Genomic DNA, 60948 nt, shown 5'->3' with positions numbered 1-60948 from the left:
CATGTCGTTAACGAAGATAGTGAATAGTACTGGTCCCAACACACTGCTTTGTGGCACTGTGCTGCTTACCTCAGCCCATCCTGATTTGATCCCATTGACACAGACTCTTTGCTTACGCTCAGTAAGAAAGGAAATGATCCAATGTAGCAAATTGCCCTTGATGCCGTAGGTTTCGATTTTTGCTTGGAGACGTTGCATTGGTACCAAGTCAAAGGCTTTGAGAAAGTCCAAATTATTAACATCGACTGGCAAACCCTGGTCTAACCACTCTGTCCAGTCCTCCACACATTCAAGCATGTGTGTCACAGTAGACCTCCCTGGAAGAAACCCATGCTGACACCTTAACGATCTTTTGGCCATTACAAAAATAGAAAAGACTTTCAATACGTAAATTGTGCATGAATAATTACTCAAACTTCCACTGGGGGGAAAAAAAATGAGTTGGTTCCCAAATACTTAGCGTATCAGATCATGTGACACCGTTCCACAATTTTCAACATCCAGATGATTATTTAAAAAAAAAGTGGTATTGAGTTAACAAAACTTAGTTTTATTTAACATTTGTTTTACATAGACTTACATTTAGTACAAAATATCTTTTCTCATCTCATCTCATCTCATTATCTGTAGCCGCTTTATCCTGTTCTGCAGGGTCGCGGGCAAGCTGGAGCCTATCCCAGCTGACTACGGGCGAAAGGCAGGGTACACCCTGGACAAGTCACCAGGTCATCACAGGGCTGACACATAGACACAGACAACCATTCACACTCACATTCACACCTACGGTCAATTTAGAGTCACCAGTTAACCTAACCTGCATGTCTTTGGACTGTGGGGGAAACTGGAGCACCCGGAGGAAACCCATGCGGACACGGGGAGAACATGCAAACTCCGCACAGAAAGGCCCTCGCCGGCCACGGGGCTCGAACCCGGACCTTCTTGCTGTGAGTCGACAGTGCTAACCACTACACCACCGTGCCGCCCTCAAAATATCTTTTATATACAGTAAATATATTGATATTGGTGGTTACGTCAATGAGGAAGTCATTCTAATGTTTGTAAACGAGAATGGGGATGAGAGTGTAGTGAAGATGCAAGGAGTAGACGTAACGAAAAGTACCTGGGGTCAACTGTGCAGAAAAATGGGTGCTGCGATAGTGAGGTGAGAAAGAGAGTGCAGGCAGAGCGGAGCAGTTGGAGAAGGATTTCGGGAGTCATTTGTGATAGGAAAGTCCCAGCAAAAGTGAAAGGTAAGATGTATAAGACAGTAGTGAGACCAGCCGTGATGTATGGATTGGAGACCGTACCCTTAACAAAGAGACAGGAGGCAAAGTTGGAGGTGGTGGAGTTGAGGATGTTAAGGTTTGCGATGGGAGTGACTAGGTTGGACAGGATAAGGAACGAGCACATCAGAGGGACAGCACATGTGGAGAGCTTGGGAACTAAGCTAAGAGAGATGAGACTGAGATGTTATGGGCACATCCTGAGAAGAGATGCAGAGCATGTTGGAAGGAGAATGTTGAGGACGAAGCTGCCAGGCACACGAAAACGAGGAAGGCCAAAGATGTGGTGAGAGAGGACACGAAAGTGGCAGGTGTGGTAGAGAAGGATGCGGAAGACAGGGAGAAATGGAGACGAAAGATCCGCTGTGGCAACCCGTAATCGGGAGCAGCCAAAAGAAGAAGATTCTAATGTTAGTAAACAAAGGAACTGAATATTCACTCAGCAAAGCCCTTTTGGTTTTGAACAACTGCAATGTAACAATTAACTCCTACCTAAAGTAACTTTGAACTTGAACTGTCAACCTGTATATTGCTTGTATACAAGTTGGGTTGTTGTTCAGGCTTTTTGGACTTGTACCATTTTTATTGTTAGAACTTTGACTTTGTACATTGGATTGACAGAACTCTGAATTACATTCGATCAGAATCAGCATTCAATATTGGTAAGTTATCCCTGTTCTTAACTTTTTGTAAAATCTATAATTGCTCCATCGAATGTGTATTAATAATAATAATAATAATAATGGCTTTTTTCATGGTATATCAGACATATTCCATTCAGCAAGCATGATCTTGAACTCGTCTTTGACTCATTCAATATCATGCTAGCCGAATGGAATATATCGGATATACCACTCAAAGCCAGCCAATGTTATATAATTTTAAACAAACAAAAATAAAATTGCAGTATAGTTTGACCCATAGTAAAAACAACATATGAGCTATGTAAAGTTGCACTCAGAATTCTTCAGCATAACCTCAAACTATTGGAAACTTGGAGATGATCGGGTGTTCTAAGAGGAGAAGAACCCCAAAATACACATCAAAGCTGGTTGTGGAATGGATAAAACATGCTAACATTGTCCAGACCTCAACACTATCACAATATGTGGCCTCATCTCATCTCATCATCTCTAGCCACTTTATCCTGTTCTATAGGGTCGCAGGCAAGCTGGAGCCTATCCCAGCTGACTATGGGCGAAAGGCAGGGTACACCCTGGACAAGTCGCCAGGTCATCACAGGGCTGACACATAGACACAGACAACCATTCACACTCACATTCACACCTACGGTCAATTTAGAGCCACCAGTTAACCTAACCTGCATGTTTTTGGACTGTGGGGGAAACCGGAGCACCCGGAGGAAACCCACGCGGACACGGGGAGAACATGCAAACTCCACACAGAAAGGCCCTCGCCGGCCATGGGGCTCGAACCCGGACCTTCTTGCTGTAAGGTGACAGCGCTAACCACTACACCACCGTGCCGCCCCCAATATGTGGCCTGTACCAGTGAAATTTTTGTATTTTATGAACTCTACTAATTCTGACAAAAAGAGTGGTCAAAATGTCTAACCAGAATTCTGCCAGAAGCTTACTGATGGCTATCAAAAGTTTCTGGTCAAGGTGAAACTTGCTAAGGGACATTTAACCAAATATTGACGGTTTTAAAAAAAGGACTTAAAACATTCCTTTTTAGCAGAACATACAACTCTTATCATTTTCATGTTATTTGCATCTGTCTTTTTAATAGCACTTTGAGATTTGCTCTCAATGTAAAGTGCATTACAAATAAAATGTATTATCATATTAGGGGAATAATTTTTTCCATGTTGATTGCAGAAAACCTGAAATAAAACTTGTGCACAAAATTCTTCACCAATTTTTTCCTATTAAAAAATGTATATTGTAATCATCAATCTGTCACAGGAAAAGAACAGTTCAAAGAAAATCACTGAAAACCCAATATTGTCATGCCATTCATGTTCTTGTGCAACCCCGATTCCAAAAAAGTTGGGACAAAGTACAAATTGTAAATAAAAACGGAATGCAATGATGAAGTTTCAAAATTCCATATTTTATTCAGAATAGAACATAGATGACATATCAAATGTTTAAACTGAGAAAATGTATCATTTAAAGAGAAAAATTAGGTGATTTTAAATTTCATGACAACACATCTCAAAAAAGTTGGGACAAGGCCATGTTTACCACTGTGAGACATCCCCTTTTCTCTTTACAACAGTCTGTAAACGTCTGGGGACTGAGGAGACAAGTTGCTCAAATTTAGGGATAGGAATGTTAACCCATTCTTGTCTAATGTAGGATTCTAGTTGCTCAACTGTCTTAGGTCTTTTTTGTCGTATCTTCCGTTTTATGATGCGCCAAATGTTTTCTGTGGGTGAAAGATCTGGACTGCAGGCTGGCCAGTTCAGTACCCGGACCCTTCTTCTACGCAGCCATGATGCTGTAATTGATGCAGTATGTGGTTTGGCATTGTCATGTTGGAAAATGCAAGGTCTTCCCTGAAAGAGACGTCTGGATGGGAGCATATGTTGCTCTAGAACCTGGATATACCTTTCAGCATTGATGGTGTCTTTCCAGATGTGTAAGCTGCCCATGCCACATGCACTAATGGAACCCCACACCATCAGAGATGCAGGCTTCTGAACTGAGCGCTGATAACAACTTGGGTCATCCTTCTCCTCTTTAGTCTGAATGACACGGCGTCCCTGATTTCCATAAAGAACTTCAAATTTTGATTCGTCTGAGCACAGAACAGTTTTCCACTTTGCCACAGTCCATTTTAAATGAGCCTTGGCCCAGAGAAGACGTTTGTGCTTCTGGATCGTGTTTAGATACGGCTTCTTCTTTGAACTATAGAGTTTTAGCTGGCAACGGCGGATGGCACGGTGAATTGTGTTCACAGATAATGTTCTCTGTAAATATTCCTGAGCCCATTTTGTGATTTCCAATACAGAAGCATGCCTGTATGTGATGCAGTGCCGTCTAAGGGCCCGAAGATCACGGGCACCCAGTATGGTTTTCCGGCCTTGACCCTTACGCACAGAGATTCTTCCAGATTCTCTGAATCTTTTGATGATATTATGCACTGTAGATGATATGTTCAAACTCTTTGCAATTTTACACTGTCGAACTCCTTTCTGATATTGCTCCACTATTTGTCGGCGCAGAATTAGGGGGATTGGTGATCCTCTTCCCCTCTTTACTTCTGAGAGCCGCTGCCACTCCAAGATGCTCTTTATATACCCAGTCATGTTAATGACCTATTGCCAATTGACCTAATGAGTTGCAATTTGGTCTTCCAGCTGTTCCTTTTTTGTACCTTTTAACTTTCCAGCCTCTTATTGCCCCTGTCCCAACTTTTTTGAGATGTGTTGCTGTCATGAAATTTCAAATGAGCCAATATTTGGCATGAAATTTCAAAATGTCTCACTTTCGACATTTGATATGTTGTCTATGTTCTATTGTGAATACAATATCAGTTTTTGAGATTTGTAAATTATTGCATTCTGTTTTTATTTACAATTTGTACTTTGTCCCAACTTTTTTGGAATCGGGGTTGTAGATAAACTTATGACCACAAGTGTCTATTTCAACTTGTAGCCTAACTGCATCAGGGAGTGCCCAGCAGTTGCAAACTTTATGAAAATTCTACCCACCACTGAGCAAAGTTGTTACAATCGAGGAATTAATAAACTTTATTTTGTGTTCAAGTACTTTAGGAAGCATGGAAGGACCTGTATTTTAAATAATTTATTTTTCACTAAATGATTATCCAATTTTAAATGCAGTTTCCTTCAAATATTTTTGTGTAGCCCGCACAATTTGATCAAGTTTAGTTAAAGCCCAGGAATAAAACTGATGCCTTACTCACCGGAGCTCAGGATTGAAACCAGAATAGTGGAGTTGTGAGGTGGCAAGGCTATCCACTGCACCATCATGCCATGCATAAATGGATCATGTTAACTTAATAGCAAACATTTCTACCTGTCAGTGCCAACATCCTAATGTTGTGACTGGATCACATTAATAGCAAGTCTTTGAAATCACACTCATTTTACATAATTCAAGCTCGGAGATCAGTTTATTTCAGTAAAACATAGCAATGAAATCACATTTAGGTTAATAACCAAATATTTTTATGTAAAACACACAGATTCCATTTTTTTTTCTTCAGGGTACTTACAGAGCCTAAATAAAGCAGGCATGATGATTCTCTGAAAAACAAATGACAGGTGTCCATAGGTCTTCTCTATACTTTGTTCATCTTGTTGAAAGGTGGCACGTGTCTGCAGAGGAACATTTTCCTGTGCCGTAGACCAATTAACAAAAATATTGTCCAAAAACAGGAACATTCATGGAGGACATCAGAAGCGTGAGAACTTGGCAAGGTCTTTCTTCATCTCGCTGTACAGGGTACTGAGTCTGCTCACAGCTTTCACGTGCTCTTCATCCACTTCCTCTTTTAGCCGAGCCTGCTCCTTCAGGAAGTCCTCACAGTCTGCTTTGCACTTCTCCATTCCCTCCTGAAGAAATATGCTCTACACAAAAAAAAAAAAAAAAAATCACCCCAGTCACAGAATGTCCCTTTTTTTTAAATTACTTTTCTTACAGAAGTAGTATTTGGATTTACCTGCTGGGTTTCTAGCTCCCTCTGCTGGATTCTCTGCATCATATGATTTACAGTTTCCACTGAAGAAAGAAAGAAAGAAGAAACCTTTATTTGTCACATGCACACTTTGGGCACAATGAAATTCATCCTCTGCATTTAACCCATCTGAAGCAGTGAACACACGTGCACGCACACACTCAGAGCAGTGGGCAGCCACACCAGAGCGCCCGGGGAGCAGTCAGGGGTTCGGTACCTTGCTCAAGGGCACCTCAGCCCAAGGCCACCCCACGTCAACCTAACTGCATGTCTTTGGATTGTGAGGGAAACCGGAGCACCCCCACGCAGACACGGAGAGAACATGCAAACTCCACACAAAGGCCCTCACCGGCTGCTGGAACCTTCTTGCTGTGAGGCGACCGTGCTAACCACTACACCACCGTGTGAAAGAAAGCATACATTTTTCAAAAATTAAAAGTAGACGGCCTTTCGATTTCATAAAATCGGTGAAATTTAGTTCCCTCTGAAATTTGGTCATTGTGATAAGTTTCTTCCTGTAATATCTCACACAATATCAGGCCATTCTCTGGCTGGGAAGTCATTTCATTTGAGGGGATTCCCGAGCAAATAATGTGCATCAAATCGCACGCTTCACGCAGTCAAGCAGACAGACGAAGTCTGTGTGCGCAGGTTAGGGTGACCACCTGTCCTGCATAGCGCGTGCGCATACAGCATTTGAAGCCGAATTTACGCGTCCCGCAAATTCAGAACGTGTCCCGCATAATCGATGCTTGCTGAGGGGGATGTCGCTCTATCCGAGGCAGCCAAACGAATATTACTTGACATTTCAGCACACCACCGTCGCCACTATAGACTGTAGAACAAAACCACACACACACCCCTCACAACTGACTGGTTGTTGTCAACTTTTTGTTGTTGCCATGACACCGCACTCACGTGCACAGACAGTGACGAGGGACGCAGGTGCAACGCATGCATTGCTTTCATATTAAAAAAATGGAGAAAGGTACTGGGGAGATGGCAGGTGAGGCACCGCCACCTCCAGTTAAAAAGAGAAGGTGTATGTACAGGAAAAAGTGGGAAAATGAATATTTGTGGCTGAAAGGGGTTGAGGGGGATACCGAGAGGGCTTTTTGTGACCTTTGCAAAACATTTTTCTCAATCGGACATGGCGGGGAATACGATGTGAAACGACACAGGCTCGCGGAGACTCACAAGAAACGTGTGCAAGAGAAAGAAACGTCTAAATCTATGGATGCTTTCCTCCGACCTAAAAACGACTCTCTAGCTGACAAAGTGACTGCGGCAGAGGTGACGAGTGTGCATCACACTGTCCAACACGCAATATCATATCGGAATATCGCAATATCATATTTGCTGTGGTTGTGAGTTAAGAGACTTTTTTTCTACTGTTTCTGTGGTGCTGAGCCACTACAATTCCTGTTAATCCACTGAAAACTAAATGGAGACTTGTCACTATTCCTGCTGTACTGACGCACTGCAAAGCCTCAGACTCAATATTATATTATGATTGATTTAAAGTGAATAAATTGTAATGGAAAATAAATAAAATTGAGTAGCTTCAGTAAATCATAAGTGGAAGTGTGTCTGTCAAGTCACTGAATGGTCAAAATATTATGTTTATTTAAAAAACAAAAAACAAAACACATTTGGTGGCCTGTTCATGACCATACATCGCCAATAACAGCAGAATAGGGTATTACTGATATACCATGTAAGGTAGTATGTGCTAGAAATGGGTGAACCACTATCTGTGAGTCTTCCAGCGGCCGGCGCGGTGCAGTGGGAGCGGCGTCCCACATCGTCCCTCAAAAACATACCCCTTGTCCCCCCTTGGGCTTATGAGCAGGTGGTCACCCTAGCGCAGGTTTACCTTTGACCGTTTACTGACCGTTACATCATCCTGTCGCTAAACGAACAGCTGACCACACTGAGGTGCTCGCTGACCGCCGATATTTATTAGTTTGGTCCTGCGTTTCCTTTCCTTTGCAACATAATGTCTTTTCTTCTCGCTTTCCGTTACTGTAGTCGATCTTTCAGGTTTCATTTGCACACTCGCGTCCTCCATTTTCTCTCCCGTTTCAAATTTGCATCCCACAATGCCTTGCACGAACATGGAAAGCCTACCATGTGATGCATGACGTAGCATCTTGAATTGGGTCATGGTGAAGCAGGAAAAAAATAGCGGAGAATTTAGGGCCATGTGGCCCTAAATTCATTAATTGTTCTATTAGAAAACTAGATAGAACTTGACGCCAACGGTGTTGATGGGGATGCCTCCGCCCGGTAGACTACACGCCTTATTAAGTTATGATTTGGGGATGGACATTTGACCTCACAGTAATCTTGACCTGGTGAAATTACTTGTATTAGCCTTGGAGATACTGTGTTCGCAAGGTTTTCAGACAGACATTCGACTTCACAGTGACCTTGACCTTAGACCTTTTGACCTCAAAATCTAATCAGTTCATGTTTGTCCCAAAGCGCACAAATGGTGAAAGTTTGGTGAAATTCCTTTCATTAGCCTTTGAGATATCGCGTTCACAAGCTTTTGGGACGGACGCACGCATGGACAGACGGACAACCCGAAAACATAATGCCTCCTGCACCTTACGGTGGCGGAGGCATAAAAAAAACCAAATAAAATTGGAAGTCAGTGATTCGAATTTAGTAGCTTTCGGTCCACTAATGAAAAAATAATTGGGTGTCGGGGAAAATTCTTTTCACGACCTACACTTGAAGAATCTGAAAGGCAGTACAGCTTTAATTCAACACCTTATGTCTTGTGGTTTTAATGACTGCTAATACTTTTGTTTTTAACAGCAGAAATATCATTTGTTCTTCTAACTGGCTCATCAATGCAAGTGTGTAAAATCATTAAATAAACAAACAGTACATTATATAAAAATTACATAAAAATGTAAAACATTTTCACAAGTTCCACTGAAATTAAGGTTATGACCAAACTAATGTCCCTTGCATTAACCCAACACGACATCTGAATTATGTCAGTTCCAGATGCTTTCAGTTTTTCATTCATTTATCTTTACTAATCACTGGTGGTGGTAACCCTAGGGTTGTGGTGGATCCAGAGCGTATCCTGAAAACACTGGGTGCGTGGCAGGAATCACACACTACCATACACACACAGACTCAAACTGAAATACACTGTCACAATAAAAATCCAGCCACACTGGTTCACATTCAATCTAGAGCCCTGCATTCCCGCGGGAGTCCCGCGGGACCCGACGCAAAGCAGTGCAGCGCAGGACAAATTTTGAAAACTCATTGCGGGCGCGGGCGGGAAGGGGAGTGCACAATGCGGGCGGGAGAGGTGATAAGCTGCAATCCCGCTAACTAAAAACGTGTTTAAAATAAAATTTATAAATTATTAATTTATGTCTATCGTATTGTAAGAACGCTAGGGACACTTCTTAACACACACTGCGTCCTTTATTTTTATTAGCAAGTATTTAACAAGGAGTTGCTGTTTTAGCCACAACTCACGCTTCCTAACAGCCCATAAAACAGCGCCAACTCAACTTCCTGTCTCAACCCCCGCGCACCCACACCTAAACTCCACCCCCCAGTTCCCCTAAAAGGCATATAACAACATAAACTCAACAGGTAACAGAACACAACACAGGTTATCACAAGTATATAATTTGTGCTGGATATTTTATTTGGCATTAATAAGAACATTTTAAGATGCCTAAATTTGCGGATGTGGTCTAATCTCGCGTACGTTTCCGATTCCTTTCCGCTCTTCCGTGTTTGAGATCTCCGATCATGGCAGAAGAGCAGAGCTCCTCTAGTGAAGCTTACAGTGCTTCAGAAGTAAGTGCTGCTTTAAAAAGAAGTACATTTACCGTTAAAAAGTCAAGAGTATTAGTCCTAAGTATTAAAAAGTATTTAAAAAAGTATTAAAAAGTATTAACTAGTATTAAAAAGGACCGTGTATCGCACAGATTGTTCAATTTAAAGCTAGAAATAGACAGTGTATAATCTGAGGAGCTGGTTGTGGTTGCGCAGCACTTCATATGAGAGGAGAATGAAATCGCGGTTGGAATCATAATGCCACAGACTCGGAAGTGGGAGTGCACAAAGCGAGAGCTGTCAATCAAAGCGAGAGCTGTCAATCATGAGCGCATGCAGCGCTCAACTTGGAATGTGTCAGCAGAATGTCAGAGTCTAAACAATAAACTTACAATAAATGAAGGATCGGTCAGTGGAGAGCTCAGCTAAGCTCAGCATGTTTAATTCCCCAAGCCAATGACAAGAACTTTCGTGAGAAATAACGCAAACGTCTGCATCATGCGGGATTTGCGGGCGGGAGCGGGACAAAATATGGCAGGCGCGGGCGGGAGCGGGACTGCACAATGCGGGAGCGGGAGTGAAAATTCTGTCCCACGCAGACCTCTAAAATTCAATCCACAACATATCTGTGAAGATACTCAGTCGTCCAGGTACATAGTAATCTGTGGTTGGTAGAAGAGAGCAACTGGACTTGGAGCAACTCTCTTCTACCAACCACAGTTTACTATGTACCTGGACGACTGAGTATCTTCACAGATATGTTTCTACGCACTTTGGGATGAGTTCCCTTCGACTAGTGCGGGAGTATGAGAGGACTTCCAGAAAACTGGCGGACATCTTAGCCAGAGAGGATCGTTCATTTTTGTCAACCTGGAGCGACCATCACTGAACAGAGGTGGGTGTCTGTGACATCTGTCAGCCGCCTTCAATGCAGCCATCAGCATTCTGATTCGGATTCTATTATGATCCATGAGAGGATGGATACTTGGTGCTCCCTATTGGACAGACAGAGCTGAGGATGCCTTTCGGACGAGAGGCGAAACGTCTTCAAGACTTTTCAAGCAAGTCCAGTTGCTCTCTCCTACCAACCACAGATCAATCCACAACAGAACAGTTCTTCAATCTTGTGAAACTGAAAAAAAAAAAAAAAAAAAGTATAATAATAGACTTTTCTACGTACAGCAACCGAGAGCATCAAGTAAATTCGCTTGCATGATCTTGGTGCATCTGGGCAGCACTTGGTCATCGGTCTCAGTCACCAACTTATTCAGGTTTTCTAGGAGACGGCACTCCCTAAAGCCCCGCTTCTCCTGTTGAGCAAAAACAATCCCTAGGGTTGAATGGAAGGAGTAGGTACATGTACATGTGCTGCCACGGCCACACACAAACACAGTAGCTCTTCATAAAGATGGTAAAAAGTTACAAAAAACATGAAAAGCTCTCCAAGATCAGTCCTGGGGCAAAGGAGCACACAACGTATTCTCACCTCAAATTCTCTTACAAAGTACCTGATCTCTCCTTGTAGAACTGGCCTATGGTCCAGTAACCTTGACTGAATGTCACCAACATCTGCTGATATTAAACAAAACATATCAAACATTGAAGACATACTGTTATGAATGTGTGCTCTACAATCAGTACTAATTTTTCTCTTTAAATGATACATTTTCTCAGTTTAAACATTTGATATGTCATCTATGTTCTATTCTGAATAAAATATGGAATTTTGAAACTTCCACATCATTGCATTCTGTTTTTATTTACAATTTGGACTTTGTCCCAACTTTTTTGGAATTGGGGTTGTATGCGGAAGGCGGCGTCTTTAACGGTCCGGAATAAATTGAATGCTACACGTTGATGGATTAATTTGTTCTTCTACGCCCTTTTTGAGGAATGTATTGTAGGACTTAAACCAACATCTGAAGAGGTGAGATCGCTCCTTTTTTTCCCCCTATTTTTGCTGGCGGGATTGACTCTGCCCTAAGGGCTATTCTCTCTCTCTCTCTCTCTCTCTCTCTCTCTCACTTTGCACCATTACACAATAAATATTCACAGTGAAAATATTTTGTAAGCGCGTTTCATGAACCAAGTTATAGGATTTGTTGACAACTCGCATCGAGTTCGTTACACTTCTACCCGGCGTGAAGCACATGTGGTTGTGACGTCATCGTAAACAAATCCGTTCTACTCATCCAGACGACTTCGCAACGGCACCGTTGCCAGATTTTTCCACTCTGGAACCCGTTCTCAAAAGATTTCGTTTTGGGGCACCCAAAACGCCGGTGCCGTGTGGACACCAGGGCGAAACGATAAACAATTTTATCAGATTCACCTGAATCCGTTGCCGTGTGGACAGGGCCTTAGTGTATTTGTCTGTATGGTGATTGGTGAACCATTTTGCATCACAGAATATGCCGCAGTGGTGCAGTCGCATGGACTCTGAGGCCTGTGACTGTATTGCCCAGACCAGTTGGTCTCCTAGTGGAAAATCCTTAAAAAATGCTCTGCCTCTGGCAATCGCCTTTCTAGTATTTTGATTGGTGGAGCTGAGGAACAACTTTTTGGTGGAGCACCAGAATCTTTGCCTCAACTAAAGTCACTCATTCAGCTTTGACAGATCACTTCATTTGTTTCCTGAACAGGTGAACCATCGTCTTTTCTTGTAGGCCTAAGTGACATTGTTTGTCATCGATGTTATTTCGCCTTTAAACGTGCAAGCAACATTTTGTGATGTTGTATGACATAACATTACTTGTCACACTGTACTGAGACATAGCTGTTGATGTAACAAACCAGAGCCTACTGTGGCCAACGCTAGCAGGAGGAAGCTCAATGCTGTTGTTGCTAGATGTAGCGTTACTGTAAAATTGTAACAGTTCAATGGCATAAGCTAACTTGCACACAAATTGGTGTGTTATCACACAGCATAGCTGGCTATGTAAAGCTGTAGGTTTATGGTAATCAGTGTTCTCCACAGGCGCTTTTAAAGTGGCACACTGCCACATTATAATTCTGGCCCTCAGCCCTTCCCTTTGCCAAAAAAAAGGTAACTAAATAACCAAATAAATCGTATTCATTTTATTATAATTTTGTAACTATTTAACACGCAGAAGACCATTAAACAAATGCATACGGGGCAGCCTGAAGTGGCCACGCGATTGCAATAGAAAACCATCCGGCCGGCTGCATACAGATTGTGACCCAGAGCTCTGCAGATTGAGGTCTATCCCTGCGTTACACTACACCGCACCACATTACACTATACTGACACATAGTAACGCTGGAAGCTACAAGCTGCAGCTAGCCAGCAGATAAATAACTTTGCAGGTGTTTGTAGCGTTATTGTGCAACGGTTACGCTTGTCTATCATCTTTTCTGACCATACACAGTTACAGTAATCATATAACAGCGCACACACACGAGTTAAGTTCAAGTCTTATATTTTACATATTTGTGATTGTGTTTGCAAGAGCTGCATTTTCCCGTTGCTTCCCTGTAGTTGTTTACTGCAGGACTTCCGGGTTCCTGGGTCAAAGGACCTGAACTACGAAGGCCGAGGTGGCTTTGTAGTGCCAGTCTCGGGCACGCGCACCAGCTCGTGCATTGATTGCAGTGGTTTCACCCAATTAACATTATGTGTATTGTAAAAAATGTATACATTTATTGTAATTGGGTATTTTGTTTATGCATGGAAGTTCATTTATTTTTCACACACAGAAAAAAAAATAATTCAGGAGATGCGCAACAGGCGCGTCAGTCTCAACTGAAATGTCAAACGACTCTCAGATTGACAATAAAGATGATATGTACAGTAAGAATGTGTTCATTTTTTGTAAAATGATTTTGACAATGGGGCGGCACTGTGGTGTAGTGGTTAGCGCTGTCGCCTCACAGCAAGAAGGTCCGGGTTTGAGCCCTGTGGCCGGCGAGGGCCTTTCTGTACAGAGTTTGCATGTTCTCCCCGTGTCCGCGTGGGTTTCCTCCGGGTGCTCCGGTTTCCCCCACAGTCCAAAGACATGCAGGTTAGGTTAACTGGTGACTCTAAATTTACCGTAGGTGTGAATGTGAGTGTGAATGGTTGTCTGTGTCTATGTGTCAGCCCTGTGATGACCTGGCGACTTGTCCAGGGTGTACCCCGCCTCTCGCCCGTAGTCAGCTGGGATAGGCTCCAGCTTGCCTGCGACCCTGTAGAACAGGATAAAGCGGCTAGAGATAATAACAACCAGACCTTGAAATTGCTTGGATTGAAGTAAACTATTTAAACTGTGTTGTGTGTGTTTTGTATGTTTTTAAATGCATTGTCCATTATTAGTGGCATATATGGTAATTCATTGAATATATTTACTTTCTAAAACATGCATTTGAGCTAGCTTACAATTTAAGAGTCTATAAATCTAAACTCTGTACCCATACTAGACATTTTCACGTTGTCTTTATTTAATGTGAACCTAAAGCAGTGCACTCAGTGAGGAAAAGCCCACTTTTTAATGCAATGCATGACCAAAATCCTTGGAAAAACAGAAATATCCACACTTTTTATTACAAGGATGAAAGCATTCGATGTTTTCATGATATTTTAACCACCGAACCGAACCTGTCCCCAGTTTCCTTCTCAGAAATCTGCTCACCTTACTTTATACATTTCCTTAAAGTCTGGTGTGGTTCGCTAAAAGGGAAGAGTGGAATTCCTTTTGTACAATCACCATTAACGACATAGTTCTGGGTCGCTATAACGTTTCAATAAACCGATAAAACTGCTGCAGTTGCCTGTAGTGCTCATGTGTTGACATGTTTACTCACCGTGACCGATTTTATCCATGTTAACCGGAGAAAATAATGACTCCGAATGCTTGGGTTGTTTCCCGCTTATACAAATCACGATAAAGGTAACTTCACACAGTACATGACACTAAAACATTACAGTTTGAAATAATACAACTGGATTTAAATTAGTAACCGAGTCTAACGACAGATTTCCAACAGCAACAACCACTTTTATGGTGTTTGACAGACTGCCTTTTGTCGCATTACCGCCACCTAGTGGCCTGGAGTGCATTATTATCTCATCTCATCTCATTATCTGTAGCCGCTTTATCCTGTTCTACAGGGTCGCAGGCAAGCTGGAGCCTATCCCAGCTGACTACGGGCGAAAGGCGGGGTACACCCTGGACAAGTCGCCAGGTCATCACAGGGCTGACACATAGACACAGACAACCATTCACACTCACATTCACACCTACGGTCAATTTAGAGTCACCAGTTAACCTAACCTGCATGTCTTTGGACTGTGGGGGAAACCGGAGCACCCGGAGGAAACCCACGCGGACACGGGGAGAACATGCAAACTCTACACAGAAAGGCCCTCGCCGGCCACGGGGCTCGAACCCGGACCTTCTTGCTGTGAGGCGACAGCGCTAACCAGTACACCATCGTGCCGCCTATTTTTTTATTATTAATAAATTAAACATTAATTTTTAAGTAACAAAACAATAAATAAGGATGACATACAAACAGGTTATCGCAAGGCTGACCCATAGGGACAAACATCCATTCACACCTACGGTCAATTTAGAGCCACCAATTAACCTAACCCACATGTCTTTGGGGGAAACCGGAGCACCCGGAGGAAACCCACGCCGACACTGGGAGAGCATGCAAACTCTACACAGAAAGGCCCCCATCGGCCACTGGGCTTGAACCCAGAACCTTCTTGCTGTGAGGCAACAGTACTAACCGTTAGACCACCATGCTGCCTATTATTATCTCATTTCATCTCTAGCCGCTTTATCCTTCTACAGGGTCGCAGGCAAGCTGGAGCCTATCCCAGCTGACTATGGGCGAAAGGCGGGGTACACCCTGGACAAGTCGCCAGGTCATCACAGGGCTGACACATAGACACAGACAACCATTCACACTCACACCTACGGTCAATTTAGAGCCACCAATTAACCTAACCCACATGCCTTTGGGGGAAACCGGAGCACCCGGAGGAAACCCACGCCGACACTGGGAGAGCATGCAAACTCTACACAGAAAGGCCCCCATTGGCCACTGGGCTTGAACCCAGAACCTTCTTGCTGTGAGGCAACAGTACTAACCGTTAGACCACCATGCTGCCTATTATTATTATTATTATTATTATTATTATTAATAATAATAATAATAATAATAATAATAATAATAATAATAATAAATTAAACATTAAGTTTTAAGTAACAAAACAATAAATAAGGATGACATACAAACAATAAAAACAGAATGCAATCATCTGCAAATCATGGAAACCCTATATTTCATTGAAAATAGTACAAAGACAACATATCAAATGTTGAAACTGAGAAATTTTATTGTTTTTGAAAATTTTTAATTTGATGTCAGCAACATGTTTCCAAAAAGTTGGGACAGGGGCAACAAAAGACAGAAAAATTTGTGCAGTGCTAAAAAAACAAACAAAAAAAACCTAATTTGGTTCATTGGCAACAATTCAGTAACATGATTGGGTATAAAATAATAATAATAAAAAAAAGCATCCCAGAGAGGCGGAGTCTCTCAGAAGCAAAGATGGGGAGGGGTTCACTGCTCTGTGAAAGACTGCATGGGCAAACAGTGCAACAATTTAAGAATACCGTTCCTCAAACCACCTCAGGCCCTCGAACCGCCGGCCATTATAACTGGTGCCACTATGCTGATATTTTGGTCTAGTTAGAACCCTGATACTGTATTATTAAATGTTATACAAAGGCTAATATATCCAGATTACCAAACTAAATGTTCACGAAATGTTATATGTTCAAAAAGGATAATAATAAACCATTTATTTATGTCTAATAAAACTTTTAAAATGTTAAAATTGTACAATAATTACATTATTACTACTGTACTAACCTGCCTCAACAGGGATTTTAGACTGGTAGAACTCTTAGTCTTTGACATAGAGAACCAGTATGAGGATACAGTTCCTGATACAGACTTCAAAGCATTTCTGTAAGTCGCACTGGATAAGGGCATGTGCCAAATCCCATAAATGAAAGAACCAACAGGAAAATCATGTGCATATACTCAATTCAGTGTCTAGAAAGAAACACGATGGTTTTAGAATATTATGCTTTATAATATTATGCTTTCTTGGTTAATCACTTTGCGCTAGTAGTGCTGGCACAAATTGTTACTCTCACTCAGGATCTTTCTACTTTATTCTTCTTATTCATCTCATCTCATTATCTCTAGCCGCTTTATACTTCTACAGGGTCGCAGGCAAGCTGGAGCCTATCCCAGCTGACTACGGGCGAAAGGCCGGGTACACCCTGGACAAGTCGCCAGGTCATCACAGGGCTGACACATAGACACAGACAACCATTCACACTCACATTCACACCTACGGTCAATTTAGAGTCACCAGTTAACCTAACCTGCATGTCTTTGGACTGTGGGGGAAACCGGAGCACCCGGAGGAAACCCACGCGGACACGGGGAGAACATGCAAACTCCACACAGAAAGGCCCTTGCCGGCCCCGGGGCTTGAACCCAGGACCTTCTTGCTGTGAGGCGACAGCGCTAACCACTATACCACCATGCTGCCCTATTCTTCTTATTATCATTATTATTATATTTTTCTCCTAACGTTTTTTAGGACGCTGTTTCTCCCTCAGTTTTCAACCAGTCATCACCAAATTTCACATGAAGACTCCCTCTGGGCTGACTTAGGTTGCTATGACTTTTGGTGCTGATCTGGATCACCGAACCGGAACAATCCATGAAAAACGGGATTTTTTCCTCACTAAGCATCATTCTCTATCTCTTACCATTCTGGATCTATAGGGTACGGTGACCAGATGTCCCAGTTTGTAAGAGCTAACACAAATCACTGTGACTTTAGACACAATATCTATCTAGTTCTTCTTCTTCTTCTTCTTCTTTCTTCTTCTTCTTCTTCTTATTATTACCCTAACATTTTTAGGAAGCTATTTCTCCCTCAGTTTTCAACCAACCATCACCAAATTTCACATGAAGAATATCTCTGGGCTGAATTAAGTTGTTTTGACTTTTGCTGCTGATCCAGATCACCAAACCGGAAAGGTCCATGAAAAACTGGCTTTTTTCAATCACTTATAACTCTGTCAATTTTCATAATTTTTTCCATAATTTTTTAAATTTTGTTAAGGGCAGCAGGGCACAACTTTTCCTCACTAAGCATCATTCTTTATCTCTTACCATTCCAGATCTATAGGGCAGTGTTTCTGAATCACTGGACCACGGCCCATTAATGGGCTGCAAAGCGCCATCAAGTGGGCCGCAAATTTTTTTCAAGTTGAAGCTAATTTTTACTTGTAGTAGGGTACAATATCCAACATCACATCCGCCTCATTAAGCTACAGTCACACTACAGCTCGCGATGCTTTGTGATGTGTTATCGATGAAAATGAGGCATTTTGGTGGTGATGCACGGTGATACACACATGATCTAAAAGTTGTGGTCACACAGCAGGTGAGCACATGACTGTCACACCTTTGTGCACTTGAATCTAGTGCAGCTTGAGTGGCCGCACATGCTCACGGAGCGCATTGTGCGCACTCTTGGGAACCAGACGTTATGGGAAACACCTGATAATGACTTGAGTGCAATCAGCACACACAGATACGGAAGCTGTTTTCACAGAGGCTTTGCAAAGTATTATCATTATCATGGTCACATTTGTTCTTAGCCATGTTTATAACACTGATTAAATACTTTTTGGTTTTGCTTTTGTTTTTGTAAATATCACGCCTGCTAATAAACACTCTTCCTGCACTTAGATCCGTCTACCACCATCTGTCTTGTAGTGTCCTGATCCCCAGATCTTTAACTCAGCTACATATAAAAAGTTGTAGGCCTCCATGCTTTTCATTTGTTTGTCCATGTAAAATGATGTCTGCAGCACCAGGTAGTCTGAGATGTCGGGGAACTCAACGGATGGATAATTTTCCAAACTCATAGGAAAAATCCTTCTTTGCTAACATGTAAAGATCTATCCCACTGAGTGGTTTCTATATTCACTTCTTTTGAATGTACTTCTTAGTTTTAATAACTTGCTTGTTTGCTGAACACAAACATGGCAATAAGTTCTTGTGTTAATGGACCAGACTCCACTTTTGGATTATTAATCCCTTTTGACTGAGAATGCCCTGCATGCATGGTTTTATGTTGGCTTCTGGCACATCCATACAGTTTTAAATACAATACCTACAGTTAAAAACATTTTGTTTTTATTGCATTTATTTAATTCCTGGGCTCACATCTGTAACAGGGAGTGATGTTGCATCCCATTAATACACCTTACAATAGATTATTAGATTCTAATAGAATAGATGAGCCAAAATAATTGGGGATATTTTTTAATGGGCCCTGACTTGCTACAAATTTGAATAGGTGGGCCTCAAAGTAGAAAAGGTTGAAATCCCCTGCTATATGATACCGTCACACCCGCGTGTGCTCACTGACTCTCGCGTGCATGCTGGACGGTGCAAGTTGTGAACTGATTCGCGTGTGTGCACCCACTAATGACTCACACTAGCACTGGATTAAGGCGCAATCAGCGTGCATGTATAAGGACGCCAAAGATTAACTCAGGTTGCAAAGTATTGAGTTGTTTAGACATATTTCTGAGCTGTGCATTGTTTTCATTTTCTGGTTTCTGAATTCCTACTTACTGTTCTTCATTCTTTGAATCTGCCTTTGTCTGTGCCTATAATATTCTGTTTGTGCCTCACTCGACCTACTGCTTGTTTATCATTTCTAATTTATGCCTGCCAATTTGGACTGTTTGCCTGATTGCACTTTTCTCATCTCATCTCATTATCTCTAGCCGCTTTATCCTGTTCTACAGGGTCGCAGGCAAGCTGGAGCCTATCCCAGCTGACTACGGGTGAAAGGCGGGGTACACCCTGGACAAGTCGCCAGGTCATCACAGGGCTGACACATAGACACAGACAACCATTCACACTCACATTCACACCTACGGTCAATTTAGAGTCACCAGTTAACCTAACCTGCATGTCTTTGGACTGTGGGGGAAACCGGAGCACCCGGAGGAAACCCACACGGACACGGGGATAACATGCAAACTCCGCACAGAAAGGCCCTCGTCAGCCACAGGGCTCGAACCCGGACCTTCTTGCTGTGAGGTGACAGCGCTAACCACTACACCACCGTGCCGCCTGTGATTGCACTTTTCTTAATAAATATCTTCTGCACATACATTTGTCTCCACCCATCCCTGACAGGTACAGTGACCAGACATTCCGGTTGGTGAAAGCTAGAGCAAATAACTGTGACTTTAGTCACAGTCTATTAATAGCAGCGGGTAGTGCAAATTGTTACTCTCTCTCAGGATCTTTCGACTTTATTTTTCTTCTTCTACTTCTTCTTATTATTATTATTATTTTCCTAACGTTTTAGAATACTATTTCTCCCTTAGTTTTCAACCGATCATCACCATGTTTCACTTGCAGAATACCTCTGGGCTGATTTAATTTGCTATGACTTTTGGTGTTGATCTGGATCACTGAACTGGAATGATCCATGAAAAACTGGCATTTTTTCAGTCACTTATTTCTCCCTCAGTTTTCAACCAATCATCACCAAATTTCACATGAAAAATACTTCTGGGCTGAATTAAGTTGCTATGACTTTTGCTGCTGATCCAGATCACAGATTTCATATGTGGACAGACAATTTATTACTTTGAAGGGTGACGTGCAGTTTTTGTTGATATTGTTGCTATTTTCTTTATGAAACTATTTTCCCACAGTATTCAGACTACCGTATATTCACCAGCGTCTATACCACTAGGGGGGCCTGAGCAGACAGCCTATGACTTCTTTCATTGGAACTAAGGGGCCTAGTCATGTGTAGCAGCCTCAGCACCTAAATTTTGTGTCTGTGTGGACTTGTGCACGTTGACTCTGCATGTGCAGAACTGAGCATGCAGTAATACCCTGATTCAGTAGTAGTGCATAGTGATATGTGTTCAGCTTATGTGCTGAGATGCATTTGCAACAGTAGAAAACTGAGTATACTTTGGAGACACTCATGCACACATCCATGTTCACATTGCACAAAGCCATGTCTATGGAAGTATACGAGTACTTTGGCCCCTACACTACTCCAACTGATGCTTGGCAGTGATCCGAGAAATCTTATTCTTGTGTGCAGCTGCTTGGCCATGGAAACCAATTTTATGAAGCTCCTGATGAAGAGCTCTATGAGCTATTCATGGCCTACCATTTCATGGCTGAGTCACTGTTACTATTTGAAACTTGTTGAATCTCATCTTGAACCCTATAACAGAGGGTTTCTCTTTTATAGAAGGTTCCATGTAAGTTCCTTTTTGGAAGCCTTGCTCATTCATTTGGAATAATGTTTTTGATAAATTTCTCTAAGCACACTATATGGTCAGAAGTATGTGGACACCTAACCATAACACAGACTGTATGTCGACCTTCCCCAAACTGTTGTCATAAAGTTGGATATCTATTGTCTAGAATGTCTTTGTATGCTGTAGCATTAAGACTCCCTTTCAGTGGACCTAAGAGGCTAGCTGAGACCTGTTCCAGCAAGACATTTACATTCACTCAGGATTGTAAAGAGTAGCATAGCTGGCCGCTTTATGTCCTATGGTGCCCTCATGTCTGTGTTACCTTCTGGCTTTCCCTTTTTGTGATGCTATAATGGCTAGTTTTTGCTTGCACTCTGCACACAATGTACTATAATATACAAAAGTATGCATAATAATCTGTGTTATACAGTCCCCTCCATGATTATTGACACCCCTTGTAAAGAACAGTAAAAAGGATTAGAAAAAAAATCCACCTTTTGGTGAAGTAGCTTTATCTCACACTGAAAAAAAAGAGAAAAATCTAATCTTTAATTGAAATTAGTTTATTCAGAGAAAAACAAATCCCTCATCAAGCAATAATTATTTTCAACAAAAAATGTGCCACTATTATTGGCACCCCTGGAAATAAAAGTGAATACTTTGTGACTGACGCATGTTTCCCATTTAAATTGTACATTTTTTAGTTGACTGGAGTATGTCCAAATTTTCAAGCTGTAATCCATGACTTCCTGATTAACTGGGGTACAAATATGAGGTGACACAGAGGCCAAATTCCCTTAATCATCCATCAACATGGGAAAGATAAGAGAACACACAAGCCAAAAGAGGTAGAAATGTGTTGACCTTCATAAGTGAGGGAGTGGTTATAAAAAAAAAAAGCTACTTGCTAGAAAATGCCCATTTCTACTGTTAGGGCAATAATAATAATAATAATAATAATAATAATAATAATAATAATAATAATAATAATAAGTAGACACCAACTGGACCAGTTACAAACTTGCCTGGAAGGGGACCCAAGTTTGGTAAGAGAGACAAAAAAAAATCGCCCAAGGATCACTGTTGGTGAATTACAAGAAAAAGTAAAATCTTGGCATTTCCAAGTCTCCAAAACTATCATCAGATGCCACCTCCATGCCAACAGATTATTTGGAAAGTAAGCCATAAAAAAGCCTTTTCTTTCAGTTCACCACAAACAAAAGCACCTGAAGTTTGCGAAACACGACTACAACTTTGACTGGAACTGTGATTTATGGTCTGATGTAACAAAAATGGAGCTTTTTGGCAATAAACACTCAAGGTGGATTTGGCCTAAAAGATGGATGGCTATAATCAAAAGAACCCTATCCCAACTGTAAAATGGAGTGGAAGTTCTGTGATATTTTGGGGCTGATTTTTCCTCCAAAGGCCCTGGAAACCTTGTTAGGGTACATGGCATCATGGACTTCATGAAATACCAGGGCATTTTAAATCTAAATCTGGCTGCCTCTGACAGAAAACTAAAACTGGGTCATCACTGGGTCTTCCAGGAGGACAATGATCCGAAGCATATGTCCAAATCAAAACAAAAATGGTTTGCTGACCACAGAATCAAGCTTCTGCCCTGGCCATCTCAGTCCCCTGACCTGAACCCCATTGAAAACCCATGGGGTGAGCTGAAGAGGAGCATGAACAGGAGAGAGCATGGATGATCTGGAGATATTCTGAAAAGAGGAATGGTCTCAGATGCCCTGCTCTGTATTTTCCAAACTTATACAATATTATGAGAGAAGACTCAGTGCTGTTTTACTGGCAAAGGGAGGTTGTACAAATTATTAAATCCAGGAGTGTCAATAATAGTAGAACATGTGTTTTTGCTGAAAATTATTATTTCTTGATGAAGGGTTTGTTTTTCTCCGAATACACTTATTTCAAATAAAGGTTGGCTTTTTCTCTTTTTTTTCAGTGTGAGATGAAGCTACTTCACCAAAAAGTGGATTTTTAAAAACCCTTTTTACCAATCTTTCCAAGGGGTGCCAATAATCGTGGAAGGCACTGTACCCGCCTGCCCTCTGGACCTGCCTGATTCATCCTGATGGACCCAGTGTGGCTTGGAGCCTCGCTCTTCTGAAAAATCACTCACTGCTGCTTTTTCTCTTTTTTTTTCAGTGTGAGATGAAGCTACTTCACCAAAAAGTGGATTTTTAAAAACCCTTTTTACCAATCTTTCCAAGGGGTGCCAATAATCATGGAAGGCACTGTACCCGCCTGCCCTCTGGACCTGCCTGATTCATCCTGATGGACCCAGTTTGGCTTGGAGCCTCGCTCTTCTGAAAAATCACTCACTGCTGCTGAAGAAGCCTTGCTGGATAGCCTACAGCTCACCATGAGTTTGCTGTGGACAAACACCCCTGAGATAGCTCTGGACGTTCTTTCAGCAATTGCTAAGAACCTTTTACACTCATGTCCCTATCATTGAACAATTGATAACTTCAGTTTGATACAAGAAACTGAAACTTAAAACTTGTCCTCTGTCACCATGAGCATGGGTTCCCTTTTGAGTCTGGTTGCTCTCCAAGTTTCTTCCTCTTGTTGCCTCAGGGAGATTTTCCTTGCCACTGACACTTTTGGCTTGTTCATTAGGGATAAGCTTAAATTAAAGCACTATACAAATAAAATTGAGTTGAATTTAATTGAACAATGCCTCTGTGCACAAAGTGAGATCTGTACAAACATGGTTTGCAATGATTGAAGAACTTGAGTGGCCTGCACAGAACCCTGATCTCATCTGTACTGAACACCCTTGGCAGTGGAACAGTTTTTCAGAAGAGAGGAGGCTCGTAGGAAGGGCAAACAATTCAATATTAATGCCCTTGGTTTTGGAATAGGATGGTCAGCACTCCGGTATCTTCATACTTTTGGCCATATATCTCTCCAAAAAGAATTCAGAGTGGTCCATAGGACAGCACAGTCACACATGCTGTTTATATTGATGCAGGCCCACCTAATGGTATCATGAAACATTCTAAAAAGACCCTGCAAGGTGAGAGAAGAGGATCAGTCACACTATTTTTCAATATTACATTCTTAGACAATTTAGAATTCTTCAGTGGTTTTGATAGGGGAACCATTAAAGAGAGACGGCCTTTTGATTTCATAAAATCAGTGAAATTTAGTTCCCTCTGAAATTTGGTCACTGTGATATATGTTTATTTCTGTATTATCTAACAAAATATCAGGCCATTCTGTGGCTGGGAAGTTATTTAATGTGAGGGGATTCCCAAGCAAATAATGTGCACAAAATTGCTTGCTTTGCACACTCACACAGACAGAGGAAGTCCAGTGTGCACATGCACAGGTTTACCTTGACCGTGCACTGACAGTTACCGTATATCATCTTGTCACTAAATGAACAGCTGATCACACCGAGGTGCTCGCTGACCGCCGATATTTATTAGTTTTGTCCTGCGTTTCCTTTCCTTTGCAACATAACGTCTTTTCTTCTCGCTTTCCATTACTGTAATCGGTCTTCCACGTTTCATTCGCACACTCATGTCCTCCATTTTCTCTCCTGTTTCAAATTTGTATCCCACAAATGCCTTGCGCGAACGGGGAAAACCTACCACGTGATGCATGACATAATATCTTGAATTGGGTCATGGTGAAGCAGGAAAAAATAGTGGAGAATTTATGGTCACGTGGCCCTAAATTAATTAATTGTTCTATTAAAAAAAAATCATAACATTTGGGATCTGTGATTCGAATTCAGTAGTTTTCAGGCCACTAAACAAAAATAACTGGGTGTCAGGGAAAATTCTTTTTATGACCTATACTTGAAAAATCTGAAAAATATTAAAGGCTTTATGTGAAACCCTATCACGTTTTCCTATCAGAAAGGGTTCCAGATGCTTTCTGGAATCTATGAACCATTAATAGTTCAATTTATCCTTAAAAAAAAAAATCCTTGACGAACCGTACTACTTCAATACCAATCATTATAGCCTACTGTATGGTTAGTGCAACAAACCATTGAGTTGATGATACCCCATTTCTCCTTTTACTGCCATATAAGACATACATCTGAAGTTTGATTCAGTGTGTTACATTTCACTCAGGACAATGACATTATAAATCAACATTACTGAAAAGCAGCCATGGCCAAATTATCATCATTAGCAGCGAAGTCAACTTGGATTTTACACTATTATTGAAAGTAATATTGAGGCATAGGCTGTGAATATGAAGAGTATTTCGCAGCAGATGGATTAAAACAGGAGTGAACTGCCAAAGTGTATATCCATCCAAAAGATGGCGACAGAGAACGGCTGAAGAAGGGTAGACTGGCAATAGGTTGTGCGGCAGGGCATGCGCTTCAATAATCATTCAAAATTCATTGTAATTGGTATTTTACAACCAGACATATGTTGTGGAAGCTGGGAAAATAAATAAATGGAGAGCATAGATTACATTTATAGATACATAATTATTACATTACATAGATACATAGCATAGACCCTGCAAGCTACTGCTAGACAGAAAGAAGGTGGTTGGTTGGCTGGTTGGTTGGTTTATAAAAAATAAGTAAGTAAGTACAAATATTATACTGCAATATATGATTACGCTTGCAAACTAAACATGCACTGCACCACACACACACACACACACACACACACACACACACACACACACACACGGGACGCGCAAGTGGTACTCTTATTTGGCATGCTTGTACATGTAGATCATTCAATACAATTGTGTACCAATGTATATTGTTGGAGAACGTTTTAAGAAAAAGACCTTTTCCCCCCAAATCATCTACCACAGAGAGAGAGAGAGAGAGAGAGAGAGAGAGACCCACCATTTGCTTTACCTTGATGACAGCTTTGCACACTTGCTCGTCCCTTCCTCTTCAGGCATTATCTTAACTAGGTTGTCACCTGGAATGCTTTTCATTCCTCAGGTATGCTTGGTCAAAAGCTAATTTGTGGAATTTCTTGCCTTCTTAATATGTTTGAGATGATCAAACAGGAAAAAGTAAATAATAAAAATCGACAACTAATCCATATTATGTCAAGAACCGCTCAACTAAGTCAAGAGAAACGACATCCATCATTACTTTAAGACATGAAGTGTCTTAGAAAAATAAATAAATAAATAAATAAATAAATAAATATATATATATATATATATATATATATATATATATATATATATATATATATATATATATATATATATATATATATGTGTGTGTACACAATTTTACATAAATCCACACATTTACAACCAATTGAAATTACACATAAATCATTGAAAACTTTTTTTTTTTAAATATTTTTACTGTAGTGTTTCACTTCATAATGCTCTCAACCATAATGTCGTCGCTGTAAAACAAAATGCACTTTAGTTGATGTTTCAAGAACCATCAAAATGGCGTTTCAGGTCAAATTTTCTGCATATGATAATTAAGCCTAATGAAGGTTGATAGGAGGCATTTCTCAAATAGTTTTTCCTTCTCATGTGGAGTTTAACCTCAGACATACGTAATACAGTGCGCATGCGCCACAAGGTAAGAGGGTTTTTTTTTTATGACCAGGTGAGTAGATTTTGTTCAGGTAAAGGTGGAATTTAGCTTAAGGACTCGGAGACTGAATGCAATAGCACGACGTGTGACCTGTTCAGTAAGAAGATTCACCGATGTCAGTAGTTGGCATAATGGGAGATTGGCAGGTACGTGTTCTCCATTGGGTCACTGAAGGTGTGTGCTTTTACTTTTTACTTTGAACAGCCAGTGCGACCTGTTAACGTCGCTGCATTCTCAGAGCAAATTACATCATCTTATATCATGCACTGTAATTAAGGTCGCAGCACTTTAACAGTCATGAAGCTGAATGCTTTGAAAAGTAAAAATATCCTGCATGTATCTGTAAACAGCTGGGTAAAGCTGAATATGTTCTGAGAGCAGAAAATGTCTAGTCGACTAACCTCGAGAAAACATGTCAATAAATAAAGCCAGATTTGTTTGCACGCCAGTAAAGAGAACAGTTTTCTAGGAAAACTTTTTTTGTTGCATTGCTTGGAATGATGCTGGTTCATCTCAGACATCTTGCAGCTTTGGGATGTTGGTTGAGTTTATTATTATTATTATTATTATTATTATTATTATTATTATTATTATTATTATTCAAGGCATGATCTATATCTACGAGAGTTGAAATTTGAACATGATCAGTATGGGGTTCTGGTGTTTCACTATTCAATAATGCAAGAATTCAAAATTAAGGAATAATTATCCTGTTACTTAGATTCAGGTGCGGTAACAATTAAGTTACCTAAATACATAAAATCACTTTAAAAACAAAAACAAAAACACACACCTATATATTTGAGATTCGAACTAGTTTTAGACAAGGGGGCTACTTTCACTATTGCGGCATTACCCCCCAAAAAAGTAGCACAGAGAGCCGTTTTTAGTTTACTTTTCTCTGTCATTATTGCCATTAGGAAGAAAGTTTCTTTTGGTCCTCTCATTAATGACAACTGTTGGGGAGGACAGGGGGGGCCCCCCATGCAAAATGATAATGGGGGCCAGAGAGGTCCAACGCCTTAAACCGGTCGACCTGTCCCTGACTGGCAACCCGGGGTGCTCGTGTCGCCGCTTTCAAGATCCTAAAGCCCTCTCCTCCAGTCGCTCATTCATATTTAACAGCCCATGTTGTTGTGTTAATTATTAACATTTCTAAAATCGTACACTTTACTTGTCCCGTACACGCACAACGATTGACCTCTTAGCATAACAGTGGCAGTACTGCCTCACGGTCAAAGATCTCAATGGGTCTAAAACAACAGTTTACGAAAATCGGTGTGGTAACACAGTATTTGTGGCGACGGAGAGACGTGGAGTATTTGCATTGCATGACAGGCTTGAAGATCTTAGCTCAAGACCTGTCATTGTGACACTTGCTCAGATTGCATCTGCATAGATCTGAGGTCTGATCACAGGAGCAATTCCAGAATCACTTCCTAACTTTAGGCTTAATATTGGTCATTATGGGTAAATTATAATGAATTTAGTGTTTATTTGAAATTTCGCCTCTACTGTGCATTCATAATCAAGACCAAAAAAAAAAAAAGGGGGGGGGGAGGAGGGGGAGGGGAATTATTACAATATTGAAATTCTTCAGTTCTTTTGCATGTGTTTTTTTTTTTTTTACCTGAGTGTAGTTATGGATGTTGAGTAATGAAAATGGAGCGGCGGTTAATATGCTAATGAGGAACGCCAGTGTTCTTACAGTAGTGAACAAAGCTCTTAACTTTCACCATTAGAGGGAGATCTGAGCGCGCGCACAGCTCAAGCTGCCAAAAAGCCGGTCCTGCTTTGCTCTCGCGCACTGCTGCAAACTCTGCGCAAAAGACGCTGTGCAATCTACAACTCATGAAAATGCTTTGGAAATTAACTGATAATATTAAATATGAAGACTGCGAGGTAAGACAGTTTAAAAGATATATTTTCACAGACAAATTGTTGTTCAATTGTGTTATATGTAATGCATCTGGCTTTTTTTTTAAATTGCTGAATGTGCGATGCTGAATGATATACTACTACTACTACTACTACTGATAATAATAATAATAATAATAATAATAATAATAATAATAATAATAGCCAATATAAATATTAATACATAAGTAATACATTGAGTCATAGTGCACGAAAATATAGGCCGACTTTAAAAGCCTATCTTTAAATATTATACAACAGCAATAATAATAATAATAATAATGATAATAATAATAATAATTTTATATTTTAAAATTATATATATTATATAATTATATAAATTATATGTATTATATATATACACAGGGGGTAGGGCTTCTTTCATGTTGCACTTTAAATTTGCACTTGTGCTTTGTTTGTATGATGAAAAGGGACAGCGCCATTTGAAAGCTTTCATCAGTAATCTTAATATTTGGAAGTGGAGCCAGTTGAACATGTTTTTGACCGCCTCTGGAGGACAGGCATACCACGAACAAGACAGAAACTTTGGTAGGCTAGTTCTTCCTAATTCTGATAGTCTGTCTTAATTATTAAGGTATGAAGGCGAGTAGTGTATATATTATTTTTTTTTCTTTTCACGAACAGTCGTGTATTTAAAAAAAAAAAAGTTCGGTTTGAAAATGAAAAGTAAGAAATCGCAGCACTGAACCCCAAACAAAATTTCGTGCGGTAAAGCTGAGAGAAGGGAGTGGGAAGAGAAGGGAAGGGAAAGGAAGGGAGTGGATGTTTTTTTTCCCTCCTCCCCATCAAGTATGTTTGCACGGTAAATGTGGACTCTTAAACTTCGGAGTCTATTCGGTCAGAGGGCGATTTAATTTGTTCGCTGTATCCATGTGGCCTTTGAATCCACTGGGACGGGTTGGAGAAGGGAATGGATCGCAGAAGGACGGAAAATGAAGCAATGAGAGACCCAGCGCAGACGACTGCCCTATACCAAAACTAAAAATATGCAAAATGAAATGGCCTCAGTGCTTGCTGGATTTTCACACGAATCAGAGGTGCACTGTTTTCTTCCTTCATTCTGTCGTTTCTCAGTTCATTCTGTCGGTTTTTTCACTTTTGCTTGCCCTCGAACCTTTTAAAATGTTTACCCCTCTCTCGCTCTCTCTGATTCGTCAGACGCAAGAGAATGTCCCTCTTTTTTTGTCTCCCTCCCTCCCACCCTCCCTTTCTCTCACTCCCCTCTCTTTCTCACCCCATCTCTGATTAGATATACCGATTCCTCGTTCAATGGACGTCATTTAGTGCAGACTCTGCCTTGAGTTGCTTCCTCGCTTCACGCTCGATTTCCGACCATTCTTCTCTTAAGCGTTCGTGTAATATTAATAGTCATGAATATCTTTTATTAGGAATCCCGAAGAAGACGCAGCTCATTGCTACTATGCGCCTAAGCAAGGGATCAGCTCATTGACAGAGCGAAGCGATGGAAAAGGGATTCAAGACACTTTAATCAGTTATCAAAAAAAAAAAATCTTACCACTGCATTTTAACAGCAAATGAAGAACACTGGGAATCTACCCAAACTCTGATGGATTATCGTGGTTCTTCTTGACTTATTTGAACGCTGGTCTCCGTGATTTCGACGCAGAACACAGTGCTGAGTTCGAGTCATTTGTTTATTTTCGCTGTTTTCCCGACACCCGCCTTTCCCAAATTCTCGCGTTTAAAAAAACGCTCGGAAATCTTCTCAGATGTTAGTGCACAGTTTTTCCGCGATGGTGAGTGACAAGCAGTTTAGAGAACCTTTCACATTTACACTCTTCTCATTTTATCCCAGCATCATGCAGGCTGTACTTTTTTATTTTTATTTTCAAACATCAAAGGACATTTTATTCCATTCATGTTCTGAACATTTTTTTTAAGCTTGAAATTAGAAACAAATTATCCCCAAGTCGGCAAATTGCGCCAAATGCGCCAAATTATTTGCCTCTGTTATCTATAGCCAGGAATGCATATTATTATTATTATTATTATTATTATTATTATTATTATTATTATTATTATTATCAAATGTAACCCACTATCAGAAACAGGCATGCGTGTGAAAATAAATTTGGCTTGGAATACCAAGCATGATGCTTCCAGATGTGGAACAAATGCTCCAAAAATCGGCAACAATGAATCCTGAATTTTTTCCTTCTTCTTCTTCTTCTTCTGTCTGTACAGGATCGTCACGACGGCACCAGCAACGGCACAGCCAGGCTACCTCAGCTGGGCAGCGTGGGTCAGTACAGCAGCGCACCGCCGCTCTCCCACACACCGAATTCGGACTTCCAGCCGCCGTACTTCCCGCCGCCCTACCAGCCCATCTACCCGCAGTCTCAGGACCCCTACTCACACGTGAACGATCCATACTCCATAAACTCGCTGCACGCACAGCCTCAGCCGCAGCATCCGGCCTGGCCGAGCCAGAGACAGAGCCAGGAAAGTGGCCTGCTGCACCAGCACCGTGGCCTGCCGCACCAGCTCTGCAGGGAGTACCGCCGGGAAGTGCTGCTGCCTTCGGCTCACGGCATTGACACTGGACTCACAGACTCGATCCCCATCCATGGAATACCTCATTCTTTAGACGATGTACAGGTAAGGTGAAGAGTCAACTTTAACCTTACACCCCCCCTCCCTCCCTCTCTCCCTCCCCAGGTGTGTAAGAAGCTACATTCTACCAGGGTTCTGCAGAGCCCTTTCCATCAACAAGGAAAAAAAAATTGTTCAGAGTTTGTGCCACATTTATGCCTTAGAGATTTTCATTGGCTTTAGTTCAGTACTCTATAAATGCTGGCAATAGCAGAATTAAGAGTAAAATAATTGGGAGCAATATTGGTACCATAAACAACAATACACTTTGGGTGCTGATTCTAATTCACTTCGGTGTTAAAAAAATCTATAATGTTCAAAAAAAAATGTTTTCACAAGTTCTAGAATATATTCTAAAATAAAGCACTCATAAAATGGAGAAATATAACGCTGGACATTAATAATAAAACTATGGGTTTTTTCCCCTTTCATCTCAAGAAAAGAACATGCTTTATTGCACATTTTCCTTCATACTGACTGGCATTTTTTTTTTTTTTTAGACATGGCTCTTGATATCAGCAGTGATTTAATTGTCTGCACATTGAAAAGATTCAAGCGAACAGAAAAGACAAGACTAAATGTATGGTCCATTCCATACACAACATTACATGCAAAAGCAGAAGGCATATAGAGACTTTTTATTTATTGACTGATTTATTTATAAGTGTAATAGGAAAATCAGATTATTAACGGAACATCATTTCCATCTCTTATGTATTTTTTTTAGCCTTTTTCCCCCCTATTAGCCTACTATGTAGGCATTTTTGGAGTTTGTCAGAAATGCTGATACGAAAATAGGGCGAAATATTTCCTCGTTTGCGTAAAAATAAAGCCTTATCTATGAAGACATTTTTATTTTTTTTCCCGATGCATTCTAGTATGATTCTTAATATCTTGCTTTCATCGTTTGTAGCACGTTGAAGATCAAGGAATTCACATCCCTGACCAAACCGTAATCAAGAAAGGTAAGCAATTTCCTTTTAAATACCGTATACGTGCCTGGACTGGCTGCTCAGCGATTGTAAAGCCTAGCCGAACTTGCTCTGAAGTGTACACTGGGTTAATTTGTAGGCTTTCAGTTAGCTTGCCGGTGGGATACTATCCATTTTAAACAAGCCCTCTACAGCAGGCTCTTGCTAATATTCGCCTGAAATGTGTAACTTGGCGTGTTAATGCGACACTATTTCTTTCATCGTGACTTACTCACTACGTTGCACGAGGAAATTCAAGTACGACAATGAGGATTTATGCAATGTGCATACACTATCAATATGCATCCATAAAAATGCATCCATAAACGAACCTAAAACAAGAATCCTGATGTTCAGTCAGAAATTTCCATTTGCTGGTTTGCATGTTTTGGTTGTGTTTCGGCTGCACATCATTGGAGAAGCAGAAATTTAGAAAAGATTTCTAACGATTGCTAGATGTCACGGCTGTATTGGTGGCTATAATTCACTTTTCCGACGTGAAATCTTTGTTACATTTGATACGTTGCGGATGCATTTTTTTTCTCTTCATATCTGCACGATAATTGGTTGTTATATTAGCAATCTCCGGAGTTCGCTTAACTGCCATTGTCTCTATTAGCCTCCGCTGAGCCATTAATGTCACAAGTGATCTATCCAAAAGTGCTTAGCCCTTTGTCTCCGTTTATCGTGCAAAGAACGACAAAGAAACAACACGCGTTGCAGTCGGATAGCGCACAGTGTGTGTGTGTGTGTGTGTGTGTGTGAGAAAGGGAGAGAGAGAGAGAGAGAGAGAGAGAGAGAGAATGTAGAAAATGTGCAATAAGCAGATTAGGCCATTTTAGTCCCTCAGAAATTAGTTCTACAAGAATAGGGAATACTGGATTAGAAACAATAATGTCTTATAAAAAGGCTATGCAACTGTATTATTATTATTATTATAATAAATTATTATTATTATTATTATTATTATTATTATTATTATTATTATAATAAATTATTATTATTATTATTATTATTATTATTATTATTATTATTATTTATTAACCCGCCTGGCAGGACATCCAGTCTGTCCATATCGAACCAATACCCTGCTGTTCTATTCCCACGTCACGACTGCGATAATATTAAATATTTTGATGGCCAGACCACTTTATTACCCGAGGCATATTCAAGCAGTTACCTTCATGAGCTGAATGAAAAGTCATTGCTATCGCATCCATTTTTCCTCCAACTATGCGCCTTTATTTTCGATAAGATCCTATAGGCTACTGCCTCCAACTCGACACTCTTCATAAGCTAGTCTTATTCAGCTTGTCTGACGGATAGCAATCCATCTTCTTGCATGTATTTCACAAACTATAGATGAGCCCGAAGGTATTGATCTGTGTACTATTTTCTTTTAGGTCCAGTTTCGTTATCCAAGAACAGCAGCAACGTTTCGGCTATACCTATAAATAAGGATGGTCTTTTTGGCGGCGTGGTGAATCCAAACGAAGTTTTTTGTTCTGTTCCGGGTCGTCTGTCTCTTCTCAGCTCTACATCAAAGTACAAGGTCACAGTAGCGGAAGTGCAGAGACGCCTCTCGCCGCCTGAGTGCCTCAACGCCTCTTTGCTCGGTGGGGTGTTGAGAAGGTGAGACGGTCTTCTATGTCCCCCCCCCCCCCCCCCCCCCTTTTTTTTTTCAAATGCCACCAATAATTACATCGACCAATATACTGAGAGTTTGTTCCTAAAGCCTTGGAAGATAATCAGAGCCACACTGATACAAGGTTATAGCCTATATCCAAATAGCTACACAGTGACAAATTGCCCTCACTGCCTTAACGTAATAAAAGATAAACGATACAAATAAAACAGCCAAACAATTATAGGCCTAAATAACGTATAACTTGTGCGCTTTTAGTAACAGTGTGGTAACATTTTACGTAGCGTATAGTAATAATTTGTGGATGCTCTTAGGCACGATGAAGCTGCTTAGGCCTATAAACTCGAACCTGGTTCATGTCACTTACAGACTTAAAGACTGAAAAACACGGTATCTCATTGTATCCATTCTACCTTCGGTCAACAGGGCAAAATCTAAAAATGGTGGAAGATCCCTACGAGAGAAACTGGACAAAATCGGATTAAATCTACCGGCAGGAAGACGCAAAGCAGCAAACGTTACTCTGCTGACGTCACTGGTAGAAGGTAAGTCGCATTATAAAGTACGGCTTAAAGCAGGTGCTTAATGTTATTGCGCATGGCCATTCTAAAGAAACATATGAATAGGGTGGATTTGAAGCCAATAATTTTGAACAAAATAACTGGAACTTAAAAAAAAAAAAAAAGCATGAAACCTGAGGTGCGCTTAAAGGCTGCACAAAGAGTGTCGATGAACAGAGCTAACAGTGTTTTAGGGCATTATTAGCCAAGCAGTAATTTTTTATTTTAATCTGTTGGTTTATGGCCTGTTGTAAATGTGGTGGAAAATAATTTGATTGTTTATGGTGGCAGCGACAGACTGATGAATGAAACATTTTCATATAATTTATTATTATTATTATTATTATTATTATTATTATTATTATTATTTGCTTGTCTGAATTATATGTTAAAATCTCTTCTGCTTGCAAAGTCGAAGGTGATTATACTGTGCGGTGGTATTTGGTTTTAAAGGTGAAAGACTGAGACGGTTCGTTGGTTCTTGTTAATCATTGTCGCTGAAGACTGAAAGCAATATTCATCCTGCTTCATAGAAAATTGCCATTGTATGGTAATGAGCCTGTTGAAATGTATGATTCCTTCACGATAAAGTGGAGGGGCCTGGGGGACCCGGAGCCGGGTAGTGATACAGGACAGCGGGTTTGTGAAGTGATGTTATTGTTTACTGTGCTTTATGGAAAGCGGTTTAGGCTACTGGACCAGAGCTTGATAATTGGCGCATGCGTCCTTCCGGGGGGTTAGACTTATGGCAGGAAAGCCTGAAGTTAAAATCCAACTGTTTTAGGCAATTAAAACCAAAGACTTGAGAAAATCAGCAAAACAAACCTAGATTGAATGACCTACTGATTCTCAAGGTGAAAGCAGGCTTGTGTTTAAGAGAGCTTTAAAGCTGCTTGTGTTTGGTTCACTAGGCAGAACAATCTCTTCACCCGCCAGAAATTTTAGAAGAATTGGGAATCGATGGCATGTTGTTGCCCATTATCAAATACTATTTACGTTCATTGTTTCGCGTCTGATGGAAAAGCTGGCTTGTTTTGGACATACTTCCTGATAACATATACAGTACTAATTTTTTTCCACTATTCAACAGAAAATAAAGTGCTGTTAATAATTTGTGATTGATCAATGTAGGCTTTTGGAAGAATGCCCTGTCCTTTTGCCGAGAACGTTAATTAGATGATAAATGCGCAAAGTGAAAGTGTTAATTGGTCTACATTTGGTGTCAGTAATTTAAAGTAATATATTACACACTCAACTCATTTTCTTCTTCTTCTTAGGCGAAGCTGTGCATCTTGCCAGAGATTTCGGATATGTATGCGAGACTGAATTCCCAGCCAAGGCAGTAGCTGAATATGTAAACCGTCAGCATTCCGACCCAAATGAACAAGTCCAAAGAAAAAACATGCTACTGGCAACGAAGTAAGTGATATCTCATTGCTTTTCAAAATGACCAAAAGTTCATTTCAAGCATTGCATGTTTTGATAAGCACGCAGTCTAATTCCAAAAACACAGATACGATTGCATAACATTTTATTAACGGCTGTAACAAAGTGCAGGCTTTTTCTCCCTTCCTTTCTCATGCGTTAATTTCATAGGCTTGTAAGATTTATGTAAAAGTAAATGCGTTTTGGAATTCTGCGTTCTACTGAAGCAGCTTGGCAACCCAGCCCAACGTCCTCACTATAGTGTCGAGTTCGTACTTGAACATAATGATTCTTTCGCAAGATTTTAAATCATCAAGGCATACACTATCATTGAAAATGAAAAAAAGAGAGTAATTTAATTTGCTAAGTAATGATGACCAAAAAAAAAAAAAAAAAAAGGAATTTACTGGAAGCTTACAGTATTATTAGGTTCATTCACACAAGAAACTCAACCTCATCCGTTTGCACATCACACTACAATCATTTGCATTGCTGCTGTATCTGCTGCTATTGCTCATTTGCACCTCTTAAGCTACTCTTCTAAGCACCTTCTCCGTTACTGTATTTGCACTACTGCTATTCTGTACATTGTTTGATTTTCGATATGATTTTACAAGTAAGGTGAGAGAGAAACGGCATTTCGATTCTCCTGGATATATAGTGAATTGACAATTTGAATCCTGAATCTTCCTTTAGGTTCAATCCCAGTTACGCGAATGGCGTACGGTAAATGCGTATTTGACTTGATTCAGCTGAGCTTTGGTTCCTATCCGGTCCTGCAGTAACAGCAAAATTGTCATGCATCATATTGATTAGGGGCCCAGGACCTTAATACAATAAAAGTGTTGCTAATGCATTTCTTACTGAAAGAATCAGTTTGAGATAAGGTCAAATTGGCACTTTTGTGTGCGCATATACCGCCATCAGCTACTCATATTGCATTGTGTCTCTTTCTAGACAAATCTGCAAAGAATTCACCGACCTTCTGTCCCAAGACCGTTCGCCTCTGGGGAATTCACGCCCGCAGCCCATACTCGAACCGGGCATTCAGAGCTGTTTGACTCACTTCAGTCTCATTTCTCATGGATTCGGGACGCCGGCTGTGTGTGCGGCTGTCACCGCGCTACAGAACTATTTGACCGAGGCTATTAAAGCCATGGATAAAATGTACCTCAACAACAATCCCAACAGCCACTCTGAATCCGGCACTAAAGGTGGAGACAAAGACGAGAAGCACAGAAAATGATCTGCGACCATTAGACTACAGCACAGATATTATAAACGTATATATATTACACTAGTGATTAAAAAAAAAAAAAAAAAAGGACAATGTGCCATTCCCCGGTCTTGACGATTTTCCCTGACATGTTTAATTTCTTTTAAAAACCCGCAATTCAACCTGGGATTCACAGAAAGACACTTTTATCTAAATGAGGAGAAAAGATTGCGTTAATGAGGTGCAGGAACCAACTCCTGACAGGGGGCGTGTGAGCAAAGAAGAAAAGAAAAAACAAAACAAAACAACTTTTTCCACACGACTTTTAATGAACTCCTTCTTTTTTATGAGCTGCAATTTAGCTACCCTTGCCAGTTGACGATTGTAGCCATGTGACAAAAAAAGAAGCTGAAAGAGGATGATTTTCTATCAGTATTGTGAATAATAAACTTGAAAGAGTCCCACAGTCCCATGCCATGTCTTCACACACAGACGCTTCATTCTGAGAGACCAACTTGAACTTTGAATTTAAACACGATTCACGGTTATATGAGGGAATCTGTGTTCATGTATGTATATATTTATTTATGTGTAATTTAATGGGAACTGTAAATATGGTGCATCTGTTGAAACTTCTTTTTTTATTTATCTGGTGCCTCCTGTTTTAGTGGGTTTGAATATTCGCTTAGTTCTTTACGTGGTTTTATGGTTCTTAGGAAACAGAAGGTTTTTTTTTTTGTTTTTTTTTGTTGTTTTTTTTCCAATTCAGCCCTCTTGTAGCATGTTGAGGCGTCACTGAAGCAAGTGAACAAATTTAATAGAAATAAACGTTTATTTCTCTGTCTCTCCCTCATGTCATTTCCTTTTACATTTGGGAAAAAAAAACAAAAACAAAACAAAACAAAAAAAAAAACACCCATCAGAAGACCCCGTGACTGGTTTTGTTTCTATTTTCTTGAGCTTTTATGTGAGCTTTTATTGTGTTGTGCCAATCAGAATACTTTTCACGTCGTGTTCTTCCCCTGAAGCACCATAAGAGCAATAAATGGATAGCCTATTGTCTTTAAATTTCATTTTCGTTTTTCTTTTTTTTCCTTTTTATTTTAAAAAGAATTTCAAAACATTTGGGACCATGTGATATCTGGTACCCTATGTCCAGTGTCGAATTGGAGGCAGTTTTATCTGTATTGTGCTGGCAATAGTTCCCATGCCTGTTAATGTATTATAGTCATTTGTTGCCCACAAAAGAAAATAAATATTTGATACGCTTCATGTCAATTTTCAATTTTAATTAAGCATCTTTATTTGTGTTTAATGAGTGACACGCCGGACTATATTTTCTATTTATTTATGATTTATTTATTTGTTTGTTTGCTTGTTTATCTTTAATTCATTAGTTACTGTAACTGAAGTTAGCTCTCCGCTGACAATTGTTCCATGTAATAAGCAGTTTAACCCACTGTTTATCTCAAGTAGCTAATAATAATAATAATAATAATAATAATAATAATAATAATAATAATTTCACTTTGAACTATTTGTTCAGAGTAAAGGATCATTCAAATATAGCAGCTTTTTACAAGACAAATGATACAGACAACAATGAATTCTCAATCGTGTTTGAAGTGAATCTATGAGGTTTCACCCCTCAAGCAAAACCGCTCTTAAAATCAGTCAGATGTATAAGCCTGGGATGAGGGTGAATACACTTGCCATGTCAGCTCTGTGTGCTGTTAGGCGCCACTTTGTTTTGATACCAACTTACAATAAATAAGCTCCATCCAGTGATATTACACTGAGTGGGATATGATCATAGTGTATTTGAGTAACGTTTGGGGAATTCCACTTCAACGATCATTCTGCTGAAATAAAATGACCAGACACCCTTTTTTGTAGGTTTTATCGTCATATTTCGTCTGATAGAAAATTTCCTAAGACTGGCTTTGTGTCATTGTGCACGAATATGAAACGTTGTAGAAATCCAATTCAAAATGAGTTTGATTGTTTATTGATACCCTGCAACTCGAAATCAATCTCCAGTGGAGCGTAATGAACTGGCTGCTCTCGCTTTCTCAGTGACCAACCCAGTTCCCCAAACCCGAACCCTATTCTTTCACACAGCGGTCATTTGGCCCGTGAGGTTTTTTTTTTTTCACCTGGTTCGGTGGCTGTTGTTTTCCAATAAGGTTAAGAAAACCTAACTGCAGACGTCCTTGGCATAATTACAATGTAAAGTGCTGCAGCAGGTGAGCATTATCTGTCAGTACTATTTTTGTTGGCTCCATGTCAGATTGTTTGTGGGAGCCCATAACCACCGGCGCAATGGCTCGCTGAAAAACACTGATATTCAGCTGCATCTTCTGCACTAGTCTGCGGGGAAAATACACAAACAATCATTTTAAGGAAAAAAAAATGAAGAAAAGACTTTAAAAAAATCCTCCCACGTGTGCCTTTACTACTACTCTTACTAGACGAATTAGATTGTGCGTTGTTGTCAACGAAACAAAAGATTTTCAACAGCAACCATGTGCAGTACCACTGTATTAATCTTCTCTTCATAAATTTAAGCCATTTATTTTAAGCATTTCGTTCACATCCCTATAGAGTCTGGGCAAAACAGACTATAATACATTTGTATTTTAATTTGTATTTCATTGCAATTTCGTTTTAACCGGAAGAACTAGTTTAACATAATGCCTGGAAGCAGGAGCGGTGTGTGTGTGTGTGTGTAAGACAGACCGAACTGAAATTTAAGGGCATTGTAATACCCTGCTGAATTTGGTTAATTCTCTATCAATTCAGTCTATCAATTTCACAATACTCTTTTGTGATAATTAGCGTTAATTTATCGAATTATACATTATCTCCGCTATAATGAACACCTGAAAAAAATAAATAACAATGCTTTTAACTGGTTTGGGTATGGGGGTAGGAGTGTGTGTGTGTGTGTGTGTGTGTGTGGGGGGGGGGGGGGGGGGTAGGAAGGGGGGGGGGTTAGCACTCGTCCACTCTGCAGGACCTATTTACCAAACTTAATTTGAAGCTTGCTCTTGCTAACCCCCCCCCCCCCCCCCCCCCCACACACACACACACACGCGCGCGCGCACACACACACACACACACACACACACAGTTATGACGGGTCTGCTTTAAAACTTCGGCCTAAGTTTAATTACAACAGAGCAAAACTGACTAGCTCGTCCACTCAAACAGTAATTTAAAGTGGGCAAAAGCGACATATTCAACATCACTGACAGCAAATTGCTTTATCAAAATGTCACCGGCTCAGATAAACTCATTTTGGATAATACGGTCGCGGTAGCCTTGTTTTGTAAGGGAATTAAACAAAATGCACTACCGCATCATTGAGTTGCTGCATTTGTCTAGGTGTTGTGCGTCCATTATATTCAATTGTGAGCAGACCTACGAATAGTTGAAAGCTTGTTGGCCAAAGTGATCCTCTCAGGCGGGGGCAAATAAATGAATAGACGCCAAAGCAGCAATATTAATAGTCTAATTAACATGAATCAAATAAACAAGTCACACCTCTACAAGCACCAGCTTTCATTTTCTCTAAGATCATCTGGGTTACTCATAATCTAACTCCTTTAGACATACATATGTCAGATTTAGAAACTGCCATAAAAGGGATGTTGCTTTAATTCGACCGATGCCAAACGTTCTCAATCGTGTTACATGACTCTGTAAGATTTTTTTTTTAATCGAGCGCAAAAAAAAAAAAAAAACTAATTGCACTCGACTCATAACCTCAGCACCTCATCATTTGAGGTCTCGCCCTATTACTGACCCCAGCCTAGTGAGCAGGCTGGGGGAAACACCAATGGCAAGAAAGGTCACAGACTTCACCAAATCGTTCACGATATTTCGACGCATCAAGGCAAACGATTAGAAAACTACACAGACTCGAATAAACAAACTGACAAAATTAATTGGTCTGGTGAACATTTCCTGAATGGACTGGGTCTAGATAAACCGTGAAAAGTTGTGTTAAACAACAACAACAACAATAATAATAATAAATATTTTGTTTTCCTTATTATAACCCTCAGATGCTTGTTTGTAATGACGCATTCACTGACGAACTCAAAATATTTCAACACCGATTAAAAGTAAATCAAATGGAATGCTCTGAGATGGTACTTTATTTGTTCTCTTTTTTCGGTTCATTGTTCCCCACACATATTTGAAAAAAAAAAATATGTACTGACAATTATATTCAGCCGAATATACTAGGTTTATAATCTCTGATCTGGAAACGTGAAGTTTATGTTACTTTGGAGACGGTTTGTGCGCACTCAAAAATAAAGGGTCCACAATGGTGTAAATGTTTCATTTTCTGCTTAATATAGTTTATATTCCAGTTTGAGCCTCGATCTCCCCCCTTCCTCGCCCAAGCCAGCCGGGGGGAATGTTGCCGCGGGCCAAACATATGCTTCTTTCCATTGCGCTAATCCAAATTCAGCGTGGAGGAATAATTGCTCGAGTGGCCATGGTTTCACAGGGCTTTGTCCCTCGCTGGCTCCCGTCAGCCAGGCACACGCCATTTCAATCAATTTCTTTTGAGGGCTGTCTCTTTTTATCAAACCTTAGTCCCTGCAAATGATGTGAACATTTAACAAACCGCTTCACGGTTCATAAAGAATGCCAACCTGCTTTCTCCCTTCTCACATGCTCTTGTGCATAAACACACACACACACACACACACACACACACACGCGCGCGCAAAGGCACAAAGGCACAAAAGAGACAAGGCAAACCACCTTATTATTCATTCATTCATTCATTCATTCATTCTTTTTGTTTGTTTGTTTATTTGTCTTGATTATGATATTTTTCTCTTATGGAAACGCTCATCTCGGACAATCCAGGAATGCCATCGGAGTTGACTTGAGGTCGAATTAATTACAACGATGTCCTCAAAACATCACCATGAAATTATCATGAAATTATTAATATTTCACTGTGCAAACAACGTTCCGTGATAGTTCAATTTATAAGCAACAGCGCGCACGCGCGCGCACACACGCACACACACACACACACACACACACAGAATGGCTTTCTATTGTACTACCGACCTTTAAACCATAATCAGTCAACATGAATGGTAAAAATCTTTGACCATTTTCTCTAATTTTGGTTGTGTTGTAGGTAAAATGTATGATTTCATTAGTTTTCAATTAAATGCAAGTGAGTCACAAATGGGTAACATGGGAGCGGATGAATGCAAAATTATTTATTCAGGAAAGGAAAGGGTCACCTGGGGATGTAGCCTCATTCCAAAACCCATGATCTACCGGTGCAATTCATAAAGGCCTACAGTTTGCATCCCCTGGACTCACAGGGAAATGACATTCTTGCTCTCTGGAGATGACTCTCTTCCACTACATAGATATGGATCTGTTGGAGAGCTATTATCAGAAATGCTCCCTTTCAACAAACCTTAAAATACATTAAACAAATCAAATACCATTGTCTTACAGAGTCACAATGATGGGAATCAAATTAGTCCAAGTGATAAGGATGAAGGTGATGTGTAAGGTGCGCTCAGTCATCATCGTCATCACTATGAAACAAGCATCCAACAGAAGTTCAGATGAAAAGTCTGGAAAACATGTGTGCGCGTATGTGTGGGGGGACCCATTGCACGTATGACAGGATTATGCCAACAAATGCAATGGAACCCTCAATTTGTGGATGTCCATCAAGAGAAGCCCCAGAAAAACTCTACATATTAAAGTCTTACAGACTTATGAAATGAATCCTGAAAAGCGTGGCCTTAGTCAAAGTTCTGAGGCTCATTCACACTGTATCAGATATTATTACAGAACAATCACAGACCACCTCACCTTCACAACCCAATATAAACATCAGCCAGCTCCTCAGACAAACTTATAACACCCATCTGGAACTTAAAAGAGTATGTTAGTAGAGTAAATTAGTGTGCTGTTGGTTACAATGGATACAAACCGACAGATTACTTCTTCTTCAGTCTTAGACATACAAAGAAGAAATAATCCAGGAACAGTGTCCTTATCATCTCACCAGTGAAAGGGAAGAGACAAAAAACAGGTGCGAGAAGAGGGTTAGTGCTCTTTGTGCACAACAGGTGAGGTGAAGATGCACTTTTTATTAGCAGTGTTATAAACTGGTGTGTGTGTGTGTGTGTGTGTGTGGGGGGGGGGGGGGGGGGTCACGAGAAACTTAGTCCAGTTTTCTAATTCTCAGTGAAAAGACTCAATCACAAACAAACAAACAAACACAGAATTACATTAAATTGAACGAAAAGACAGCAAATATAACTGCAAAGGTCATTGTTATATTTGGACAACTAATACTGTGTATTGTGTATGTAAAGAAGCCAATACTGGCTAATACAACGATTAGTTTTTGTACAATATGGCATATCAGTTAAAGACAGATTATATAGTCTAGCAACTGTAGAACAGAAAACCAGATATTTATTCTAACCATGTCATTACTGTAGCCTATTGAGAAAGAAAATAAGAATTGCATTTATTCACCATATACAGTAGCCTACAGTGACATGAATTAGTCATTTTTCAGTGTTCTCATTCTCAGAGATTGGTCAAAAACACTCTGTATAATGTAATATAATATAATATAATATAATATAATATAATATAATATAATATAATATAATAAGACAAAGTACGTTATATAACAAAATATAAAATATATAATATAAAATACATAGGCTATAACTTATTCAATCGGAATGATGGTTTTAGTGGCTATGCAGTGCAAAGAGATGCTGTTACTGTTGTCAGCTGCCCCTGGTATAGTGTTGAATAATGTTGTTAAATCCAGAGATTGGCAAGAAAGACTGTAAAGAAATTATTCCGGAGTCGTGCTGTTTTTGTAATCAATGATCTGAAACGTCTTCATGACGGCACATTTTGGAGCAGACTGTTTGCAGGATGGGATGTGTCAGCAATGATTTTCCTACCCGCCTTCCCATTGTGGAGATATACAGGTTGTATAGTGAAGGCAGGCTCCCAGCAGATGATGTTCTCAGCCGTTCTGACAGTGCGCTGGAATTTCCTCTTTTCCTGTGAAAAAAGCTGCAACGACACCAGTGTTAACTGCTCACGTAAGGATGCTTTCAGTGGTGGCAATGTAGAATTGCACCTTTACAGTGCAATGGTTACTAGTGACGAAAAAAACCCAAACAAACATACATCAATATATATATATATATATCAAACATAAACCAAACATTTTATATATATTCAGAAAAGGAAAGGGTCACCTGGGGATGCAGCCTCATTCCAAAACCCATTTATATATATATATATATATATATATATATATATATATATATATATATATATATATATATATATATATATATATATTCTCTCTCTCTCTCTCTCTCTCTCTCTCTATATATATATATATATATATATATATATATATATATATATATATATATATATATATATATACCATACATCAAACATAAACCAAACATTTTATATATATATATATATATATATATATATATATAAAGGAAATTTAGACTATACGCCCACTTCAGATTAAATTAAGCCACCAAGTGTTCCCTTATTCTATTTTTTTTCTCCCTTGTGTTTTTTTCAGTCCAAACTATATTAAGTTAGGACACAGTTAAAAGAATTGCATGCACTTTGGTCAATCAATTAATACGTCACAAATTAAACGAGGCGCTGTTGATCTACTTTTTCCTCATTTGCTCCAACTGCTTCAGTCTTAACCAAGGGTGGAACACACTGAAGAACGATAAAGATCGTTCACAAAAGAGCAATATGATTTGTCAGTCAGTGTTATCGAGATATCGGAGCTTACTTTAGTAACAATCAATTGCCTGCAGCCAGGTTGACTCGAACTAACACGCTTTCAAATCTGCATCGGGTTAACCAGTTTCAAAGCCTGTTTGAGCTGGGTTCTTTTCGGAATACTTTTACTACTACAATCTGTGAATATCATCAATCATCAACAACAGATAATAATAATAATAATAATAATAATAGTAGTAGTAGTAGTTGTTGTTGTGTAAGGATTATGAAAGAAAAAAAAAATACAACACTTAACACAAAACCTGATTTACACCGTGTTGTTGTGAACACGTTTAGGATTATTCCAAATTCGTTTAACGTTTGATGTGTTCTAACCGGGAGCACTCAGACTCGCTTCGGTGATCACATCCCCTCCTGTCTGCTTTCTTGTGATGATTGCAAACCCATCTTCAAAAAAAAAAAAAAGTTCTCTCCATTATACAGTATTCTTGTTACGTCTTATTTTCTGTAAATCAACGATTAAAAAACAAAACAAAAAACAAAACAAAACAAAACAAAAAACCCCAGGAATATTTGCTTGTAAATCGCGCATTTTCAGGAATAAGAGATGGGGTAGAAAAAGAGCAAAAGACCAACCGAGAGAGAGAGAGAGAGAGAGAGGCGTTGTCGGTCTGAATTAATAGACGTGATAATTTCATACCAAAGAAGAACAGTATTTCATCTCGCTGCTATCTGTTCCATCAGAAAGGGTCGCAACCGCAGCTGCGACGCAGGGCGCGTTATTATGAAGTTTGATGATGGGATCCCGTTTACTCGTCTATAGCACCTCGCTCCAGGCAAGCAGTAGCTGCAGGCTATGCCGGTGTCAGACCCTGATAAAGGATTTACCCTGCTCCCAGAGAGAGAGAGAGAGAGAGAGAGACAGAGAGAGAGAGAGAGAGCAGTTTTTCACTGCACATCTAATCAACTTGCAGCGATGGCCTCGCCGACTCACTCTTTCGTTTCCCCTTTTAATATTACATACAGATCAGTTTGCCTTATTGCATCTTACTGGATATGTATTTATCTATCCGGCTATATAACTGCATTACAGCTATCCGACTTTGCTCAGTGTCGGAATCCAAAATCAGCCAAAATGCATACATGAAATTGACATTTTAGTTGATACAAAATAATATATCAAATATGACTAGTCACTTGAACCGTAATGTTGACACATCATGAACCATTTTTGTTGGCATTTGTTATCATTATTCTTAACTTGATTGTACTGGTGCTTGTACGGTGTGGTACTGCACCCAAAGGTGCTTCTACAGTCTCAGTTCTGTCTCCTGCTTAAATGAGGGATGATTTTTACCTCTGTTCCTTTCTCTCACTCTCTGATTGAATGTGATCACTTTTCATTTATATTAAAAAAGTGAGAAAACAATCTTTTACATCCATGCATATATATATATATATATATATATATATATATATATATATATATATATATATATATATATATATATATATATATATATATTCTTAAACTAAAACAGACCCCTTCAATTTGAACAATACTGAACACTTTGAACTCTTGAGGAGATTCCCCAGTTGTGGCATCAACACAGCCACATGTCCACTAATGTCTGTCTTTAATTGATATAATCAGTTAGCAGTAATGTACTGGATGTATTTGTTCTTAACATAAGGCCTGAGCAGAAAATGTGTGATTTGGTGCTGTAAAAGCAATAGTATAGGCTATTTGTGCTGTTTTTTTTTTTAAATCTTATATTGTCAGACTTCATAAGAAGAGACTGTTTATAGTCAGTTATTTCATTTCTTTAAATACAAAGTGAAAAGTTGTGTCCTTTGACTCATAATAAAACAGACATTTTAAAACAATACTTCGGTACAAACTTTCCATAGACTGAGGTCTATTAATGATTGCCAAATAAATATTTAATATATAACTGAATCGCTCCATTTTGAATGCATCACTCCATTTTGTAACATCAAAAACAAAACAAAACATGCAAATGTAAAAATAATACACAAATAGCCTAAAAATAAGATAATAATATTGATCCATATACAAGTTCATATTTTACTTGACTTGCATTTGAAATATCTAACAAACAGATTATAAAGAAAAAAAAATCAACAAAGCTCATGTTTTTTTCCCCCCCTTATAGACCATGAAAGAAACACATGGAATATTTCACTGCATAGGCCCAGGCCTCTGACGTTATCCTTTTCTACTTTTCGAGAGCTAAACAGTTTTCATTTGTAATCAGGTTCCAAAATAAGCATCCAAACCTCTGTGCTAAGTGGCCTAGCATGAACAGCAGCGCCATGTTTAACACAAGTTCCATTAAAGAACTCCATTACTTTAACTGAAGGAAATGGAGCCTGAGGCTGAGGGGAAAGAAAGAGGGAGATGGAGCAAAGAGAGAGACCTAGAGAGAAGGCAGAGCTGGAAAAAAAAACCCCTCATTGATAATTAAGTGCTGGTTAACCTCGGTGTGTGGTGCCTCTGTACTTTGCTTACCAATCAAGCGGGTGGGCTCCTCCTACATTTTGTGACAGTAGCACATGCCAGCTCTAATAAGCTTAAATTAGTGTGGAGGGGGCTGAGGTTAATTATGACTTAACACGTTTGATTGAGTGGATCAGATCAACAGTGTTGGGGATTTGGGAAGAGGATCTCATTTATTAGACACTATTTTGTATCCTTGTTTCACTGTGATGAAAATGAATGTGGCCTGCTGTAGTCTAAGTCTCAGAGTGTGAAGCCTCTCCTATTTGATTAAGCCAAGAGAATTTGCATATTGTATTCAAAATATGCCCTTTGCATGCACCTAACTGCACGCACATGTTCAGGTTATAACTTTCAGGCCTCTAACTGGATCAAATGTATGACTATTCCCTGCATTTAACTATTTTATGCTACACTTTATAGCATAATATGTCAACAAAGATACTATATATATATATATATATATATATATATATATATATATATATATATATATATATATATATATATGAAATCTGGCTCTGGACAGTTCTTATGTTAATAAATAGCAATTAATAAATTCCCAAAGACAAGTCTCACCTCGCATAAGAAGCTTCTAGAAAATGTTCTTTGCCATCATGTCATCGCCATTGTTATACTCACTGTCAGAAGCTTATACTACTTGTACTGTTTATTAAAAATAAATAATCCTGAAGGTATAACCTCATGGACTCAGCACTAAAGAGAGGACCTTCTAGCAGCAAAATCTGAAAGAGGGGCAAAAAGAAGAGGAAACACTTCCATAAATGTGGAATACATAAGCTACTAATGGCAAGCAAATTGATAACAGCTATTTTTATTCCCAAAAAAAAAAAAAACACACAGCTTCCCCTCTCAGTGTGATATGCAGGCACATAAAAGTAAATTCAAAATAAGCTTTTGACAGCCTGCTAATGAATCGCTGTAGGCCCATCTGCCTCAGTACAAACAGAAATGTGGATGGATCTCATGAACTGTTTCCACTGTCACTGTAAACAATAATTGTCAAACATATTTACTCACAATCGCTTTAGCAGATGTCACGCTTTTTTTGTTTCTGCCTGGCCTTTTAATATATCTCCATCAGAGATGTGCCACTTGCTCCAAACCACACACACACACACACACACACACACACACACACACACACACACACACACACACACACACACACTTTTGCAGTAGAATATTGAGCAGGTATTTGCAGAGGTGCTGCAGGGCATGGGGTGAGGGTGAGCGAGAAATGGAGGGAGAGCGAGGGAGGTTGAGAAAGAGATTATCTTGACCCTCTCATCAGGAGCATGGCCCATCCCTATCCAAGGTGCCCTTGGGGCAAAGGGGGCAGCCTTGCCTTACAGCCAGGCACCTCTTTATCACACTAATCTGTTAATTGTAGGGGCTTAATTGGCACACGGTTGTTTTTTATTTCAGCCGACATTAGCTACACTGAGAACGTCACACTAATTCCATCCTTTCTTCATTCCCTTCTGCCTTTCTTCCTATTTATTTATCCTTGAAATCAAGTGTGGTGGGTGTTATTTTGAAAAGTGAGTCTTCTGCTTACACCCATTACAGGATTTACAGTAACTCACCAGATTTCCTTCATACAACTATTCTCCACCGTTTGCTGGTTTGGATTGTTACAAGGGTTAAAGATTCAATATTGATAAAACAGAAGTCTTGGGGAATTGGGCTTTTAGAAATAAATTGCTTGAGCATGGTAATTGCTTCACTAGTATAGCTTAGAGTCTTGGTGTCATAACTGACAGTGATTTTACATTTGAAAACCATACTGTTGTTTTGCTGTAAAATCCTGCCTCCATGTCTGGAACACTGTCAAAATGCTATCCATATATAATGGGAATTACATTGATGAATTTCAGGAATGCAACGTACAAATATGGTTTTAGAACATTGGACCAAAGCATACTCTTTATATTTCTGTAGTTATTCTACTTACATTTTAAATCACTGTGTGGCTCACTGACCTTACCTCTTATAGTTTTTTTTCCTTCATGTAGGCCTGGAAGAGCATTAATCCATCTATCCATCCATAGCCGCTTATCCTGTACAGGGTTCCAGGCAAGCTGGAGCCTAGTCCTTGTTAGCCCTGGACAAGTCGCCAGATCATCGCAGGGCTGACACATAGAAACAAACAACTATTCACACCTATGGTCAATTTAGAGCCACCAATTAGCCTAACCTGCATGTCCTTGGACTGTGGGGGAAACCAGAGCACCCGGAGGAAACCCACGCAGACATGGGGAGAACATGCAAACTCCACACAGAAAGGCCTTCGTCAGCCGCTGGGTTCGAACCCAGAACCTCCTTGCTGTGAGGTGACAGTGCTAACCACTACACCACCGTGCCGCCAGAGCAATAATAATAATAATAATAATAATAATAATGTTGCATACAGATCATTTTCAAGAAGTTATGTGTGTCCACCCATACTACTGGCAGTTTTATTTCTTTTTATCCTACATCCCTGACTACCACAATCATGTGATACCAACCAATCGTAAGGCCTGAAAGCTCCTATTCCTACAGTTCTCAGGTCCTTACACTCTTACAGTGATCATGGGGATGACAAACCCCAATTGGATCTTCCTTAACTGACTGGTGACTATTGAACTATAATTAAACTGTCTGTGTTACCGAGAGTGTAATAAATGGCATACAGTGCCAGTGACACTGATAAACAGTATTTTGATATCCTTGCTCCTAACTCACGACCCACAGTACCAGTCAAAAGTTTGGACACACTTTCTAATTCACTGGTTTTTCTTTATTTGTATTACTTAAAAGACACTTCATGTCTTAAAGTAATGACAGTTGTCGTTTCTCTTGACTTAGTTGAGCGGTTCTTGACATAATATGGATTACTGGAGTTGTGGAATAGGGCTATTTACTGGATTTTTATTCTTTATTATTTACGGTTTGGTCTCAAATGCATTATGAAGACAAGAAATTGCACTAATTAACTTTTGATGAAGCACACCTGTTAACTGAACAGAATTCCAGGTGACTACCTCATGAAGCTGGTTAAGATGATGCCAATAGTGTGCAACGTGTCGTCGAGGTAAACACTGGTTACTTTGAAGAATCTAAAATATGAAAAATATATTTTAAAAAAAATACTTTTTTGTTTACCACTAGGCTTGTAGTATTTGAGTCCGACTTGTGCCCTAACCTTAAGGACTCGTGACTTGACTTGGACTTGAGCACTGATGACTCGGACTCATGCATTAACTGCATTTGGACTCGTAAACTGGAGACAAGGACTTGGATTTTTTCTTTATTTTTTTGTAACATGCCATAATAATTTGGCATAAGATATTTGTATTTATATCTACATTATTTTTCGACTAATTTCATGCAAGAGAATGCACATTCACCTGTTCATTCGTCATGTTCAGGAACAAACTAGGGTTAATGGCGTTAAAATGCCTGGAGAGAACGCCCTGAGGATTGTCTGCTTTGCTTATACAGACTTCTCGTGCAGTGGGAAAAAATGCATTGCTATGTGTTCCATATGTAGAAGATCTATTGAGGAGATGACGGGGACAGCCTCGCACTTCAATCATCATTTGGCAAGACTCCACCCAGAGAAGGAAGTGACATGCTATGTTCATTGCTCTGTTGATAGCGAGGCTTGCTTGCTGACTGATGAACTAGCTAGTGTTAACCCTCTCTCATGTTATTTGCCCTGTTGATAGTGGGTGGGACTTGCTGAGCGATGAACAAGCTTTTTATCTGTAGCCTATTAACTAAAATGGGGCAGTCAAGCAGTAACATTAGTCCAACACAGTAGCAGAGACGATTTCACATAAAGGCAGCAACAGCGTCGTTCAATTAGTGTGGTTGGAGTCTTGTTCTCGGACCCGACTCAGATTTGACTCAGATCAATAGTGGACTTGACTCGAAATGTTCTTTTATGACTTGGATTTGACTCAGACTTGAACACTGGGGACTCGAGACTGGACTTGGACTCAAGGTTTAGTGACTCAACTACAACACTATTTACTACATAATTTCAAATATGTTCCATATGTTATTTCATAGTTTTAATGTCTTCAGTATTGTTCTACAATGTAAAAATTAGTCAAAATACAGAAAACTTCCATGAATGAGTAGGTGTGTTCAAACTTTTTGGTGGTACTGTATATTTTATATATATGCTTCTTAGACTTTCTGATTCACAGCACTGACTAAAGGTCCCTTGCTGAGTCTTGCCCCCCCAAAGATTTCTTTCTCCCACCACAATATTCATTTTGAGAAAAGAAGTGTAAGATTGCTCTTTTCAACTGTGTTAATCGGCTCTCAGCAGTGAAATCAGTATATTTGTAATGAAGAAAAAGTGCAGTATTTGTTCCACTGGCTGGTGCTATTCAGGTATAGCTTACTGCAAGTGTTCATGCCTGTACATATACATTTATTTTCATTAATCTATGAATGAATGGAGTATGTGAAAAATGTATAAATATCACACATTAATGTTTGGTCTTTGATAATTTAAACATGTACTACACAGTTAATTAAACAAACCTTGTCTACTTCTGTGTGTGTGTGTGTGTGTATGTAAGGAACTATGTCAATTTCTTAGCAGTCATGGAGCCATTATGCATATTCTGCATTCTGGGTTGTGATTTTCAGGCCTATTTTTCGGTTTTCTTTCAGTAGCACAGGCTCTATAATCATGTTACAATAGTGGTGCTTTTTTGTATACAGTATTGTTTACTTCAAAAATGATATTAGTAGTAATTATATTAAACTATCAGACTCTCGAGTTTTAAATTAACTGTGTATAGATAATGTTCTAAAATAGGATTATACTGAAAAAAGAAAGTCATGTGAGAATGTTTAAATTGTTTCATATAAATGAACTTTGATTAAAAAAACTCAATCCACTAAAATGATACAGTATCTTGCAAAAGTATTCATCCACCCTGGTGTTTGTCCTGTTTTGTCACATTACAAGCTGGAATTAAACTGGATTTTTTGGGAGTTAGCACCATTTGATTTACACAACATGCCTACCACTTTAAAGGTGCAAATTGTTGCTTTATCATGACACAAGCAATAATTAAGATGAAAAAACAGAACTCTGGAGTGTGCATAGGTATTCACCCCCCAACGTCAATACTTTATAGAGCCACCTTTTGCTGCAATTACAGCTGCAAGTCTCTTGGGGTATATCTCTATTCACTTAGCACATCTAGCCACTGGGATTTTTGCCTATTCCTCAAGGCAAAACTACTCCAGCTCCTTCAAGTTAGATGGGTTGCGTTGGTGTACAGCAATCTTCAAGTTATGCCACAGATTCTCAATTGGATTGAGGTCTGGGCTTTGATTAGGCCATTCTCAGACATTTAAATGTTTCCCTTTAAATCACTCCAGTGGAGCTTTAGCAGTATGTTTAGGGTCATTGTCCTGCTGGAACATGAACCTTCGTCTCAGTCTCAAACCTTTGGCTGACTCAAACAGGTTTTCCTCCAGAATTGCTCTGTATTTAGTGCCGTCCATCTTTCCTTCAATCCTGGCCAGCTTTCCTGTCCTTGCAGATGAAAAATATCCCCACAGCATGATGCTGCCACCACCATGCTTTATTGTAGGAATGGTGTTCTCAGAGTATTGGGTTTGCGCCACGCATGGTATTTCTCATGATGGCCAAAAAGCTCAATTTTAGTCTCATTTGACCAGAGAATCTTCTTCCATGTGTTTGGGGAGTCTGCCACATGCTGTTGGGCAAACTTCAAATGTGTTTTCTTAAGCAATGGCTTTTTCTGGCCACTCTTCCATAAAGCCCCACTCTGTGGAGTGTACGGCTTAAAGTGGTCCTATGGACAGATACTCCCATCTCCACTGTGGATCTTTGCAGCCTCTCTAGTGTTATCTTCGGTGTTTTTGTTTTGCGTCTCTAACACCTTCCTTGCCCAGTCTGTGAGTTTTGGTAGGTGGCCTTCTCTTGTCAGGTTTGTAGTGGTGCCATATTCTTTCCATTTTGCTATAATGGATTTAATGGTGCTCCCTGGGATATTCAAAGTTTGGGATATTTTTTATAATCCAACCCGGATCTATACTTCTTCACAACTTTGTCTCTGACCTGTTTGGAGTGCTCCTTGGTTTTCATGTTGCTTGCTTAGTAGTGCTGCAGAGTCAGGGTCCTTCCAGAACAGGTTGAGTTATAGAGACATCATGTGACAGATCATGTGACACTTTGATTGCACACAGGTTGATCTTAATTAACTAATTATTTGACTTATGAAGTGAATTGGGCGGCACGGTGGTGTAGTGGTTAGCGCTGTCGCCTCACAGCAAGAAGGTCCGGGTTCGAGCCCCGGGGCCGGCGAGGGCCTTTCTGTGTGGAGTTTGCATGTTCTCCCCGTGTCCGCGTGGGTTTCCTCCGGGTGCTCCGGTTTCCCCCACAGTCCAAAGACATGCAGGTTAGGTTAACTGGTGACTCTAAATTTACCGTAGGTGTGAATGTGAGTGTGAATGGTTGTCTGTGTCTATGCGTCAGCCCTGTGATGACCTGGCGACTTGTCCAGGGTGTACCCCGCCTTTCGCCCGTAGTCAGCTGGGATAGGCTCCAGCTTGTCTGCGACCCTGTAGAAGGATAAAGCGGCTAGAGAGATAATGAGATGAAGTGAATTGGTTGAAGCAGCTCTTATTTAGGGGTTTCATATGAAAGGGGGTGAATACTTATGCGCACTCCAGATTTCTGTTTTTTCATCTTAATTATTGTTTGCGTCACAACAAAACAACAATTTGCACCTTTAAAATGGTAAGCATATTGTGTAAATCAAATGGTGCTAACCCTCCAAAAATCCAGTTTAATTCCGTCTTGTAATACAACAAAACAGGACGAACACCAAGGGGGATGAATACTTTTGCAAGACACGGTATCTTGGCATAACAGACAGAGCATTTTATCAGTCAAATAGCAAAACCGCAAAGTGACTATTACTGACATTTGTAATTCAAAGCAGATGAGGATTTGAATGTAGTAGGATATTTTTCTGTGAGAAGCAAATGTCTTTTCTGTGAGAAACAATTTAATGATCAAAATTATTATCACATTAAATACTGGGGAAGAATTCAAATCAGGGTGTCATAACATCTAAGCCATTGCAAAGGTGTTTAACAAATACACTCCATGACCAGATAAGATAATCTTCGATTTCTGCTGTTTACCCACACATAGGTATGAAAAGTCATGCATGTACATATTTAGACACATATTGTAATCTGTCTAATGAAAGCCACTATGTTGTAATCTGTCTAATGAAAGCCACTATGTAAGTACAACACTACTGTTATAAGCAGTCAATTAATTAAATTAGGATAACAATTTGATTTGGGTAAGATGGAATTCGATTGGGGTGGCAGGGTGGTTTAGTGGTTAGCACTGTCACCTCACAGCAAGAAGGTCCTGAGTTCGAGCCCAGCAGCCGGCGAGGGCCTTTCTGTGTGGAGTTTGCATGTTCTCCCTGTGTCTGCATGGGTTTCCTCCAGTTTCCCCCACAGTCCAAAGACATGCAGGTTAGGCTAATTGGTGGCTCTAAATTGACCATAGATGTGAGTGTGAATGGTTGTTTGTCTCTATGTGTCAGCCCTGCGATGACCTGGTGACTTGTCCAGGGTGTACCCCGCCTCTCGCCCATAGTCAGCTGGGATAGGCTGCAGCTTGCCTGCAACCCTGTAGGACAGGATAAGCAGCTACTGATAATGGATGGAATTCGATTGGTTTACAGAGTCAAAACATCTCTAACAACTATAAGTAAAACAGAAGCAAACCAGATGCCCTGTTATGTTTCACTGAACAAATAAAGGTGAATAGATCACACAGTACAAATGCTAACTAGTATAGGATTCCTATGGATTCAAAAACACTTTATTTTTACCTTGACTAAGCATATCAAGCCAATCAAATTAAAGGAAATTAATCATAAAATATGAATTTACTTGGAATTAAGCACTTTGACATGTAATTCAAAGTTGCACTAAGCTGAGGTAGTAATTCTGGAAGGATATTGATTATTTTCACATTTAAAGGTGGCTAAGTTAGGGCAATGGTCAAAATACGTCTACGCCTCCATATTCATCTGCACCGCTATAAGGATACCGTGAAAAGTCAAAATGAGGCTGCGGGATTGATGACATAGAAGTTGCTGAAGCCGGATCCAGGTGAGACCCTACCATTTGCTTAGGGTAGTATCTCACTGGGCTGTGACAGCCTGCGACTAGTTGGAGACACAACAATTGTGATAAAATATGTGAATTAGCGACAATTTTCACTTGGAATCACACTGAATTGATATTTGCATATTTTATCGCAATTGTTGTGTCTCCAACTAGTCGCAGGCTGTCGCAGCCCAGTGAAATACACTCGCACTTCCTGTCTCACGGAAACCGACTTGAGAAGGGTTCGTGACGGCTTTGCGACACCAGCGACGCATTTGCGGCTATTTTGAGAGAAATTTTGTCGCACGAATTTTTTGAACATGTTCAAAATTTCAGCGACGAAGGAGCGACACTTTGCGACTCATGTGAGGAAATTGAGAAGCCCCGCGAATGTTTCAAGACACTTTTGAAACTCTCTCGCGAATGACGTTCGCAATTTGTCGCAAGCGAGATACTGGCTTTACCGCATGGTCTACTGTGGTGATTTTGCTTGTGATTTTTCTCATATTTAGTGCAGTTATCTTCATTGCAAACTCTTTTTTTTTAAGTACCATATTGTTGTATTATCTCTGTGCACTGTGTTTTGTGAATATAATGCCGTCTTGCACAGCATTTGGTTGTAAAAATGGTACTGGTCAGGTATGCCAGGATTGTCATGGCATGGCTCTCCACTAGCTCATGGGAAGCAGCTCTGATGTCATGATGGCTAGGCCGGTTGAACAAAAGAGTTCCTTATAAATCACACATGTTCTCTATGTTTATTCCACTTTAGACACATAAAAACATTACAGAAACACTGTCCTAGAATGGTATGGTGACTAGAATTTGGTTAGTTTTCAGTGCTCATTTCCTTTAACAATACAACCTTCAACTTGCTTAGTTGAAATTCAAGTTTCTACAAGCCCTGTGTAATACAGAAACTGGTGCTTCGTTCTATGCCCATTTATAGGAAGTGTATTGCTGCATTATATCTCCCTTGTCACTACGGGCCATTCATCTGTGAGCAGAAACAATGATCTCTCTTTAATTCACAAATATAACTTGTACTGACAGGCATAATAACACCCAGCAATGTGGCAAGGCATTAGCGTAATGCTCATGTGTCTGATCCAATACACAACTCCATGAAAATGCTTTTTAAAACTGAACTACTCAGAGTGAAGTTAGCCTTACATCAGTGCTTGCCAAGTGTTTTTGATATCTGCAAGGGCTAAAATATCTGCTCTCTGGACTTCATTTACTTGCCATGTGTACTACACTGATGCATGTCTTACCTAAATGGGACACATTTTATCATAATGGTGTAGAGAACCCCAGCTGGTGTAAATATGGTTTTACATGTTAAAAGAAAGTCTGCACCCTGGAGGACTGTTTTATTATAACGGCTGTTTACCTTTGACAATACATTGTAAGTATTTTATTATTAAGTTTGGACAAATCATTTGCCTGCGGTTGAAGGTATGCCATTGTAATGTAATCCTTTCACTGATCTTATTACTGCCAAGACAAACAAGAAGAAATCAATTTCATGGAGAAAGAAACGAGAGCAGGTGGGAGGGAGGAAAAAGGCAAGAGAAATTAGATCAAAAAAAGATAAGGCAAAAATATATGCCAAGCAGTTTTTTTTTATGTGCCCAACAATGCTGACAAATATGGTTGCATAATTTTCAGCAACACTAAAATATGTTTGCTCCCTGCTGGGCTCCCTCTTCCGCCTTGCATTGGATGACAGACACATTAGATTTGAGAGTTGTATTCATTTTAAACACACTGTTTTAGCACATAGTCTTGTCAGAAACACTGATGAGCCCAGGCTCTTGCTCCATCGATACCAATGACAAAGCTGTTCTTCAAGGAGAACTTTCAATTGCTTACTGCTGACATTTAAGCAACTTTGAACTAGATGAACTAGAAGAAGGCATGACTGCTTCCCCCCCCCAGAATTTCATTTTGAATAAGTATCTAATGCTGTGGCGGCACGGTGGTGTAGTGGTTAGCGCTGTCGCCTCACAGCAAGAAGGTCCTGGGTTCGAGCCCCGGGGCCGGCGAGGGCCTTTCTGTGTGGAGTTTGCATGTTCTCCCCATGTCCGCGTGGGTTTCCTCCGGGTGCTCCGGTTTCCCCCACAGTCCAAAGACATGCAGGTTAGGTTAACTGGTGACTCTAAATTGACCGTAGGTGTGAATGTGAGTGTGAATGGTTGTCTGTGTCTATGTGTCAGCCCTGTGATGACCTGGCGACTTGTCCAGGGTGTACCCCGCCTTTCGCCCGTAGTCAGCTGGGATAGGCTCCAGCTTGCCTGTGACCCTGTAGAAGGATAAAGCGGCTAGAGATAATGAGATGAGATGAGATCTAATGCTGTGTTCACACTTATACTGGTACGAAAGTGGTATAACTGTATCGATACAAAGTATACCGGTACAGTTTAGTGCATCTGTCCACACTAGTGAGAAATGTTTGTGGTTTTCTTTCACGGTAGTTGAAATGCGCGTGCGCGAAATGTTTCCGTGGTTACCGAGTAACTTCCTTCCGAGAATATGGCGGATGAAACAACGTGTGTGTGCTTTTTGTTGTCAATGTACAGTCTGTATTTCTGGTGGTCATTTATTCAGTCGAATCGTATATGCGAGGCAGTTGAGAAAGAAACAAACGAATCTCCGTTCTTCACTATTTTATTCAGCGAAGACATCGATTGAGGTGTGTGACTTTGCGCATGCGCATTATATTTGTATCGATACAGAGCTGCTTCATCTGTCCACACTACGCGAAGTGCTACAGTACCGATACTGTACCGGTACGAAACCCATACATTTGTGGGTTTCGTACCGATACAGTTATACCGCTACAGTACGGTATAGTTGCTAGTGTGGACAGGTGTTGCGGTACGAAAGTAGTTTCGTATTGGTACAAAATCCCTAGTGTGGACAGGGTATTAGAGTGGTACAGAATATGAGACTTTTCTAAAGAGAAGCTTCACCTGCTATGATTAAAGCTTCACTTAATGAAAATAAAGTGTGAAAATTAATACTATTCATAGCTGAGTTGTAATTATATTTATCTTGAACAACTCACATTATACAATTTTGCAGACCTACTCATTAGGCATGGGCATGTGGTGGTTAGCACTGTCGCCTCACAGCAAGAAGGTCCGGGTTCGAGCCCCGTGGCCGGCGAGGGCCTTTCTATGTGGAGTTTGCATGTTCTCCCCGTGTCTGCGTGGGTTTCCTCCGGGTGCTCCGGTTTCCCCCACAGTCCAAAGACATGCGGTTAGGTTAACATGGGGCAGCCATGACCTGAGGTTGGGCTGAAGTGCCCTTGAGCAAGGGCCCCTAACCCCCAACTGCTCCCCAGGTGCTGTAGCATAGCTGCCCACTGTTCTGGGTATGTGTGTGTGCTCATTGCTCACTTGTGTGTGTGTGTGTGTGTGCGTTTACTGCTTCAGATGGGTTAAATGCAGAGGTTAAATTTCACTGTGTGCTTAAGTCTGTGCTTGAGTGTATGTGTGACAAATAAAGGCTTCTTGGCTTCTTAGCTAGTGTAAGCCACCATGTGTACCATTAACAACAAACCTGTCTACAGAGTTTCCTGACATTTCTCTAGTAAAAAGAATTGCAGCATAGTGTAACTGAAAAAAAAAAGAGTCTAGATATGACTGCTGCTTTTGTAGGTTCACTGATACCCCTTTTCCACCAAATCAGTTCCAGGGCTGGTTCGGGGCCAGTGCTGGTGCTGGTTCACAACTCGTTCAACTTGTGAGCCAGCTGAAAACCAGTTTGCTTTTCCATAGCTTGCGGAGCTACATCATTACGTCGCTGTATACGTCAGTTACGTCACTGTATACGTCATTATGTTGCTGTATACGTCAGTTACGTCGCTATGTTTGCATAAACCTTGGCGCGAATATCAAAGCAAAAACAACACGGAAGAAGCAGCAGCAGCAGCAACAATAATAATAATAATGGATGACTTCGCGTTTGTACAGCTGCGGCTTCTCGTCCCTTAAAAATGGCGATCTTTTGCGGTCTTGTTATTGTTGTTGGTCTTAACAAGTCTGCCCCCCCCGCTGACGTAAGCAGTTCTTTCCTCTGGCCCAGCAGAGAGTTGGTGCTAGCCTGGAACTGGTTTTTCTGGCCCCAGAGCCAGTTCTTTGTCAGTGGAAACAGAAAACCCGGTTCCAAACTAAGCACTGGCCCCGAACCAGCCCTGGAACTGCTTTGGTGGAAAAGGGGCATGAGAGTAGTGTGTACTAAGTTCTGAAGAACAGTGAAAGTTTGGACAGACAGGTGGCAAATGAGCTGACGTCAGATTTACTGGCATGGAGTTGATATGCGGTTGCCTTTTTGATCACACTTGCACACAGATTCAATTTAATGTATGTGTTATATAGAGCTCTCAGTACTGATATCATAGATATGTTATAACAACAATTGTTTATGAGCTTAATTTAACTACATTTGCCAGTGGCCAGACTCTATATTTGTCAAGCAAACTGTTTGGGGCAAGTGGCACAACCGTATACACTCACTCAATCACATTGGCAATACCTGCACACCTGCCTCATTCATACAATTATCCAATCAGCCAATCAAGAGGGAGCAGCTCAAAGTATACAACCATGCAAGTATGGAGCACTTGCATGTGACGTCACATCTGCTCCAGATTGTAGACAAACGCCATCTTGTCGGTTAAACGGCATATTTCCGCCGTCTTTCCGACACTGACTTTCATTATTTTTCGCCGAAATATTCAAATATTACTGTGCCACAATGCCGGAGAGTTGCATGGCATATAAATGCCACAACAGGAGAGGTCAGAAAACGGGAAGTTAGTTTCATAGGCTGCCATGGGACCCTGACAGGCGCACAAAATGGATTGCTGCTATCGGCCGGGCTGATCCAAACAACAACAACAACAACAAGGCATGGGTACCGACTGGAAGGAACGATCACTGGCACCTGTGCAGTGACCATTTCATCTCAGGTTCGTCATGTATTTATTTCAGTATATCCATGTGGTTATTTGCAGCATAAGTTTATGACTTGCTCTAATAAAAAATTCCGGGAAGTGGGAGCCTGAGAAAAGGGTTGGGGCGGGGTGGATTGGGTCTTTAGCGGTGTGGTACGAAAAAAAAACAGTAAAGAACTTATAAGAATTTACCACTGTCTTAGTAGTAAATCCTTATAAGGATAAATCCTTATAAGGATTTATAAATAAATATATATGCCATGTATGATTCAACCATAATCGGCTGGTCAGTGCTATGCTAGATACTACTGATATATCTAGCATCAGTTCTAGTGCTCAATACTTAAGTGACTTACCCG

The 60948-nt window shown here is 40.1% G+C and overlaps 2 protein-coding genes across 5 annotated transcripts; one reads left to right on the top strand and one right to left on the bottom strand.

Annotated features, from left to right (window-relative positions):
• Window positions 1-5371: 5371 nt before the first annotated feature.
• On the bottom strand, window positions 5372-14786 carry bloc1s5 (biogenesis of lysosomal organelles complex-1, subunit 5, muted). 2 transcript variants are annotated; one of them, XM_060900097.1, is made up of 5 exons: window positions 14574-14786; window positions 11260-11345; window positions 10954-11083; window positions 5940-5998; window positions 5372-5847 (listed from the first exon to the last, which is right to left on the bottom strand). In XM_060900097.1, exons 1-5 carry the CDS (start codon window positions 14590-14592, stop codon window positions 5674-5676), a joined length of 468 nt encoding a protein of 155 aa, XP_060756080.1. In that variant the 5' UTR covers window positions 14593-14786; the 3' UTR covers window positions 5372-5673. The 2 variants fall into 2 exon arrangements, with proteins under 2 accessions (XP_060756080.1, XP_060756081.1); XM_060900098.1 differs by having other exon boundaries at window positions 11260-11342.
• A 13666-nt stretch (window positions 14787-28452) lies between these two features.
• Window positions 28453-38370, top strand: tfap2a (transcription factor AP-2 alpha). 3 transcript variants are annotated; one of them, XM_060900094.1, is made up of 7 exons: window positions 28453-28613; window positions 30855-31268; window positions 32176-32227; window positions 33637-33865; window positions 34305-34423; window positions 35716-35857; window positions 36821-38370. In XM_060900094.1, exons 1-7 carry the CDS (start codon window positions 28563-28565, stop codon window positions 37107-37109), a joined length of 1296 nt encoding a protein of 431 aa, XP_060756077.1. In that variant the 5' UTR covers window positions 28453-28562; the 3' UTR covers window positions 37110-38370. The 3 variants fall into 3 exon arrangements, with proteins under 3 accessions (XP_060756077.1, XP_060756078.1, XP_060756079.1); XM_060900095.1 differs by lacking the exon at window positions 28453-28613 and adding an exon at window positions 29418-29686; XM_060900096.1 differs by lacking the exon at window positions 28453-28613 and adding an exon at window positions 29894-30406.
• Window positions 38371-60948: the final 22578 nt, after the last annotated feature.

The sequence above is a fragment of the Neoarius graeffei genome, chromosome 19 (genome assembly GCF_027579695.1).
Source record: "Neoarius graeffei isolate fNeoGra1 chromosome 19, fNeoGra1.pri, whole genome shotgun sequence".
NCBI classification, from domain to species: Eukaryota; Metazoa; Chordata; class Actinopteri; order Siluriformes; family Ariidae; genus Neoarius; species Neoarius graeffei.
This window is presented reverse-complemented; position numbering and strand designations above follow the sequence as displayed.

Excerpts from the sequence above, each read along its gene's own strand:
- bloc1s5 (XM_060900097.1), bottom strand. Across the intron at positions 11,084-11,259 it reads ACTTTGTAAGAGAATTTGAG|GAGAAGCGGGGCTTTAGGGA; the intron begins GTGAGAATACGT and ends TTTGCTCAACAG. Across the intron at positions 5,848-5,939 it reads GGGAGCTAGAAACCCAGCAG|AGCATATTTCTTCAGGAGGG; the intron begins GTAAATCCAAAT and ends TTTTTTGTGTAG.
- tfap2a (XM_060900094.1), top strand. The coding sequence starts at position 28,563 with ATGAAAATGCTTTGGAAATTAACTGATAATATTAAATATGAAGACTGC. Across the intron at positions 31,269-32,175 it reads ATTCTTTAGACGATGTACAG|CACGTTGAAGATCAAGGAAT; the intron begins GTAAGGTGAAGA and ends CATCGTTTGTAG. Across the intron at positions 33,866-34,304 it reads CTCGGTGGGGTGTTGAGAAG|GGCAAAATCTAAAAATGGTG; the intron begins GTGAGACGGTCT and ends TTCGGTCAACAG.